The 71,199-nt window shown below is 45.0% G+C and overlaps 3 protein-coding genes across 8 annotated transcripts in view; all 3 read right to left on the reverse strand.

The window, feature by feature from the left end:
- Positions 1-12,487: 12,487 nt before the first annotated feature.
- On the reverse strand, positions 12,488-43,930 carry LOC105722556 (zinc finger protein 621). 6 transcript variants are annotated; one of them, XM_012460134.3, is made up of 8 exons: positions 43,889-43,930; positions 43,652-43,698; positions 37,995-38,121; positions 37,081-37,194; positions 26,117-26,202; positions 18,414-18,567; positions 16,944-17,048; positions 12,488-14,682 (listed from the first exon to the last, which is right to left on the reverse strand). In XM_012460134.3, exons 2-8 carry the CDS (start codon positions 43,673-43,675, stop codon positions 13,622-13,624), a joined length of 1,671 nt encoding a protein of 556 aa, XP_012315557.1. In that variant the 5' UTR covers positions 43,676-43,698; positions 43,889-43,930; the 3' UTR covers positions 12,488-13,621. The 6 variants fall into 6 exon arrangements, with proteins under 6 accessions (XP_012315557.1, XP_021522281.1, XP_012315556.1 ...); XM_021666606.2 differs by having other exon boundaries at positions 16,944-17,051; positions 18,414-18,540; positions 43,889-43,929; XM_012460133.3 differs by having other exon boundaries at positions 16,944-17,051; positions 43,889-43,929.
- A 5,562-nt stretch (positions 43,931-49,492) lies between these two features.
- On the reverse strand, positions 49,493-57,402 carry ZNF619 (zinc finger protein 619). Its single transcript, XM_064360109.1, has 3 exons — positions 57,258-57,402; positions 56,574-56,690; positions 49,493-52,378 (listed from the first exon to the last, which is right to left on the reverse strand). The coding sequence occupies exon 3, from the start codon at positions 51,992-51,994 to the stop codon at positions 50,939-50,941; it is 1,056 nt and encodes a 351-aa protein (XP_064216179.1). The 5' UTR covers positions 51,995-52,378; positions 56,574-56,690; positions 57,258-57,402; the 3' UTR covers positions 49,493-50,938.
- Positions 57,403-67,044: 9,642 nt separating this feature from the next.
- The window catches only part of RPL14 (ribosomal protein L14), a 4,477-nt gene continuing 322 nt past the window's right edge, over positions 67,045-71,199 (reverse strand). Inside the window, exons 2-6 of the mRNA XM_012460142.3 lie at positions 70,840-70,941; positions 70,281-70,375; positions 67,784-67,883; positions 67,633-67,686; positions 67,045-67,355 (exon numbers count right to left, since the gene is read on the reverse strand). Of these exons, the coding sequence (XP_012315565.2) occupies positions 67,086-67,355; positions 67,633-67,686; positions 67,784-67,883; positions 70,281-70,375; positions 70,840-70,941 (621 nt within the window). The 3' untranslated portion in view covers positions 67,045-67,085. The remainder of the gene's footprint in view (positions 67,356-67,632; positions 67,687-67,783; positions 67,884-70,280; positions 70,376-70,839; positions 70,942-71,199) is intronic.

Consider the following 71,199-nt stretch of genomic DNA (forward strand, 5'->3'; position numbering starts at 1 on the left):
AAAAAAAAAAAGAATGATTTGTTTATAAGGTTTTATTAAAAATTAGGTTTAACATTAATAATACAATGAAAAGACAGAATTTGGTTTTCTCTTTTGAAGATGAAATATTTTTCTTTACCTTTTAAATAATCTGCAGGAAAAAAGGGAAAAAGAGGGGAAAGAAAAGAGACAGGCTTAGTCGGCCTCACACGGTCTTTACTGGGTCTTATTTGGAAAGCTGAGTCTCCCTTCTACCAATAAGTAAAGGATTTTGCAGTTTAAAATTTTTTTAGTCACTTCAGCTAAATGACCTATAATCCTATTTTGTGATATCAAGTATTTTAAGCCTTTGATATTTGAAAAAGTTTCCAAAATCAAATGCTAAATTAAGTATTGGGTCCCCTAATGTTCAAAAGAAACATAGTCACCTTTGACATACTAAAACCATACAGAAAACACTGTCAAATATGAAACGGTGTTTAACTTTCTTTAGGTTATATTTATATAAACATATTATTAGTCTGTGTTCCAAAATTATTTAAGATTCCTACAATTCTAATATGTCTCAGTGTATGTTATCTGTAGTATTTATAATTGCTACATTCAATTGCTGTGTGCTGTACAGGTGACGAGATTTCCTTGCTGATTGTTGTCTTTTTGCTTTTTTTTGAGATGGAGTCCAGCTCTGTCGCCAGGCTGGAGTGCAATGGCATGATCTAGGCTCACTGCAACCTCCACCTCCTGGGTTCAAGCAATTCTCTTGCCTCAGCCTCTCGAGTAGCTGGAATAACAAGCATATGCTGCCACGCCCGGCTAATTTGTGTATTTTTAGTAGAGATGGGGTTTCACCATGTTGGTCAGGATGGTCTCAATCTCCTGACCTCGTGATTCACCCACCTCGGCCTCCCAAAGTGCTGGGATTACAGGCTTGAACCACCATGCCTGGCCAACAGTTAACTTTTTTGTTGTTGTTGTTTGTCTGTCTGTTTGTTTGTTTGTTTTTGAGATGAAGTCTTGCTACGACACCCAGGCTAGAGTGCAATGGCGCGATCTTGGCTCACTGCAACCTCCACTTGCCCAGTTGAAGCAATTCTTCTGACTCAGCCTCCTGAATAGCTGGGATTACAGTCCCCACCACCATGCCCCACTAATTTTTGTATTTTTAGTAGACACAGAGTTTCACCATGTTGGCCAGGCTGGTTTCAAACTCCTGACCTCAGGTGATCCGCCTGCCTCAGCCTCCCAAAGTGTTGGGATTACAGGCGTGAGCCACTGTGCCCAGCCCAGTTATCATTTTAGATTTAAGTCTGCTGATGTTCCCTGAAGGTTTCTGCCAGCCTGTTTCTCAGTATCTTTGTAATGAACCTAGGTTTGCAGGGAGGTAGAAAATCAGACAGAATGAGCGTACTCTTGTTTGCAGGGAAAATATACAGAGCATGGTAAATCAGGCAGAAAGCATCTTGAAAAGGTTCATCTGATGGGTCTTACCAGAGCTTACTGCAGCATCTGGCATATCGTGGATGTGGCAGAGCAATTAATAAAGTGACTTAAGGTTGGTTTGCTTATTTCGCTGCTGCCAACCATCAAGGAGTTATTTTTTTTTCCCTCTCCCAGGAGAGTAGCCAGTATCTCAGGTACTACAAATGTGGATTTTTCTCTTTTCATGGGAGCAGTTAATACTTGTTTATGCTTCTTTTTAAAAAAGAATGAATGAGGCCGGATGCAGTGACTCATGCCTGCAATCCCAGCATTTAGAGAGGCTGGGGTGTGTGGATCACCTGAGGTCAGGAGTTCAAGACCAGCCTAACCAACATGGAGAAACCCCATCTCTATTTAAAATACAAAATTAGCCAGGCGTGGTGGCGCATGCCTGTAATCTCATTTACTCAGGAGGCTGAGGCAGGAGAATTGCTTGAACCCAGTTAGCCGAGATTGTGCCATGGCACTCCAGCCTGGGCAACAAGAACAAAACTTTGGAAAGAGAGAGAGAGAGGAAAGAAAAAGAAAGAAAGAGAAAGAAAAGAAGAAAGAAAGAAAGGGAGAAAGAAAGGAAGGGAGAGAAAGAGAGAGAGGGCAGAGAAGGAAGGAAGGGAGGGAGGGAGGGAAGGAAGGTGGGAAGGAAGGAAGGCAGGAGGGAAGGCAGGAGGGAAGGAAAGGAGGGAGGGAGGAGAGAGGGAGGGAAGGAGGAAAGAAGGAAGATAAACTGCACATTGGAATTTACTGACATGAAAATAATCACTAAAAACAGGCATTTTCTGTTAAATGCCTAAGCTTATCGAGGGAATTAAGTAGCCTGGGGAGAGGAGGCAACGTAGGCCTTGCATTTTTCTGTTCTAGAAGAATAATCTAGAATGAGATTATACCCTCAAGACTCGGGAGAGCAGTAGGAAAAGTGGAGACATGAGTCATGAATGTTCAGAGGGTCTGAGGTGGCCAAGCCTCCAGATGAGTCTGCCCACTGATCTTGGAAGGACTGGGCTGGGATCCCTGCAGTGTGGCAGTTCTGTGACTAGGACCCAGGCAGCTGTGCTTTTTGTTGTTGTTCTTTGTTTGTTTGGGTTTTTGTTTTGAGATAGAGTCTCGCTTTGTCACCAGGCTGAAGTGCAGTGGCGCAGTCTCAGCTCACTGCAACCTCTGCCTCCCAGGTTCAAGCGATTCTCCTGACTCAGCCTCCCGACAAATTGGGACTACAGGCACGTGCCACCACGCCCAGCTAATTGTTGTATTTTTAATAGAGACGGGGTTTCACCATGTTGGCCAGCATGGTCTCGATCTCTTGACCTCGTGATCCACCCGCCTCGGCCTCCCAAAGTGTTGGGATTACAGGCGTGAGCCACCGCGCGTGGCCCTTGTTGTTTTTTGTTTTTTTTTCACGTCCCGGATGGAGGCGTGGAGCTGGGAAACTCCTGCCTATGAAACTACGCCCGGAAAGAGAAGTTTTTCTTTAACACAGTCCCTCAGTTGTATACCTGGCATAACTGTCTCCAGTGTCCCTGGAACAACAGCATCTATGTAAGAGTGTGTCTGTGTGTGTGTGTATGTGTGTGGGTGTGTGTGTGTGTGTGTGGTTTTAAGGAGTGGAGAGTTTAATAGGCTAGACAGAAGGAAGAAGGCAGAAGGAAGAGGCTCCCCCATACAGAGACAGAGGGAGGGGGGCTCCAAAGTGGACAGAAGAGGTCCCCCATGTAAGTTTTTAAAATATACAAATAAGCAGAATATCATGCACATGTCCCAATTAACAAATAAGCTATAATATGTTTAATGGATGCAGGAGGTGTGAGTCTACTGGCTCACATCTGCAATCGCAGTGCTTCAGTAAGCCGAGGAGGGAGGATCACTTCAGGCCAGGAGTTCGAGACCAGCCTGGACAATGCAGCAAGAACTCATCTCGCCAGGCACAGTGGCTCACGCCTGTAATCCTAACACTTTGGGAGGCCGAGGGAGGTGAATCACTTGAGGTCAGGAGTTTGAAACCAGACTGGCCAACAGGGTGAAACCCTATCTTTACTAAAAATACAAAAAAAATTAGCCAGGTTTGGTAGCGGGCACCTGTAATCCCAGCTACTCAGAAGCCTGAAACAGGAGAATCACTTGAACATTCCCAGGAGGCAGAGGTTGCAGTGAGCCAAGATCGCACCACTGTACTCCAGCCTGGGTGACAGAGGGAGAATCTGTCTCAAAAAAAAGAAAAAAGAACCCATCTCTACGAAAATTAAAGATTAAATAATCCCAGCTACTAGGGAGGCTGAGGTAGGAGGATTGCTAGAGACCAATAGGCCTAGGAAGCGGTGAGCCATGACTGGGCCACTGCACTCCAGCCTGGGTGACAGAGTAAGACCCTTTCTCAAAAATAAAAAAATAAATAAAGCAGTACGATATATTACCTATGAATTCTGGAAAAATAACAGAGGGAAACAGGGAGAACAAAAGGGATCTCGTCTTTAATTGAAATATTTTTTTGGCTGGATGCAGTGGCTCACATCTGTAATCCCAGCACTTTGGGAGGCTGAGACGGGCAGATAACCTGAGGTTGGGAGTTCGAGTCCAGCCAACACAGAGAAATCTCGTCTCTACTAAAAATATAAAATTAGCTGGGCATTGTGGTGCATGCCTGTAATCCCAGCTACTCGAGAGGCTGATGCAGGAGAATCACTTGAACCTGGGAGGCAGAGGTTGTGGTGAGCCAAGATCGTGCCACTGCACTCCAGCCTCAGCAACAAGAGTGAAACTCCGTCTCAAAAAATACATATTTTTTTCTTCCTTCCTTCACTTTGAATATTTTTCTTCCTTTCTTCCTCCCTTCCTCCCTCCTTCTCTTTCTTTTTCTCTTTCTTTTTTTGACACAGGGTCTCACTCTGTCACCCAGGCTGGGGCACAATGGTGAAATCACAGCTCACTGCAATCACTGCCTTCTGGGCTCAGGTGATACTCTTGCCTCAACCTCCCAAGTAGCTGTGATTACAGGTGTGTGCCACCACAATTGGCTAATTTTTTCATTTTCTGTAGAGACGGGTTGTCACCATGTTGCCCAGGCTGGTCTCCAATTCCTGGACTCAAGTGATCTATCTGCCTCAGCCTCTCAAAGTGCTCAGTTGACAGGCGTGAGCCACCACACCAGACCCAATTTCTTTCATTATAAAAGAAAAATAAATCCTTGGAAATAAAGTTTTAAAAATCATGACCGTATCATCATGTATATACAAGATATTTCTCAAAGTATCTAAAAGAGATTCAAAGGCTGGGCACATTGGCTCATGCTTGTAATCCCAGCACTTTGGGAGGCCAAGGCAGGAGGAGCTTGAGACCAGCCTGGGTAACATAGCAAGATCTCATCTCTACTAAAAATAGAAAACTTAGCTGGGCATGGTGGCAGGCACCTGTAAGCCCAGCTACTTGGGAAGCTGAGGCTGGAGACTTGCTTGAGCCTAGGAGGGCAAGGCTACTGTGTGCCATGATCACATCATGGCACTCCAGCCTGGGCAACAGAGTAAGACCCTATCTCTAAATAAATAAATGAGATTCAAAATGGAAATATCCTAAATGTTCAATAGTGAGACTGCTTACATAAAGAGTATAATATGAATCTATGGAATGTAGTATTATGCATCCATTAAACATATAGCTTACATGTTAATTGGGACATGTGCATGATATTCTGCTAACTGAAAAATGGAAATTTACAATAGAATATGCATATTATAATTTGTGTATGTGTACATATGTGTGTTCACCTGTGAAAAAAAGTTCTTCAAAGTTTCCCTTTTTGTTAAAGAATAATTAGTGTTAGAAATAATAGTCTATTTTAAAAACTAACTTCCTTCACGCTTCCTTGCTTTTTGCTAATAACTCTTCATTAAGCCCTATGTAGCTGTTAAATATCGTTAAGGGAATAAGTACATTCTATGTCCTTGTACTTCAGCCAAGTTATTTGTTCTGGCCTATAGCCTGCTCAGACATGTTCAAACATGACTGGGCATTTCCCACCTTACAGTCTATGTCTCTTCTTTATTTGGAAATGTTATTATTCTCCTAGTTTTCCATAAGCAATCCCTTCCTTTCTTTGTTCTCCATCACACATTTAACTATTTAGGAAAGTTTTAAGTTTTTAGCCAATTGAGATCAGTCTAGATTGTGCAGTCCGGCTCCAGCCAATGCAGACAGGCTACGGCAGTAAGGACCCAATGCGTCAAGGACAAAAAACCTCTGCTTTCTTTGTTCAATGTGCTCTGGTGACAATCAGGCTTCTGAGAAGCACCCTTTCTGCAGAAAGTAAAATTGTCTTGCTGAGAAAAGTTGTCTGAGAGCTAGTTCTTTTCAGCACCAAGGAACAAGCATTTGTTTCTAACATCACCAAATATTAAAAGTGGTGGAATCCTGGCTTCGGTACTTTTCTAGGTAAGTTTTTTGCTCTAAGCACATATTTCTTTTATAGTTAGAAAACAATTATTTATTTCTGTTAATTTAGGAAGTTCATTTTGCCAAGGTTGAGGACATGCCTGGGACGCAGCCTCAGGAAGTCCTGACGACAGGTGCCCAAGGTGGTCGGGCACAGCTTGGTTTCATACATTTTAGGGAGATGTGAGACATCAATCAATATATATAAGAAGTACATTGGTTCAGTCTGGAAAGGCGGGACAACTTGAAGCAAAGGCAGGAAGATTCCAAGTGGGGAGGGAGCTTCCAGGTCAGATAGGTGATACACAAAAGGGTTACATTCTTTAGAGTTTCCGATGAGCCTTTCCAAAGGAGGCAGATCAAATATGCATCTATCTCTGAGAAGAGGAGTGACTCTGAATAGAACGGAAGGCAGGTTTGCCCTAAGTGGTTCCCAGCTTGAATAGAAACCAATTCTTAAATGTAAAAGCTGCTTACATAATCAAGAGATTAAAAATTGACAATCTGTACAAGTGAGGTAGACACCTCTTCTGAGTTGTTTATAAAACAATTAAGCACCTTGTTTATGGAAAATGAGATATCTGGAAAGTACAAGAAAATTGCTCTGCCCCCAGCTCGTAGCAGCTGTCAAAAGAACCTCCCTTCTCAGTAACAGGCACAATTTGTCTTCAGATTTCTTTTGCCTATACATTTGACACTCATTAGTTCACCTCTACAACCTAATGGACGTCACTCCTTCCGTAATTAGCCAATTTGATACTCACTGAAGAACAAATTACAATTAAACTGCTAAGACTACCTGCAAAAAACAGAGAAAAAAAAAACAAACCCTAGCCCATCTAAATAATTACTTGATACATTGAAAACTGCTGCTATAATTTGAGACTGTTACTGTTAGAAAGTTAGCATCAGGGCTGAGTGTGCTCATCAAAATACTTTAACTCTGTCCCCAACCACTGCAACCGTTAGCAAGGTCATTTACTATCTCTGGAGCCTCATTTCTTTTTATACAAACCTGAAATGTAAAAATCTAACCTTTCGGTGCCCTGTGCTTAAATGTCAAATGGGGAGTAGTACCAGGAAAGTATATCTTTTTATTGTTATTAAAATCCAAGGTGTCCTTGTGGAGGCAGCAAAATGGAGTGGACTGAAACTTTCGGGCCAATTGAAATTTCCAATAACACCACAAATCCATTGAAACAAATAAGGACATCAGTGGAAATGAAATCGTAACACTGGTTGCTGACTCATTTAAGAGAAAGGTGTGAGCTAGCCTCACAACTGAGCTTCATGTAATACAATTGTCAAATGGTCTCTGTCCCAGCTACTTGGGAGGCTAAGGGAGGAGGATCGCTTGAGCCCAGGAGTTCAAATTGTTAGAGCAACATAGCAAAATTTATCTCTTAAAAACAAATTCTCAAATGTTTTCTTTATAAAATATGTTAAATCATCAGGCTTTTTAAATGATATGATGTTTAGATTAAGACAAGTTATGTAACTTCTTTCTGGACAGCCATTAAATATTATGACTGATATATATCACAGCAGTGTTAAAAGACCACATTTTGCAAAGTACAGGCATACCTTGGAGACACTGCAGGTTTGCTTCCGGACAACTGTAATAAAATGTTTAACACAATAAAAGGAGTCACATAATTATTTTTATTTCCCAGTGCATATAAAAGTTATGTTTAATCTATGCTATAGTCTATTAAGTATGCAATAGCCTTATGCCTAACAACGTACATATTTAAAAATATTTTATTGCTAAAAGATGCTAACAATAATCTAAGTCCTCAGTGAGTCTTTGCTGCTGGAGGAGGGTCTTGCCTCACCATGGATGGCTGCTGAATGACTGGTGTGGTGTTGCTGAAGGTTGGTGTGGCTCCAGAGGTTCCTTAAAATGAGACAACAACAAAGGTTTCCACGTCAGCTGACTTTTCCTTTCACGAAAGACTTATCCGTAGCATGTGATGCTGGGATAGCATTTTACTCACAGTAGAACTTTCTTCAGAATTGGAGTCAATCCTCTCAAACTCTGCTGCTGTTTTATCAACTAAGTTTATGTAACATTCTAAATCCTTTGTTGTCATTTCAACAATGGTCACAGTACCTTCACCAGGAGTAGGCTCCATCTCAAGAAACCACTCTCTTGCCTCTTCCATTAGAAGCAACTCCTCATTTGTTCAACTTTTATTATGATATTGCAGCAATTCAGTCACATATTCAGATTCCACTTCTCATTCTAGTTCTCTTCCTATTTCTGCCATATCTGCAGTTACTTCCTCCACTGAAGTCTTGAACCCCTCAAAGTCGTCCATCAGGGTTGAGGTCAGTGTCTTCCAAACTCCTGTTAATGTTGATATTTTGACCTTCTCCCGTGAATCACAAATGTCCTTAATGGCAACTAGAATGATGAATCCTTTCCAGAAGGTTTTCAAGTTACTTTGTACAGAGGAATCACTATGGCAGCTGCAGCCCTACAAAATGTATTCTTGAAATAAGACTTGAAAGTCAAAATGACTCCTTGAACCATGGAGTAATGGATCCTGTAGATTGGATATTGTTTAGCAGACATGAAAACATTAATCTCTTTGTACATCTCCATCAGAACTCTTGGGTGACCAGATGCATTATCAATGAGCAGTAATATTTTCAAAGAAACTTTCTTCTTTTTCTTTTCTTTTTTTTTTTTTTAAAGACGGGGTTTCACCATGTTGGTCAGGCTGGTCTTGAACTCCCGACCTCAGGTGATCCGCCTGCCTTGGCCTCCAAAGTGCTTGGATTACAGGCATGAGCCACAGCGCCCGGCCTCTTTTTTTTTTTTTTTTGAGACAGTCTCACTCTGTCACTCAGGCTGAAGTGCAGTGGTGCAACCTCAGTTCACTGCAACCTCTGCCTCCTAGGTTCAAGTGATTCTCCTGCCTCAGCCTCCCAAGTAACTGGGATTACAGGCGCACACCACTACATCCAGCTAATTTTTGTATTTTTAGTAGAGACAGGATTTGCCATGTTGCTCAGGCTGGTCCTGAACTCCTGACCTCAAGTGATTCACCTGCCTTGTCCCGCCAAAGTGCTGGGATTACAGGCATGAGCCACTGCACCTGGCAGAAATTTTTTTCCCTAATATTTAATAGGTCTCAACAGTGGGCTTAAAATAGTAAACCATGCTGTAAACAGATGTGCTGTTATCCAGGCTTTCATCTTCCATTTCTCGAGCACAGCCAGAGTGAATTTAGCTTTTTTCTTAAGGGCCCTAGGATTTTCTGAACAGCAAATGAGCATTGGCTTTAGTCTAAAGTTACCAGCTGCACAAACCCCTAACAAGAGAGCTGAGCTGTCTTTTGACGCTTTTAAGCCAGGCATTAACTTCTCTATGAAAGCCCTAGACGGTTTCTTCTTCCAAAAGAAGGCTGCTTTGTCTACACTGAAAATCTCGTTTAGTGTAGCCACTTCATCAACTAACTTAGCTAGACCTGGATAAATCGCTACAGCTTCTACACCAGCACTTGCTGCCTCCCCTGGCACTCGTGTAACTTCTTAAACCTCATGAACCAACCTCAAACGTCTGAAAAGCTTCTAACGTTTCTGCAGCTTCCTCACTTCTCTCAGCCTTCATACACTGTTAGTTATGCCCTTGCTCTGGATTAGGTTTTGGCTTAAGGGAATTTGTGGCTGGTCTGATCTACTCTCCAGGCCACTAAAACTTCCTCCGTGTCAGTAATAACGCTGTTGCACTTTTTCAGTTTCGTTCTGTCACATAGGCTACAGTGCAGTGGCACAATCAGCTCACTGCAGCCTCGAAATGTAGTATCTGAAAGCACAATAAAACGAAGTGCAATAAAATGAGGTATGCCTGTACTTTGATAATCATTAATTCATTCAATTTTAGAAACAAACATGTTTTAGACCAAGAAATAGGTGGCGAGGGTGGAGGGTGTTGGACAACTGGCGGGCAGCACGTGGGACCGGACCCCTGGGATGAGACAGAATGACAGCAGTGGCAGAATAAAGGAGACAGGAACACCTTTTATATGCTCAGCTGTGCCTCTCTATGCTTTCTCTATGATTTTGTATAAAATGAATATATTCCTAAACAGTACATTATTTTAGATTTTTTAAAATTTCAACAAATCATGTTACAGCCAGGTGCAGTGGCTCACACCTGTAATCCCAGTACTTTGGGAGGCTGAGGCAGCCAGATCACTTGAGGCCAGGAGCTCAAGACTAGCCTGGCCAACATGGCAAAACCCCGTCTCTACTAAAAATACAAAAATTAGCTGGGCGTGATGGCACTCACCTGTAGTCCCAGCTACTCGGGAGGCTGAAGCGAGAATCACTTGAACCCAGGAGGCGGAGGTTGCAGTGAGCCAAGATCACGCCACTGCACTCCTGCCTGGGTGACAGAGCAAGACTCCATCTCAAAAAAATATACTACTACTATTATAGTGTAAGGTGTTTTTTTTTCAGTTTGGGTTTGTTTGGGGAGTTTGCTTTTTGCTTTGTTCTGTTTTTGATGATCGCTGTATACGATATCTGGTAGCATAAAACTCCCCACCTTGTTCTTCAAAATCGGGTTAGCTACTTTGCCCTCTGCCTCTCTATACACACACCCCTCCAGAATCTTGATACTGTTTTTAATTTACAAATTCATTTGATAAAAATGGAAATCTTGATGAAACTAATCTTTCCTACCATGAATATAGTGCATCCTTCTATCATTTAGGTCTCCCTCAATGCCTATAATGGGTATCTGATATTTTACAGCTGCCCAACATATTTTGAAAATCCCTTCCCCATTTTTAGACTTCTCCATATTAGGACTCTCTTCCCAGGCAGAATCCAAAAACTGTATTTCCCAGAATCCCCTGCAACTTGGACATACATATATAACCAACTCCCACTGAGCAGGTACACCCTAGCTGAAAACAGAAGATCCTACCAAAATGATTGCGGGAATATTTTTACTACAGAATGTGAAACGACCCTCCTGGTGGTCCAGTCTCTCTCTTCATTGGGGGTGGCAGTCCAGTAGCAGGCACCAGCAGATGCTGGGTTTCCACTGGAACCACTTGCTTCTGTGGTCATTTTTCCTGGCTTCTGCCTGTGTGGCATCCCAGCTTAGTTCCTCTAGACGTTTTGTAAGCTAATTAATAGGTGGATTAATCTAAGGTGGATTCTGCAGTCTGCTACTGATCACTGACACGGAATTAGGAACCAGAAGTGGGTTACTGAGTGTGACAGAACCTTAAAACAGTGGAACTGTTTAGTGGAAGTGCCTGAGAATACGGTGGTGAAGAGTCAGATATTGCAAGCTGAAAAGCAGATGGGCGAGACGATGTGGCCACAGCTCTTCTGGACTCAAGTTGGCTCCATATGTTCTCATTCTGGCACGGGGCTGAAGGCGCAGCCACCTTCTGGAGCTTGCTGTTCTCCCGCAGAGGGCGGAAACATATCATCAGCTGAGCATGAGAACTGAGAAGGATGTTTTGGAAATTACAGAGACAGGAAGTGGCTGCGCTCAGTGGCTCATGCCTGTAATCCCAGCACTTTGGGAGGCCGAGGTGGGTGGATCACCTGAGGTTGGGAGTTCGAGACTAGCCTGACCAACATGGAGAAACCCCATCTCTACTAAAAATTACAAAAATTAGGTGGGCATGGTGGTGTGTGCCTGTAATCCCAGCTACTCAGGAGGCTGAGGCAGGTGAATCACTTGAACCCAGGAGATAGAGGATGCGGTGAGCCGAGATCGCATCATTGCACCCAGCCTGGGCAACGAGTGCAAAATTCCATCTCAAAGACAGAGAGGAACTATAAAGTAGTGGCCTAGGAAAGCAGGGGGGTAAAGTGGATTCCAAAAATGGAGTACGACCATCAGGAAACAATAAGGGCCTCCATGAAATGACTGGTCATGAATTTAAAGTGGCAATGCAGCATGGTAGTGTGCTTTCTCCTGATCATTTTTGGTAGCACAGGTCCAGGAACAGAGAAGGCAAAGAATTGCATTTAGTCTGAGATGAGGTTTTGCCAAGCAAGCATGACAAGGCAAGAGACTGCAAGGGAGTTAAGGGACACTATAAAGGAATTATTTTAAGAACTGACTATGGAGCTTAAGCTGGGTAAAAAACGAGGGATAGGCATTTTCTGTTTGAAGCATCTCTCTCAAAGCATGGTCCACACTAAAGATGTGGTCTTTACAGACATCCACAGATATCCAAAATCAGAATTTCCGCAAGACAGAAAACTCTTCTTTTTACAAGCACACCATGTAATTCAGGCACATGGTAATGTTTGAAAACCAAGATTGTAAAGGTTTTGCTATTAATTGCTATAGAGAAACATCTAGATAGCAACAGCAACACAGAAGAAAAAAATGTATGGCCCCTTCCATCAATGCTTAGGACTTAACGTTTACATTAATGCCAATAAAATGCATAATTCAAGTTCTTTTTCCAGTAACTATGTCACACAGTCCTTTGAACGCTGTAAAGGATCCTTATCAAGGCCAAATCCAAGAGCAGCCCCGAATTCCACGTCATACACTACCACATAAACCCAGCCACTAACCCGCTACACAGCAACCTTTGCTTCTAAAAACCATTTCGGAGGCTGATTCAGATTCCCCTTGAGTTGGCTTTACACCATTACTTTTATTTCTTTAGTAGTTCATCAAATTCATATTTACAATTCATAAATACGAAATATAGAAGCCAGTGCTTCCCAACAAAAAAAAATCCAAAATGCTCATCAAGAAAAATCACAACAGACGCAACAAAGATGAATGCATTTATGGATATTTACTTAGGAAATAAAGGTTAAAAGAAACATCTGGCTATCAAGAGCAAAACTAAAGAAAAAAAACCTCATGTTTAAAGACAAGATTGCTATCACTCTTTTTTCACTGTTTACTTCACATTATCATTTGCATAGATGTATGAGATCCTCAAAGGTCTGTGCCCAGGGCAGCATAACTTCAGCTGTGTCAATACCCCATCGAGCCACGGGCACACTCGACAATCTCCATTAATCTCCATGGTCCACTGCTGGAAGCTTATTCCAATTCTCTGTTAGTAGCCACAGGTCTTGTATGTCCCTCCTGTTTCTCCCAGGTTGCTTATCTCTAATCATAATGGCCGAATACAGGGATATTCTCCCTTCCAAACTTCCCTAACACCAAAGTGTTCTACCACCAGCAACCCCACGATGCAGATGCAGCCACTGCTGTTCAAGCCTAAAAGGGACCAACGCAAAGGTTAAGTATTTCCATTTTCCATCCAGAAGAGATTATATAAACACGGTCTTTAACTGTATATAGATTATGATGGAGTTCACACTGAAACAACTGTAACACATGTAAGGTGAGGTAAAAAATACAAATGAAATTCAAATTAGGTTGGAGGCCAGGCACAGTGACTCACTCCTGTAATCCCAACAATTTGGGAGGCCAAGGCAGGCGGATCACTTGAGGTCAGGTGTTGGAGACCAACCTGGCCAACACAGTGAAACTCCGTGTCTTCTAAAAATACAAAAATTAGCCAGGCATGGTGATGTACGCCTGCAATCCCAGCTACTCGGGAGCCTGAGGCAGGAGAATCGCTTGAACCCAGGTGGTCAAGGTTGTAGTGAGCCAAGATCGCACCACCACACTTCAGCCTGGGAGACAGAGCGAGATCCTGTCTCAAAAATAAAATAAAATTAGGTTGGAGATTTGCTAGGCGTAAGAGCCATAAGGCTGCCAAGGTAAAGCTCATGAGTAGTGAAAAGAAGGGGTGAGAATAACTGGGGGAGGTTTCACAGTGGGAGTGAGACCCGGGAAGACACGCACTATTTGGGCAGATGAAGAAGGTATTCCAGATGTAGGCAGCAGCATGAACAAATTCCCAGAGGGAGGAAGGAGCACAGCATGTGGGAAGGTCAGTGAAGGCACAGCCACGGCTAGAGCAGCATGGGACCCCTGGAGAAGAGCAGGAGATAAGGCCGAAGAGGGGCACTGAGGCCCGACCAGGGATGGCCGGAGAACCCTGACCGGCTTCTTCTCCACAGGGTGCAATTTCTGATGCTGAACGAAACTTCCATACCATTTGAAGGCTTTCCCACACACCTTACATTCATAAGGCTTCTCCCCAGTGTGAACCCTCTGATGCTGAATGGAGGCTATTTTCCGAGTGAAGGCTTTGCCACACTCCTTACATTGGTAAGGTTTCTCCCCAGTATGAATTCTCTGATGGACAATAAAAACTGACCTGCAACCGAAAGCTTTCCAGCATTCCTTACATTTGTAGAGTTTCTCCCCCGTGTGTAATCTCTGATGCTGAAGGTATGCCGTGCTCCTGCTGAAGGCCTTTCCACACTCTTTACATTCATAGGGTTTCTCTCCAGTGTGGATCCTCTGATGCTGAGTCAAGGCTGTGCTGGAACTCAAACCTTTGCCGCACTCCTTACATTCATAGGGCCCTTCTCCAATGTGGTTTTTCTCATGTACAATACACTCGTAGCTGGACTTGAAAGCTTTGCCACATTCCTTACACTTAAAGGGCTTTTCCCCAGTATGGCTCATCTGATGCCGAATAAGCTTTGAGTTGTATCGGAAGATTTTCCCACACTCTTTACATTCATAGAACTTCATTCCACCTCGAAGTATCAGATTTGGATTTAGACTGAAAGTCTGCTTCATTGCCTTACTTTTAAAATCAAAGTGCTGAGAAACGTTCCTGAGAAGTCCTCCTACTGGCATTCTGTGCAACTCTGTTTCTTCAGAGGCTTCCTGCTTTATAACTGGCCCTTCATTTTTGATCCAGGACTCATCACCTGACCAAAGAAACCATAAGTGTCTCTAGTTATAAAACTGGAAGAAAAGTAGAATCCAGTGGTCCTCATTTTCTCTTGTAGAAGGCAATTGTTAAAGATATACATGTAATCCCAGCACTTTGGGAGGCCGAGGCGGGTGGATCACGAGGTCAAGAGATCGAGACCATCCTGGTCAACATGGTGAAACCCCATCTCTACTAATACAAAAAATTAGCTGGGCATGGTGGCGCGTGCCTGTAATCCCAGCTACTCAGGAGGCTGAGGCAGGAGAATTGCCTGAACCCAGGAGATGGAGGTTGCGGTGAGCCGAGATCGCGCCATTGCACTCCAGCCTGGGTAACAAGAGCAAAACTCCGTCTCAAAAAAAAAAAAGATATACATGTGACATGGTTATACACAAGCATCTTTAAAGGAGGATGAGACAGACAAAAAGAACGGCATGCACCCAGGTGTGGTGGCTCACGCCTGTAATGCCAGCACTTTGGGAGGCTGAGGCTGGCAGGTGAGCTCAGGAGTTCGAGACCAGCCTGGGCAACGTGGTGAAACACTGTCTCTACAAAAATACAAAACTTAGCCAAGCGTAGTGGCATACACCTGTGGTTCTAACTACTTGGGAGGCTGAGGCGGGAGGATCACTTGAGCCCAGGAGGCAGAGGTTGCAGTAAGTGCACATCATGCCACTGCACTCCAGCCTGCGCAGTAGAGCCAGACCCTGTCTCAAAAAAAACCCAGAAAAATAATGACATACAATTGGAGAGGTAAAGACACAAAACAGAACAGGAAAGACAGCCAGGAAGTGCTCCCTATGAGAAAGGCTGGAAAATGAACTAAGGTAAGTGAAATGGGAAGGAGAATCAAGAATGGGAAGGAAAGAAGGCATGAGGGGAAAAAAAAAGAAGAGAATAACAAAGAACAGCAAGAAACGGGAAAATTTTTAAAAGAGAGACAGAAACCCAGAAGAGGAAAAGAGGAATGAGGGACTGGGGAGAACAGAGAAGCAGCTCCAGCACTACAAGAGGCCTTGTAGAGAAACACAAACCAGGAAAATATGGATCCCAATCCCCTACCTGTAACCCAGGAAATCACATCAGATTCTAAACGATGTTCTAATTAGCCTAGATTTAAATATCCCACACAATATTCTGAGATACAAGATGATTACCGCTGGGCGCGGTGGCTCACGCCTGTAATCCCAACGCTTTGGGAGGCCGAGGCGGGCGAATCACCTGAGGTTGGGAGTTCAAGACCAGCCTGAGCAACATGGTGAAACTCCATCTCTACTAAAAATACAAAAAAAAAAAATTAGTTGGGCATGGTGGTGCATGCCTGTAATCCCAGCTACTTGGGAGGCTGAAGCACGAGAATTGCTTGAACCCAGAGGCAGTGGTTGTGGTGAGCCGAGATCACGACACTGCATTCCAGCCTGGGCGACAAAAGCCAAACTCCATCTCAAAAAAAAAAAAAAGATGATGATGACTTTCAGAAAGTCAGCTGTAACAGAAGTTGGATCAGAGCTGTGAGCCACTGTGGTACCACCGCTAAAGGAACCACTGTATACAAAAGCATGTATGTGTGATAAGGCTTGAAAACTCTCTTCTGAAAAAAAAGGAGATACAAGTAACCAAAACCTTCTAGGACTGGTTAGCCATCTCGGGGAAATTTTAGGTGGTGTGCACACGTGCGTGTGTGTGTGCACGCGCGTGTGTGTAGGGGGCTATGATGCGAGAATATTCCTAGCCCTTTCCTCTATAGTCCCACCTATGGTAAATATAATGTAGATATAAAGATTATAGCAAATGAAACTCTAAAGTGATTTAGATACTAAAAAGGCAAATTAAAGCCATTCTTTTCAGGGCTGAAGGCCTAAAGTAAAATTCACAGCTATAGCACAAATAAATCAGTTTGGCCCTCAAAATCACATTTTCCTTAAAGCTGCCTGAAATGCCACTTCTTTGTAACGGAAAGTGGCATACAATGAGAACTTTTCCACTGCTAAGTAAGAAGAAGTGGTTTAGGAGCTAAGGGGTCAGTTTTTCTGCCTGGGAGGACAGCCACATGAATGTGTAGATGACATGAGGCCAGGGACTCCTAGAGGTGGTCTTTCGAAGCTCAGGGTCAGAACTCAGCGTAAGGTCAGAGAGTGCAGTGAGCATCGACTTGTAAATGACTGGGAGCCCTGTTCCCGGAGGCATACAGAACGCTTCTCCTAGTAAAGCAGGGAGGCAAAACAAGAAACTGAAGCCCTGGATTCTCACACTCACCCTGACTGAGGCTGCTGGGAATCTCGGCATCCCAGGGATCTGGTCCCCATGGTGCTTCCCCTTTCTCCAGGTGGGAGATCAGAGCAGGTTTGGGGAATGGAAACGCTACTTCATGAAGAAAAAGAGAAAGACAAATTGAGGGGAGACGTAGAGCTGTTCCTGGGATCTCTCTCAGCCCACCCTCCATCAGGCTACCTGGGAGAGAAATGGAACACCAGCAGACCAAGTGAGAGTTCCACAGGGAGGTCCAAACTGTGCTCCACAATTAAGCCGAGGAGGTATGATTCTCCTCCAAAAGAAGCTGCAAGCTGGCCCTGACTCAGAAGAAGGGAAACTCCCTCAGGAATGATGTACATGCTGCTCCCTTGGGAGACTCTTCCACAAATGGAGGGCCAACATTGCCAGAAAACGGGATGGATGAAGGAACAAAGGGCTTACCTAGGGTGCCAGAGAGAATGTTTTCCCAACCAGGTGCAGTGGCTCACGCCTGTAATCCCAGCACTTTTGGAGGCCAAGGCAGGCGGATCACCTGAGGCTGGGGTTCGAGACCAGCCTGATCAACATGGAGAAAGCTCATCTCTATTAAAAATACAAAAAATGCCGGGCGCGGTGGCTCACGCCTGTAATCCCAGCACTTTGGGAGGCCGAGGCGGGTGGATCACGAGGTCAAGAGATCGAGACCATCCTGCTCAACATGGTGAAACCCCATCTCTACTAAAAATACAAAAAATTAGCTGGACATGGTGGCGCGTGCCTGTAATCCCAGCTACACGGGAGGCTGAGGCAGGAGAATTGCCTGAACCCAGGAGGCGGAGGTTGTGGTGAGCAGAGATCGCGCCATTGCACTCCAGCCTGGGTAACAAGAGCAAAACTCCGTCTCAAAAAAAAAAAAAAAAAAATACAAAAAATTAGCCAGGCGTCATGGCACATGCCTGTAATCCCAGCTACATGGAAGGCTGAGGCAGGAAAATCGCCCGAACCCCTGAGAAGGAGGTTGCAGTGAGCCAACATCATGCCATTCATTGCACTCCAGCCTGGGAAACAAGAGCGAAACTCCATCTCAAAGAAAAAAAAAAGAACATTTTCTCTCAGGGCCCAGAACCACACTGTTCCCTGGAGTATAAGGAAGTCTAGTTTCAAAACCAAAGAGAAGCCAGGCACAGTGGCACACACCTATAGTCCCAGCTACTTGGGAGGCTGAGGCAGGAGAACTGCTTGAGCCCCAGGAGTTTGAGGCTGCAGTGAGCCACAGCTGTGCCACTGCCCTCCAGCCGAGGTGACAGAGCGAGACTTGTCTCAAAAAAAAGGAAAAAAAAAAGGAGAAGTAAGAATTTCCCTACCCAGTATTTCTGGAGGCTGGTGATTGCAAAACTCTCCCCTGAAGTCATCAAACCCTAGGGCTACCAGAATCCCCAAAACATCTGAGGAAGATAGCAAACTGTTACAGCCGGCCACAGAGGGAGGCCTTACCCAGGGAAGCCACGTTTGCATAATTCTCCAGCATCACCTCCCTGTACAGGGCCCTCTGCGCAGGGTCGAGGCTGGCCCATTGGTTCTGGGTGAAGTACACAGCCACGTCCTCAAAGGCCACTGACTCCTGAAACCACAGGTTCCTGCTCAGTCTCTGTGTGAGAAGCAGAAGGGAGAAGGGAGCAGCCTGAGCTTCAGGGAAGAGATAAACCTGCCTGAGTCCACATGGAACTCAGCCCCACTGAGCAGCCCCAGAGGTGCAGCCTCTCAAACAAGAGCAGCCAGCACACGGACAGGGCGAGCCCTCAGCCGGCAGTTCCACCTGCACACGGGGAGCCCCAGCGCTCTCCCATCTCCCCGGCTCTGGAGCCCCTAACTGCTACTGCTTCTTATAGCCTGGCATCCAGGTGCTTTCTCCCTGGCAACTGCATCAGCTCCTAGGTTCCTGGCTTCTCAGATCTGCCCCCTGGCACCTCCTACCCTCACGTGCTCCATACTCCTGTCTCCTTACTTTCTACACCCCAACCACTACTGACAGCTGCAACTCACCCTGTGACATGGTGTGGCTGTGTCTCCGCCCAAATCTCATCTAGAATTCCCACGTGTTGTGGGAGGCACCTGGTGGGAGGTCACTGGATCACGAAGGCAAGTCTTTCCCATGCTGTTTTCATGATAGTGAATAAGTCTCATGAGATCTGATGGTTTTAAAAAGAGAGTTCCCCTACACGAGCTCTTTCATTTTTCCCTTGCTGCCACCATGTGAGAAGGGCCTGTGGCCTCCCGGCATGATTCTGAGGCCTCCCCAGCCATGTGGAACTGTAACTACAATTAAATTTCTTTTTCTTCCCAGTCTCGGGTATGTCTTTATCAGCAGCATGAAAATTGACTAATTCACCCTGTATCCACGCATCTGAAGCGCACACACACAGCCCCGTCTGCTCCCTGCATCTGGCATCTCTGAATCCACCCTGTATCCACGCATCCAAAGCGCACACGCACGGCCCCATCTGCTCCCTGCACTTGGCATCTCTTAATCCACCCTTTATCCACGCATCCAAAGCACACACGCACAGCCCCAACTGCTCCCTGCACCTGGCATCTCTGAATCCACTCTGTATCCACGCATCCAAAGCGCACACGCACGGCCCCATCTGCTCCCTGCACCTGGCATCTCTGAATAGACCCTGTATCCACGCATCCAAAGCGCATACGCACGGCCCCATCTGCTCCCTGCACCTGGCATCTCTTAATCCACCCTTTATCCACGCATCCAAAGCGCACACGCACAGCCCCATCTGCTCCCTGCACCTGGCATCTCTGAATCCACCCTTTATCCACGCATCCAAAGCGCACACGCACGGCCCCATCTGCTCCCTGCACCTGGCATCTCTGAATCCACCCTTTATCCACGCATCCAAAGCGCACACGCACAGCCCCATCTGCTCCCTGCACCTGGCATCTCTGAATCCACCCTGTATCCACGCATCCAAAGCGCACACACACAGCCCCATCTGCTCCCTGCATCTGGCATCTCTTAATCCACCCTGTATCCACGCATCCAAAGCGCACACGCACAGCCTCATCTGCTCCCTGCACCTGGCATCTCTGAATCCACCCTGTATCCACGCATCCAAAGCACACACACACAGCCCCATCTGCTCCCTGCACCTGGCATCTCTGAATCCACCCTGTATCCACGCATCCAAAGCGCACACGCACGGCCCCATCTGCTCCCTGCACCTGGCATCTCTGAATCCACCCTGTATCCACGCATCCAAAGCGCACACGCACGGCCCCATCTGCTCCCTGCACCTGGCATCTCTTTGGTTCTCCCCAACATTGTCCACTATGTGCAGAGAAGCGTGTTAGAAATATACAAATTTCTCTTTTCCACCTTTCTGCCTATCAGAAAGCTGGCTCTCTTGAAAGAAACCTTTAGCCATCCTGTTTTGACCCTCTTCTCTGAACCATCAGTCTTCAAAGATAGGCTGGCAATGCCAAGTTCCTAGGCACAGACCTGTCTCCAAGTTTTCTGACCTCCAGCCCATCTACCAAGGCTGTCTCTTCACTAGGCATTCCTCTCTCTGACTCCCTCCCCTGGGCCATCTCCATCTTCCCAAGAATGAAGACAACTATACTTGTTGATTAGCCCTATGCACCAGGCTTTCAGGTTGGTTATTTTATTTTTTGATTTTTTCGAGACAGAGTCTTGCTCTGTCACCCCGGCAGCCTGGAGTGCAGTGGTAAAATCTCGGCTCACTGCAACCTCTGCCTCCCAAGTTCAAGCTGGGATAACAGGCACACACCACCATGCCAGGCTAATTTTTGTATTTTTAGTAGAGACGGGGTTTCACCATGTTGGCCGGGCTGGTCTCGAACTCCTGACCTCGGGTGATCCACCCGAAAGTGGATCCCAAAGTGCTAGGATTACAGGCGTTGAGCCACTGCACCCAGCTTTTCTCTGCTTCTAGAGTCAGCATAGGGCAGACCACAGAGACTAGGCTCTCAGCTTGGAGGCGGTTTCATGACCTGTATGCCTTCTCACCTTGATGCTCCCACTGATGACTCCACCTCCCAGGAGAGTCTCATTACCCTGTGCAGTCAGCCTTGTTCTTTGCAGATGCTGAAAATGAAAACACCTACCATGGGGGCACAGCCAAGCTCCTAACTCTTGCATGTCACATCCTACATTCTGACTCCTGGTAGCCCTAAAGCAGCCTATGCACCGGAGTGGGCACAGGGGAAAAGGGAGAGGGGAATATGACGCTAACTGGTCTTGAGGAAGGAGGGAAGCCCTGTACAGCAAGGATAAATGCTGGCAGCTCAAACTGCCCACAGCAGCTCTACTGGCTCCATACGCAGGTCCTTATGAGAGGAGGCTTTTCAAACAAGAGCAGTTAGAGAACTCAACTCTAAAGGAGATGCTGAAAGGAAAAAATAAAACAAATTTAGACTCCTCAAAGAGAGAGCCAGCCTTTAATCTGGGCAATGATGATGTCCAAAGGGCCCCCAAAATAATGTAAGCCAAAAATCCAGACAGCAGACTGGATCATGGTGTCCTGTGCACAATGACTGCTCTGCCAAGGCGTTAAGGGCTTCTGAGGACAGTAACCACAGACGCACAGGGAAAATCGAATTTCACCTCCACCTAGAGCAAGTCAAGCCTCACCCCCTGACATCTCCAGAGCTTCTCTCATAACTTTCTTCTCCCGGCCTACATCCATCAGCTCTTCTTCCATAAATTGTCTGTCTCTCCTGCCATCTACTATCCTTAAGTTTCATAAGCCCTAGAAAGTGCCTAATATTAAAGAAAAAACCTAGTTTTAAGGCAGTTGGGTTTGGGATATCTTTTTGTTCCTCCTGTGGTCGGTCCCGATGTACCTCACCTTATTTCCTTCTTCTCCGCAGTATTATTCATCTCGTCATATGATGTGGTTTACCATCTACCTCCCCCCACCAGAGTGTAACTCCATGAGGCAAGAGCTGTTTGCTCAGGATTGGTTTAGCACCCAGTACAGTGCCTGATATGTACCAGATGCTTAAGATACATTTCCTTAAAGAACTGATTTCAAAAATGGTTTAACCATAAATACATTTTTTTTAACTTATGAAGAGAGTAAGAAGCCAACAGCAAACACTACCTAAACAGTAAAACGCCAGAGCAAATCCATTAAAGTTGATAGTTGACAATTTGCCATAAGGTGAGGTTCTACTTTTGCAAAAGAAGGGAAAAGGAGCATAAATATAGGAAGGAAATGAACATAAATATCTTTGCTTGCAGATGAAATAACTACCTGCCTAAAGACGTCTAAGAACCATGAAAATAAACTAAAAACATTTAGAGCTGATAAAACAATTCACTGTTATCTAGAAACAGAATAAGTAAACCAGAATTATTAGCTTTCCTAAGTACCATCATAAACAACTGGAAAATACACTGAAAGAAACTAAGATGCCATTCACACAAAAAATTGCTAATAATGGACCTAAGAGAAATCAGTGAGAACAGGATGGAAGAACACTAAATGTTTACTAAGATACATTTATTATTTTTTATTTTTATTTATTTATTTATTTTTAAGACGGGGTTTCACCATGTTGGTCAGGCTGGTCTTGAACTCCCGACCTCAGGTGATCCGCCCACCTTGGCCTCAGAAGTGCTTGGATTACAGGCGTGAGCCACCACGCCCGGCCTAAGATACATTTAAAAAGAACTGAATAAATAGGAACATATAGTGCTTCTGATTGGGAAGAATCAAACTTGTAACGAAGTCAGTTATCTCCAAATTTACCCATGAATTCAATAAAATCCACTCTGCTACCAAAAAAATCCATGAAATTTGTACAGGAGTGGGAGATCATTTAATGTCATCTAAAAAAGCACATGTGAAAAACTAGCTAACAATGTTTTGGGGAAAAAAAATTGAAACAAAAAAAAAGAGGGGGAATTAAGCCATATTTTAAAAGGGTAATACATTAAGAAAATGAGAAGACACAATAAAGTCTGGGAGAAAGTATTTGCAGGAGACATATCTGATAAAGTACTATTATCTGAAATATACAAAGAACTCTATGAATAAGCCGATTAAAAAACAGGCAAAAGACCTCAACAGACACCTCAACAAAGCAAATACACAGATAGCAAATAGGCATATGAAATGATGCTCAAGATTATACGTCATTAGGGAATAAAAACAATGAGACACCACTACACACCTATTAGAAAGGCCAAAATCCGAAACACTGGCCAGGATGTGAAACAAATAGGAACTCTCATTCGTTGCTGGTAGGAGTGAATGAATGCAAAATGGGACAGCCACTTTGGAAGACAGTTTGTCAATTTCTTACAAACTAAACATACTCTTGCCATAAAATCCAGCAGTCGTGGCTTCTTGGTACTTAACTAAAGGAGCTGAAAACTTATGTCCCCCCAAAAACCTGTACGTGGACATTTACAGGGGCTTTATTTATTATTGCCAAAACTTGGAAGCAACCAAGATATCCTTCAGTAGGTGAATGGATAAACTGTAGTATACATAGACAATGGAATACTACTCAGCACTAAAACAAAATGATCTGTGAAGCCATGACATAGAGGAAACGAAATGCATTATCACTAAGTGAAAGAAGCCAATGTGAAAATGCTACGTAACTGTGTAATTCCAGCTATATGACATTCTGGAAATAGCAAAACTATGGAGAGAGTGCAAACATCAACTGACGGTTGTCACCTGGGATGGGACGAAGGGGAAAGTAAGGATGGATAAGAGGAGCATAAGGGATTTGTAGGGCAGTGAAGCTATTCTGCATAATAATATAATGGTGGATACACATCATCCATCAAGAGTGAACCCTAATGTCAACTATTGACTTTGGATGACAATAATGTGTCAGTGTAGGTTCATCTCCTGTAACAAACGTGTTTCCCTGGCGTGGAGTGTTAATAATGAAGGAGGTTGTGCGTTTTGGGGTGGCAGAAGATACACAGGAACTCTCCTTTCTGCCCAATTTTGTTATCATCTAAAACTGCTCTAAAAAATGAACTGTTTTAAGTACCAGTGTTAAATTGTTTCAGGGGTAAGTTATTTCTCAATCAAACCTCATAGGCTACTTAGGGCACATCAGAGAATAAGGAAAGAAAAAAAGCATTTCCGTTCTTTTAAAGACACTAACATTGTACTGTGCTGATACCAGACTTGTATTTGAACTTCTATCAGAACTTGAATTTGCATGTGTAGGGGCAGGGAATACATGGAAAATCTCTGTACCTTCCATTTAATTTTGCTGTGAACCTAAAACTGCTCTAGAAAATAAAAAGTATAAATAAATTAATTAAATTTTAAAATGGACAACACTTAATATCTAACCTGACTGCAGTACCCTCTTTAATTGATCCACACCTTGCTGCAGCCAATTTGCCACTAAGGGCTGGGAAAAATCTTTTTAATATATAAATCCAACCACGTCATCCCCCTGCTTAAAATTCTTCAGTGCCTTCCCAGTGAACCAGAACAGAAACCACTGTCCTCACCGTGACCTATAATACCATTATCTACTTCTTCCATCTCATATTGAACCACTTTCTCTGACCCCTTCCTGTTAGTAGAGTACATCCAGCTTTCTCTCCAACTTCAGAGTCCTTGCATCAGCATTTAGAAAATGTAGATTAAAATAACAATACTAGTCTCTCTGGGATACATAAAATTTGTGGAGCAACCTCTCCAATAAAGAATTTCTTGCGAAGGATATGAACAGACACTTTACAAAAGAAGACATACATGAGGCCAACAAACATATGAAAAAATGCTCATCATCACTGGTCATTAGAGAAATGCAAATCAAAACTACATTGAGATACCATCTCATGCCAGTTAGAATGGCGATCATTAAAAAAATCTGGAGAAAACAGATGCTGGAGAGGATGTGGAGAAATAGGAACACTTTTACACTGTTGGTGGGAGTGTAAATTAGTTCAACCACTGTGGAAGACAGTGTGGCGATTCCTCAAGGACCTAGAAATAGAAATTCCATTTGACCCAGCAATCCCATTACTGGGCATATATCCAAAGGATTATAAATTGTTCTACTATAAGGACACATGCACACGAATGTTCATTGCAGCACAGTTTACAATAGCAAAGACCTGGAACCAACCCAAATGCCCATCGATGATAGACTGGACAGGAAAAATGTGGCACATATACACCATGGAATATTATGCAGCCATTAAAAACGAGGAGTTCACGTCCTTTGTAGGGACATGGATGAACCTGGAAACCATCATTCTCAGCAAACTGACACAAGAACACAAAATCAAACACCATATGTTCTCACTCATAGGCAGGTGTTGAACAAGGAGAACACATGGACACAGGGAGGGGAGCACTATACACTGGGTCTGTTGGGGGGAGGGGGGGACAGCGGGGGGGTGGGGGGTTGGGCAGGGATAGCATGGGGAGAAATGCCAGATATAGGTGAAGGGGAGGGAGGCAGCAAATCACACTGCCACGTATGCACCTATGCAACAACCTTGCATGTTTTTCACATGTACCCCAAAACCTAAAATGCAATAAAAAATAAAAAATAATAAAAAAAAGAATTTCTTATTTCAGGCCTGGAGTAGAGGCTCATGCCTGTAATCGCAACACTTTGGGAGGCTGAAGTAAGTGGATTACTTTAACTCGGGAGTTTGAGACCAGCCTGGCCAACATGGTGTAAACCCTATCTCTAAAAATACAAAAATTAGCCGTACGTGGCAGCACTCAGCTACTCAGGAGGCTGAGGCATGAGAATCACTTGAACCCGGGAGGCAGAGGCTGCAGTGAGCCAAGATCATAATGCCACTGCACCCCAGCCTGGGCAACAGAGCAAAACGCTCTCTCTCAAAAAAAAAAAAAAAAAAAATTCCGATTTCAGCAGGTGACTCTCGTTTCTAGAACATGATCTGGACTTCCACATTCAGAAAGAATTTCTTGGCATGGGCCCCCTTTCTTCCATTTAAATCTATACATCCAAACTCACCACTCTCTATACATAAAACTTTTAATTCCCCCAGCACGTATTTACATCTGCCATAGCACTAGGGATGGATACAAACAGGAAAACGTAGCCTAGCCGAGTTAGGCCTTCCTCATCCCTTCCTGATTATCTGATAGCTAATGAGAGTTTAAAAAAAAAAAAAGACTGAAAGCAGCTCAGCTCACCTGAGGCCAAGTTGTTTGGAGCATGGCGGATGTCCCCTGGCTTCGTGCACTGTCTTCTGGGTTTGGACAAGCAAGATCTTTAGGAGCTAAGACAAAACGAGCCATGAGTGTTAAGGACCTGTGCACCGCCTACAGCACAACCTATGGCCCTCCCAGTTTCCACTTCTACAGCACTGGGTGCACGGAAATCGCACTAGGGCTCCCTCTACTTGTTCTCACGCTGAGAGCCCCAACCTTCTTAGGAATTGTTCTGCCTGGTCTTCGGGGCAACCTTCCACCCGCCTGCTCCGTCCGAACAGCTTTTAGAGCCCATTCGCACGGGTAGACTGAGGGACCCAAGAAGAGCCCTGTCCCGATGGTGGCGGGTCCCTACAAACGTAAAGCATCTTCACGGAACGCTTACAGGGACGATGACGTTGACTCAAACGAACCTCGGAAGAGGGACTGGGGTGGCTGAATGCGGATTAAGGGTAAAGTACTCAGCGTCCCAGTAGGTGCTGCTGACCGGAGACCCCACCCAACCGGGATCGTAACACTCCACCCAAGAAAGCAGGCGACCCCAAACATCAGAAACGTCAGTACCGGGAGCGAGAGGCTGTCAGGACAAGTTCTTTAGGGCAGAAAAGAGGCTCAGGCCTCGGTGGCAAAGGGCTGGACCCGGGCTCTGGAAGCCCGCGCAGCCACCTTGGCGGCTTCGGCGAGGCCCAGATGCCCACGGTCCGGGTGAAGGAGGGGCGGGCCGCCATTGAGGCCACGTTCGGGGGAAGGGGGGCGGCGAGGAAGCCGGCACCGGGCAGACCTGGCACGTGGAAAAGGCTGAAACCCTCGCTCTGCCGAACACCGGAACTGGAAACTAACTAAAGCCTGGGGCGGAAGGGCGAGTGCGCTCCCCTGGGCCGCTCTAGGCCCCCGGAGGCCGCCATCTCGGTCGCCCCGCGGCCGACCCCTCCCTGCCGCTCACGGCGGGCCCCGCCCTGCGGAAGAGACCAGGTTGCGGCGACCGCGGGGCTGAGCGTTCAGCGGCGCGCGCGGAATTGCGGCGCTCTCGGCCTGGCCGCCTGGGGCGTGTCACCGAGATGCAGCCTGGCTCTACCCAGACCTCGGCCTCTCCGCACGAGTGGGGACCCAGTTCCCGGGCTGAGCCTCAGCTTTGGCCGCCTTCATCCCGTGGCTCACCTGAAGCCTGGGCGGTGGGGCTGACGGGAGAATGGCGCCTGCTGTGTCATCTCTAGGAGGCCCAAGCCCAGGATCCTCGGGACCTCAGCTGGGCCGTCCCCAGGGAAACCATGGTTTCCACTCGCCATTTTAGCCCTCTCCCTTCCAAGGACCTAGATGAGTGTGGAGCCTTTTTTTTTTTTTTTTTTTTTTTTTGAGATGGAGTTTCGCTCTTGTTACCCAGGCTGGAGTGCAATGGCGCGATCTCGGCTCACCGCAACCTCCGCCTCCTGGGTTCAGGCAATTCTCCTGCCTCAGCCTCCTGAGTAGCTGGGATTACAGGCACGCGCCACCACGCCCAGCTAATTGTTTGTATTTTTAGTAGAGACGGGGTTTCACCATGTTGACCAGGACTGTCTCGATCTCTTGACCTTGTGATCCACCCGCCTCGGCCTCCCAAAGTGCTGGGATTACAGGCGTGAGCCACCGCGCCCGGCCGAGCCTTTTGGGACAAATTGATTTAACAACTGTAAGGTTTGAATGAAGCAACCGAGGTTTGAATGAGGCAACTGAGGCCAGTTATTGAAATAAAGAAATGTAATAGACTCCTGGGTGAGGTTCTGCGGTCTGACAGGAGGGGCCGGAGGCTTGACTCCTCTTGGAGGTGGGGTTCTTTAGGGAGTGGAGGCGTTTTGATTGGTTGTGGGGAAGCAGGACGTGGACGGGGCAAGCTGCCATTGGCAGGTAAGTGGGATGCAAAATGCTATTGGGCAGGTTTTGGCGGGGCTTCTTTTAAATTTTGGCAGGGTTCTACGACGGTTGGCTAGGTGCTGAGTGCAGAGGCTAGTAGTGTTGAGTGCAGATTTGTGTGCTGAGTGCAGAAGTGGGTGCGGAGTGGTGACATGGTTTCTAGGCATGGAGGGGGGTGGGCGTGTCCGAACTTGAGGCGACCGGCCTTACAACAACCAGAACACTAGTGGCTATGGGCATCCTCTATATACAGGACATGTCCTGTATTAAATGATCTTGTCCTGTGTTGACTTTGGCAGGACACCCTAAATGTCTTATATTTAGCCTTTTCCAATCAATTACAAAAATTCGTAGTTAGAGCTATTTTTCTGCTCAGTAATTGGCACTTAAATAACTTAAACGTTAACACTGGCTGAAACATATATGTCTCTTATCTCCACAAATAAATATCTGGACAATCCCTTATGGTCTAATTTTTGTATTTTCAGTAGAGATGGGGTTTCACCATGTTGGTCAGGCTAGTCTCGAACTCCTGACCTCGTGATCCAGCCGCCTCGGCCTCCCAAAGTGCTGGAATTACAGATGTGAGCCACCGCGCCCCACCACCAATTATATTTTTATATGTCAACAAAGAACTGGACATGTACTATTTATTACTACAAGTATTAAGTTATTAAGTATGGCATTAAAAAATATGAAATTTTTAGATGCATCTGAGGAAAAGTGTGAAAGATCTGCACAGTAAAAATTACAAAACATTGCTAAGAGAAATTAATAAGTATCTAAATAAATGGGGAGATCTACCGTGTCCATGGGTCAAAAGACTCTGTATAGTTGTCAATGGTCCACAAATCAATCTTTATATTCATGCAAGCCCAATCAAACTCCCAGGAGGTTGCTGGGCACAGTGGCTCACAGCTGTAATCCCAGCACTTTGGGAGGCCAAGGTAGGCGGATTATGAGGTCAAGAGATTTGAGACCATCCTGGCCAACATGGTGAAACCCCGTCTCTACTAAAAATACAAAAATTAGCTGGGTGTGGTGGCATGCACCTGTAGTTCCAGCTACTCAGGAGGCTGAGGCAGGAGAATCAATTGACCCAGGAGGCAGAGGTTGTAGTGAGCTGAGATGGCGCCACTGCACTCCAACCTGGCGACAGAGTGAGACTCAAAAAAAAAAAAAAAACCTCCCAGGAGGTGTTTTGTAGAAATGGAAAAACTGATTCTAAAGTTCATATGGAAATGCAAAAGACCTCTAAAACCCAAAACACTTTGACAAAGAACAAAGTTGGAGAGCTAACACTATATGACTTCAACCCTTATTAGATAACTACAGTAATTAAGGCAGTGCCTTAATGGCATCAAGACAGACATACAAATCAATGGAACAGAAGAGAATCTAGAAATAGACCCACACATATATGGACATCTGATTCACAACAATGGTACAAAGGCAATTTGGTGGAATAACTTTTTCAAAACATGGTGTTACAGGCCAGGCATCAGTGGCATAGACTTGTAGTCCCAGTTACTCAGGAGGCTGAGGCAGGAGGATCATTTGAGACCAGGAATTCAAGGGTACAGTACACTGTAATCATGCCTGTGAATAGCACTGCACTTCAGCAACATAGTGAGACCCATCCTTAAATAGGAAAAAATGGTGCTACAATAGGATACTTATATGAAGAAAAAAAAGTTTAGAACCATGCCTCAGACAAAAATTAACTCAATAGATGATAGAGCACTTTGGAGGCCAAGGTGAGAGGATCACCTGAGGTCGGGAGTTCAAGACCAGCCTGACCAACATGGTGAAACCCCATCTAAAAAAAAAGAATTAAATGTAAAACCTAAAACTACAAAACTTCTGGCCAGACATAGTGGCTTATGCCTGTAATCCCAGAACTTTGGGAGGCAAGGCAGGCGGATCATGAGGTCAGGAGTTCGAGACCAGCCTGGCCAACATGGTGAAACCCCATCTCTACTAAAAATACAAAAATTAGCCAGATGTGGTGACATGTGCTTGTCATCCCAGCTACTCAGGAGGCTGAGGCAGGAGAATCACTTGAACCTGAGAGGTGGAGTTGCACTATAGTGCACCACTGCACTCAAGCCTGGGCAACAGAGTGAGACTCTGTTAAAACAAACAAACAAAAACTATAAAACTTCTAAAAGGAAAACAGGAAAAAAAACTTTGCAAATTTAGGTAAAGCAAAATGTCTTAGATTTGACACTGAAACCATGATCCATTAAAAAAGCAGGCTAGGCACGGTGGCTCATGCCTGTAATTCCAGCACTTTGGGAGGTCAAGGCAGGAGGTTTGCTTGAGCCCAGGAGTTCGAAGCCAGCCTGTGCAACATAGTGAGACCCCATCTCTATTTAAAAATAAATAAAATAGGCCGGGCGCGGTGGCTCAAGCCTGTAATCCCAGCACTTTGGGAGGCTGAGGTGGGTGGATCACAAGGTCAAGAGATCGAGACCATCCTGGTCAACATGGTGAAACCCCGTCTCTACTAAAAATACAAAAAATTAGCTGGGCATGGTGGCGTGTGCCTGTAATCCCAGCTACTCAGGAGGCTGAGGCAGGAGAATTGCCTGAACCCAGGAGGCGGAGGTTGCAGTGAGCCGAGATCGCGCCATTGCACTCCAGCCTGGGTAACAAGAGCGAAACTCCGTCTCAAATAAATAAATAAATAAAATAAATTGATAAATTGGAGTTCAGGCCTACTAATGTCTTCTGCTCTTTAAAAGACACTGTCGGCCGGGCGCGGTGGCTCACGCCTGTAATCCTAGCACTTTGAGGGCCGAGGTGGGTAGATCACGAGGTCAAGAGATTGAGACCATCCTGGTCAACATGGTGAAACCCCGTCTCTACTAAAAATACAAACAATTAGCTGGGCGTGGTGGCGTGTGCCTGTAATCCCAGCTACTCGGGAGGCTGAGGCAGGAGAATTGCCTGAACCCAGGAGGCGGAGGTTGCGGTGAGCCGAGATCGCGCCATTGCACTCCAGCCTGGATAACAAGAGCGAAACTCCGTCTCAAAAAAAAAAAAAAAGACACTGTCATGACACACACCTGTAATCCCAGCCACTCAGGAGGCCGAGGTGGGAGAATCACTTGAACCTGGGAGGCAGAGGTTGCAGTAAGCCAAGACGGTGCCACTGCACTCCAGCCTGGACAACAGGAACACAAATAAGCACATTATTCATTAGAGAAATGCAAATTAAAACCACAACGGGATAGCATTTAACAATTAGAATAGCTAAAATATTGAAAACTGACATCAAGCGTAGGCACTGATGTATTGGAAGTACAATTCTCATACAATGCAAGTGGAAATGTACAATGGCACAACCTCTTTCATAAAACAGTTTTGAAGAATCTCAAAAAGTAAAATAGGGCATCGTGGTGCACACCTGTAGTCCCAGCTACTTAGGGTAGGACAGGAGGACTGAGGCAGGATACCCTGAGCCCAGGTGTTTGAGTACAGTCTGGGCAACAAAGCAAGAACCACCCCACCTCTAAAAAATAGAAATGTAATAAAAGTGTAAACGTTTAATATAATAAGTTTAATGTAATAAGTGTAAACGAATCCACTGAATGACCTATCCATTGCACTCCTGGCATCAAGACAAATGAAAGCATATATTCTTACAAAGACACGGACACAAATGTTCATAGCAGCTTTATTTGTAATAGCCCAAAACTGGAAACAACCCAAATGGCCTTCAACAGGTCAATGAATAAACAAATTATGGCATATCCATACAGTGGAATACTACTCAGCAATAAAAAGGAATGCACTATATATATATGCAACAACATGTGTGAATCTCAAAGTAATTATGCTGAGTGAAAGACACCAGACCAAATAATAAATGAAAATTAATCCATGTGACAGAAAGCAAGCAGTGGTTGCCTGAGAAGGGCCAAGAGGAAGGGATTATGGAGGGGCACAAGCAAAGTTTTGGGGTGGTGGCTATTTATTATCTTGACTGTGGTAACTGTTTCACTGGTATATTGATAAGCCAAAATTTATCAATAAGATTATAATAGGTAATACTTTTTTCTCTCTTCCTTTGAGATGGAGTCTCGCTTTGTCACCCAGGCTAGAGTGCACTGGTGCGATCTCAGCTCACTGCAACCTCCGCTTCCTGGGTTCAAGCGATTCTCCTGCCTCAGCCTTCCAAGTATGGGACTACAGGTGCGCACCACCACACCCAGCTAATTTTTTTGTATTTTTAGTATAGACGGGGTTTCACCGTATTAGCCAGGATAGTCTTGATCTCCTGACCTCATGATCCACCTGCCTCAGCCTCCCAAAGTGCTGGAATTACAGGCATGAGCCACCACGCCCAGCCAATGATAGGTAATACTTTTACTATACATAGTTACTGTTTGAAGCACTTCTACATGTATTAATGCATTTAATCCCCAACACAAACCTATGAGGTAGATTAACTGTCATCCTTATTTTACAGATAAGAAAACTAGTGCAGTTAGCTGGCAGCTGGAGGGGATGCCAAAACCTAATACATTTACATATTCTCTCATTTCCACAGATAACAGCAGTGATGATAGGTTCTTCCATGATCATAAAAAATAACTAGATGAAGTTGCAAGAAAATGCTTCCTGCTTTGAGGTCACTTGAAAGAGCAATGAGAAGAGTAAATTTAAGACAAATGGTGCCTTACACCTGACTCAAAGAGTATATACACACTGACTTTTGCAAAGGTGCAGACTACAACTGACTAGTGAAGACAAAGTGAAGAGTAAGTTGGGTGGGTGGATGCTGCACCTGAGGTAGGTCTCTGGAACTTTGCACCCTACTAGGAATGTCTTCCAATTTGCATATGGCTCCACATGGACAGACCCCTCTGTTTTTGAATTTAGGAGACTTCTGATATGTGGACTGTAATAGAGTATCCACATATCTCTTTTTATTGACTGGTTTACTCCTTGTATAGTGTTGCACATATGAGAAAGGATGCATGGGAGATAAAGGTTTCAGATCTAAAGGGTCTCAAATGCCTTTATTCTATACTTATACTTGAGAGTATAGAATTGCAGGGGAAAATATTTTCCATCAGAAGTCTGAAGGCATACACATTGTCTGTCATCTGACTTTCAAGGTTGCTGTTGAGAAATCTGATACCATTTTCATTTCTCATCTTTTGTTTTCCTTCTCTAGAAACTCTTTAGGGTCTCATTTTTTTTCTCCATGATCCTCTTCTTCAAACTTGGTGCTTTCATAATTCACAGCAACTTTCCTTAATGTAAGTTTCCCCTGAATCCATCTTGCTGGCCACTCAGCATATCCTTTAAATCTGGAAACTTACATTTCCTTTTATGTTTCTAAGTTTGGGTTTTGTTTTGTTTTGTTTTTTGTCTTCTTTAATCATAAAGAGGCTTCATGTTGGGGAAACGGGTTCAAAAAACTTGAGGAAGATTTCATGATGGAAGCCAAGTGTCTACCCAGGAAGGGCAGTGGGGACACTGATAAACAGCATGAAAATAAAGAGAAAACAGCCGGGCGCGGTGGCTCACGCCTGTAATCCCAGCACTTTGGGAGGCCAAGGTGGGCAGATCACAAGGTCAGGAGATCAAGACCATCCTGGCCAACACGGTGAAACCTGATCTCTTCTAAAATACAAAAAATTAGCCAGGCATAGTGGTGCGAGCCTGTAGTCCCACCTACTCAGGAGGCTCAGGAAGGGGAATCACTTGAACCTGGGAGACGGAGGTTGCAGTGAGCCAAGAATGCACCACAGCACTGCAGCCTGGCAAAAGAACAAGACTCTGTCTCAAAAAAAAAAAATAAAGAGAAAAAAGGAGAGACACAGTGTGCCTAACTATGGATAGCCCTATGCTTGGATAGGTTTCTTCTGAGTGTGTAGTTTCTGATGCAGAATGAATCTTCCACACCAGCTGAAGGTTTTACCACACACTTTACACTCATAAGGTTTCTCACCAGTGTGAACTCGCTGGTGCTGAACCAGGGTTATTTTCTGATTGAATGCCTTCCCACACTCCTTACATTCAAAGGGCTTCTCCCCAGTGTGAATTCGCCGATGCTGAGTCAAGGCTGTGTTTGAGCTTAATCGTTTTCCACACTCTTTACATTCATACAGTTTCTCCCCAGTGTGCATTCGCTGATGGACAGTGAAACTCGAGCTGCAACTGAAAGTTTTCCAACATTCATTACATTCATAGAGCTTCTCCCCAGTGTGGAACCTCTGGTGCTGGAGGAAGACCGAGCTGCTACTGAAGGCCTTGCCGCACTCCTTACATTCATAGGGCTTTTCTCCAGTGTGGATTCTCTGATGCTGAATCAAGGCTGTGTCTGAACTTAAACCTTTTCCACATTCTTTACATTTAAATGGTTTCTTGCCAGTGTGAATTATCTGATGCCGAATAAGTAATGAATTATATCTGAAGTCTTTTCCACATTCTTTGCATTCAAAAGCCCTCCCACCAATGTGACATTTCTGATGCCGGTGGAAGTCTGCCGTTCGAATGAAATATCTGCCACATTTCCCACATTCACAAGCTGTCTGACCACTAGGAACTGTCTTATTCGTAGTAAGTTGTGTGCTGACACTGATATTTTTTCCTAATTTCTCAAACTTCTCTCCATTCTTGACCACACAGGACTCATGGTGCCTGGCTGAGGTATCTGTGAAATGTCTCCTCTTTGACTTTGTCTTAATTATCCAATGACCTTGGGGCTGCTCTAGGCTGCTCCCAAAGTTAAAGTGCTGGGAAACAGTCCCTGGCAGCCCCCCGACCATCAGTCTGAAGGACTCTGTTTCTTTGGACACGTGCTCGTTTGGAGTTAATCCTTCCTTCTCAGTTCTTGTCTCATCCCCTATCACCAAAAGAAAATACAAGTGTCAGTCCCTGATCTCACACACACACACACACACACACACACGCACGCACAATATCTGTGCTGAAGAGGAAACAGAATCAAGTGGTTCTAATTTGCCCTGAGTATATGGATATTTCCTAATATGCTCACAAGATGGCTGCCTAAATCACAACACACCAGAGCCTCACGAGGGTCGTGAAGACTCTGAGAGGGAGGCAGCAAGGCAGGAGGCATTCCCACAGTGTGAAACGAGAACACTGCAAAGACTGTTCCTGAGGGCAGAAAGACTAAGAGGAAAGTGAATGAGGTGGATAAAGATGCAAACATGGAAAAGTAACAGATGGAAATCCCTGAGTGAAAGGCAGGCTGCCGAGATTAGAGAAGGGCCGGCTGAGCAGCTCAAGCACAGAGCAGACCCACAGGCTGAGACTCCTTAAGAGATGCTTGTGAGGAGACACCACCCATGTCATCATCGTGAAAAGAGAGCTCATCTCTACCATCAAGCCGGCTCTAGTAAAGCAGCAGGCTCCTAGGCAGTGGCTGAGGACGCCATGCATGGCAACCACCACAGCATCCAGAAGGAGAAAGGAAGGCTTGGAGGCTTGCCTTTAAAACCAAAGAGCACTGGAAACGTGAAGAACTCTTCCAAGAATGAACAGAGGTCCCAAAGAGGGCCTAGTAACGATGCTTGCCATTTTTCCTAAAGGTCCAATAGGTTGTGCATTTGTTTAATACAACAATTTGATATGTGAACTACTAAACTCACATGATAATAAGGGAAAACCAAAGAGAAATATTCTCTCCACTATCAAAACCTTTTACAGACTAATAAAATCTTCAGTCTGCGTGTGTTCACAAAAAGTTGTTCAGAAAATATTTTTACTCAGATGACCTAGGGTCCTGAGGTCACATCCAGAAAGGTACAACTTTCAATCAAGACTTGGAGTGCATCAGTAATGGGCATTCTCTGCAGAAGAGCACAGAAAATTTTCACTGGCAGAGAAGGGGTGAAGCAGAATAAGAAAGATTTAAAAATATACTATGCTGTTATTTTTATTTATTTATTTTTGAGATAGAGTCTCACTATGTCACCCAGGCTGGAATGTGGTGGCGCAATCTCAGCTCACTGCAACCTCCACCTCCTGGTTCAAGCTATTCTCATGCCTCCATCTCCCGAGTAGCTGGGACTACAGGCTCACACCACCACACCCAGCTAATTTTTTATTTTCTTTCTTTCTTTCTTTTTGAGGCAGAGTCTCGCTCTGTCGCTCAGGCTGGAGTGCAGTGGTGCAATCCCAGCTCACTGCAAACTCCACTCCCAGGTTCAAGTGATTCTCCTGCCTCAGCCTCCTGAGTAGCTAGGATTACAGGCATGTGCCACCATGTCTGTGCTAATATTCTGTATTTTTAGTAGAGACGGGGTTTCACCATGTTGGCCAGGCTGGTCTCGAACTCCTGACCTCAGGTGATCCACCCACCTCGGCCTCCCAAAGTGCTGGGATTACAGGTGTGAGCCACCGTGCCCGGCCTATTTTTAATTCTTATATCAATAGCCATCAACATGAGGAAGTTATCCACCTTTAATTTACAATAAATTTTGCTTAAGAAGTTGTTTATGTGTCTGTGGGGGAAGATGAAATAAGAATGAAAGGACATTCGTGACTGTCGAGGCTGGATGAGGGGCACATGGAGAACATTATGCTGCTGTTTGCATATAGTTTTAAATTTCCATTATAAAAATAAAATTATTATTATCTAAGTTGGTGCTTAAACAATGCACCCTATGATATGCAGATGGCCAGACAGGCTGCCAGAAGCCTATTTTCCTCCAAAGGTGGCTGACATCCTCATCTTTGCAAAAACAAACTGGCAGAAATAAAATGTTTTCATGTGACAGAGAAGAAATGAGCTGGTGTAAGTGCTGCCCAATCAGACAGTCTCCCTTGGGAGGTTGTGAGGAGGAGAGGCAAAGATGAATAGGCAAAGGAATCTTACAGTCATTCCCGGCTTAAAAGAGACTGGCCCTCCCCCAGTTGAGGTAGGCTACCACCATGAACTCAGAGAATCACATGCAGTGATTCCACAGAACAGAAACAGTCTCCCAAGAGAAGAAAGGCTTCTTGCACAATGAAATGTGAAAACAAGAAAGCAAGCCAAGCAAAAAAGGCAGCTAGTGGGTTCTCATGCTCACCTGAACAGACACCTCTGAGAGCCTCCCTGCCCACAGGTTCCCAGGGATCAAGGCCCCATGGCCGCTCCCCTTGCTCCAGCTGGGAGACCAGAACAGGCGTGGTGAATGGAAATGCTGCCCAGGTAGAAAGAAACAGGAAAAGGTCAAGGGATCAGAAAGCAGGGTCCTCTCACAGCCCCCTTTATCTTTCTCTGCTGAGCCAAGTAGTGGGAGACGATGTGAGGCAGGGAGAAACTTAATCTATGCTGCTGGAGGACAGAAATTTCCCACAGAGTGGGCAGAGTCCCAGAATAATCCCACGCTTACATAAGGGAATCTCAAGTTTTCTTCAGAGAACTTGGAAGACAGAGACACAGGGGGCTTTGCTGTGCTTCCAAGAGCTCCCTTCCCTCCCATGTTTGGGGTACAGTCCCTCTCAGGGTTGGAGGGACAGCTGATTTCACAACCTGGGAACACAGAGCTCTCTCCACCCCATAACCTCCATGCAGCTCGGCCTTCAGGGCAACAGGGAGTTATTAGAAACCCCACAAAATTATTGGGCCAGGAGCGGCGGCTCATGCCTGTAATCCCAGCACTTTGGGAGGGTGAGGCAGGAGGATCACTTGAGGCCAGGAGTTTGAGACCAACCTGTCCAACATGGAGATGCCCTGTCTCTACTAAAAATATAAAAATTAGCCAGGTGAGGTGGTACCCGCCTGTAATCCCAGCTACTTGGGAGACTGAGGCAGGAGAATCGCTTGAACCTGGGAGGTGGAGGCTGCAATGAGTCGAGATCATGCCACTGCACTCCAGCCTGAGTGACAGAGCAAGACTCTTGTCCCCCTCAAAAAAAAAGGTACCCCACAAAGTTCTAAGGAATAAAGAAGCCAAGATGCTCAAAGGGCAGAGGCCAAAAATAAGAAGAGAAGCCTTACCCAGGGAAGCCACATTTGCATAATTCTCCAGCATCACCTCCCTGTACAGGGCCCTCTGCACAGGGTCCAGGCTGGTCCATTCATTCTGGGTGAAGTACACAGCGACGTCCTCAAAGGTCACTCGTTCCTAAAACAACAGGTTCCTGCTCAAACCCTGCGTCAGAGGGCCAGGCTAAGTAGTGGGGCAGAGACCTACTGGGTCTAGTGGTATTGCCAAGAACAGTTACCCAGCACTCCGCCAGAGGCCCGCCCGCGCCTATCTGTGCGGGCACCAACAGGGGAACCAAAAGGTCACGGCACCCCTGTGTGGTCACCCCTAGCAAACAGCTCTATTTTCATCTGCTGATTTCTGCTTGCCTCCACTGTGCCCTGGCCCATCTGTTCCTCTGGGCTCCTTTCTCCAGTGTGAGTTTTGTGTGCACATGCACAGGGGACATCTGTATAAACATAGTGAGTAACACTTTCATACTGATCGCCACTCTCTCCCTGACCCCACTAAAGTGACAGTAACACAGCAGCCCAAGAGAAGAGTCAAAGCAGGCCGGGCACAGTGACTCATGCCTGCAACCCAAGCACTTTGGGAGGCCAAGGCAGGTGGATGGCTTGAGACCAGCCTGGCCACGTGGCCAACAGGGTGAAACCTCATCTCTACAAATAATAGAAAAATTTGCCAGGTGTGGTGGTGCATGCCTGTAGTCCCAGCTACCTGGGAGGCTGAGATGGGAGGATCACCCGAGCTTGGGGAGGTCAAGTCTGCAGTAAACTGTGATTGCACCACTGTACTCCAGCCTGGGTGACAGAGTGAGACCCTGTCTCAAAAAAAAAGAAAGAAAAAAGAGAGATAGAGAAGGGTCAAAGCCAACTAGAGATAAAAACAGAATTTTAGAAGGCAGAAAAAGAATGAATGATAAATAGATTAGAAAAGTAGACAAAGATGAACTCAACTTCTGGCAGAAGGGAAGGCCCAATTCAAACCACAGAACCAAGGATGAGCTAAGGATTTTGTAAATGTGCATTGTTCTTTATAACTCAGCAAAATATTACGTCTGCTTAAAAGCAACATAGAGAAGGAAGGACCAACCAAGTACTTAGGACAATGAATGAAAAATATCTACACAAAGCCATGTAACTGAGAAGTCTCAGAAAAATGAGAATACAAACAGATCCTACAGGCTTTCAGAGAAGGAAAAACAACACACACGTGAAGACTGGGAAGTCGAGATGGCAACAGATTAAACAGCAAAGGTAAAAGGGCAATGTTTTTGAAAATTCAGGCCAGGTGCAGTGGCTCACCCCCGTAATCCCAGAAACTTGGGAGGCCAAGATGGGCAGATTGCTTCAGCTCAGAACTTTGAGACCAGCCTGGGCAATATGGTGAAACACCATCTCTACAAAAAAATACAAAAATGAGCCATGTAAGAGGGTGCTCCCAGCTACTCAGGAGGCTGAGGTGGGAGGATCAGCTGAGGCTAGGGAGGTTGAGGCTGCAGTGAGCCATGATCATGCTACTGTACTCCAGCCTGGGTGACAGTGGGGCTGTCAAAAAAAAAAAAAAAATACTAAGGGAAAACTTCCAGTTCTTATCTAGGTGGCATAATGGGGGCTGGATTTTGCCTCCTGCCTGAAACGAAATAACCAGACAATTTATATAAAACAAGAATTTTCAAGATACCATGCAAAAAACAACAATCCCTGAGAAACAGGGAAAAAAAGAGGTGAGCCCTATAATTCCCTAGGCTACTACCTTGAGAAGTTTCCAGGCTGCAACACAGGAAAAGGGAACCGAGGCAGAACCTGGCAGATTTCCTGATAGAGTTCAAAGAGACCAAGGCAGCTTGAGTTTATAGGACAGAATGCCAGAGAGGAGAGGGCTGCATAGAGATGGAATCTCAGTTATCTGCAGAAGATCCCTTTAGAGTATTCAACAAATACAGATCAGCACATAGGTGTGAGAAAACTAACCAAGGCCAGAGAAAGTATCATTTGGAAAGACTGAAAAGAACAGTGCCTGATATTTACACACCATTAATCCCATGGAAAATGGGAAAAAAAGAGGCCCCGGTGGCTCATAACTTTCGAGAGGCCTAAGGTGGGCAGATCACTTGAGGCCAAGAGTTCGAGACCAGCCTGTCCAACATGGTGACATCCCATCTCTACTAAAAATAAAAAATTTGCTGAGCATCATGTTACGTGCCTGTACTCCCAGCTACTTGGGAGGCTGAGGCATAAGAATTGCTTGAACCCAGGAAGTGGAAATTGCAATGAGCGGAGATCACGCTATTGCACTCCAGCCTGGGTGATAGACTGTCTCAAACAAAAGAAAAAAAAAAAAAGAAAATGGAAAAACAGGATAAAAGGGGAAAAAAGAACACATGGGACCATTAGAAAACAAGAAGAGGCCGGACGCAGTGGCTCACGCCTGTAATCCTAGCACTTTGGGAGGCCGAGGTGGGTGGATCACCTGAGGTCAGGAGTTCAAGACCAGCCTGGCCATCACGGAGAAACCCCACCTTAAAAAAAAAAAAAAAAAATCAAGAAGAAAGAGGATAGGCTCAAATCTAGCCATATCAATAACTGTATCAAACGTAAATTAACTAAACATCCCAAACATTGTCATATTGGATTTTTTTTTAAATAAGAACCTACTATCTGTCACCTTCAAGAAATGTACATTAAATATAAAGACAGAGATAAATTAATAGCAAAAGGATAGGAAAAGATATGCCATGGCAACATTAGTCAAAAGAAAACTCTAAGGCCAGGCATGGTGGCTCATGCCTGTAATCCCAGCACTTTGGGAGGTGTAGGCAGGAGAATGGCTTGCATCCAGGAGTTTGAGATCAGCCTGGGCAACACAGTGAGACCTTGTCTCTAGGAAAAGTAAGTTAGCCAAGCACAGTGGTCCATAACTGTAGTCTCAACTCCTTGGGAGGCTGAGGTGGGAGGATCACTTGAGCCCAGGAGGACGAGGCTGCAGTGGACATGAGCTGTGATTGCACCACTGCACTCAGCCTGGGAGACAGAATAAGACTGTCTCAAAAAAAAAAAAAAAAGAAAAAACACTGTAGTGGCTAAATTCATATAACACATTGTAGATAGGTAGATCGCCCATATTCTGGGCCATAAAAGAAAGCTCAATAAAATCAAAATGATTTAAGTCATACAAAGTATGTTTTCTGACTATAATGCAATTAAATTTGATATAATAGAAAGACTCCTGGAAAATCCCCAAATATTTGGAAACCCAGGAACACACTTCCATAAGAGAATATACGAAGTATTTTGAACTGAATGAAAATGTAAACAACATGTACTAGAATCTGTGGGATAATGCTAATAATGCTAATGCAGTACTTGGGAGGAAATTTACAGCACCAAATGCTTATTTTACAGAACAAAAGAAGATCTCAAATCTGTGACTTCAGCTTCCCCCTAAAAACTAAAAAAAAGAATAGCAAATTTAACACAAAATAAGTGTAACAAAGGCAATAAAGATCAAAGTGAAAACTAATAAAACAGAAAAGTAATGAAACCAGAAGCTATTTCTTAAAGAAAAATCAATAGAATTTATAAACCTCTAGCCAGACTGACCAGAAAAAAAGAGAGAATACACAAAACACCAATATTAGCAATAAAAGAAGTGACATCACTGTAGATGATAAAAGATAAGGACATATTACGTGCAACTTTATGTGAATTATTTATTTTTTATTTTTTTATTTTTTTTTGAGACGGAGTTTCGCTTTTGTTACCCAGGCTGGAGTGCAATGGCGCGATCTCAGCTCACTGCAACCTCCGCCTCCTGGGTTCAAGCAATTCTCCTGCCTCAGCCTCCTGAGTAGCTGGGATTACAGGCACGTGCCACCATGCCCAGATAATTTTTGTATTTTTTAGTAGAGACGGGGTTTCACCTTGTTGACCAGGATGGTCTCCATCTCTTGACCTCGTGATCCACCCGCCTCGGCCTCCCAAAGTGCTGGGATTATAGGCATGAGCCACCGCGCCCGGCTCTATGTGAATAATTTCTACAACTTAGATAAAATGTGTAAGTTCCTTGAAAGGTACAAGTTACCAAAACTCCTTTAAGCTGGGCATAGTGATGCATGCCTGTAGTCCCAGACACACGGGAGGCTGAGTGGGGAGGATCACTTGAGCCCAGGAATTTGAAGCCAGCCTGGGCAACAGAGAAAATCGTGCCAAAAAATAAATAAGTAAATAAAAATAGATAGATAGCCAAAGTAGCCACTACCAAAGGACCCAAAATGGTACTTACAAATCTTATCAGAAAGAAAATTCCATGCCTAGATAGCTTCACTGGTGAATTCTACCAAACATTTAAGGAATACATGTAATCAACTCTATATAAATTCTTCCAAAATATTAAAGAGGGGGGAATATTTATCATTCTATGGAACAAAGACGTTACAAGAAAAGAAAACTGCAAATCAATACCTCATAAACATAGATGCAGAAATTCTAAATAAAATGTTAACAAATCAAATTCAACATATACTACCAATAGAATAACACATCATGATGAAGTTGGTTTTATCTCAACGCAGAGTTGGTTTGATATTTGAAAGAAAAATGATATAATTCATCGCATTAACAAACTAAGAGAAAAACCATATGATTATCTAAAAAGACACAGAAAAAGCATCTGTCAAAATCCAACATCCATTCCTATAAAAACTCTCACCAAACTAGGAATAGAAGGGAATGTCCTCCACCTGATAAAGGGCATTTACGAAAAACAAAACAAAACAAAACAAGAAACCTACAGTGAACATCAGTCTTCAGGGTGAAAGACTGAATGCTTTCATTTTTAAAAGATATTTGCGGCCGGGCGCGGTGGCTCAAGCCTGTAATCCCAGCACTTTGGGAGGCCGAGGCGGGTGGATCACGAGGTCAAGAGATCGAGATCATCCTGGTCAACATGGTGAAACCCCGTCTCTACTCAAAATAGAAAAAATTATCTGGGCATGGTGGCGCGTGCCTGTAATCCCAGCTACTCAGGAGGCTGAGGCAGGAGGATTGCCTGACCCCAGGAGGTGGAGGTTGCGGTGAGCCGAGATCGCGCCATTGCACTCCAGCCTGGGTAACAAGAGCGAAACTCCGTCTCAAAAAAAAAAAAAAAAAAAAAAAAGATATTTGCTCTCACCACTTCTGTTCCAGTATTGAACGATGCTGCTAGCCAGTGCAGTGAGGCAAGACAAATAATACAAAAGGCATCCAGACTGGAAAGAAAGGAGTAAAACTACCTTTACTCATACCTATGTAGAAAATCCAACGGAATCTACAAAACAGTTACTAGAATTGCTTTACTGGAGATGTAAATACTTCTCCAAGCCAGCAGATAAGAGTGAAAGGGTCTTTACTGTATGTAATAATGCAAATTTCCACATTTCAGAAGTTTTTTTTTTTTAAGCTGGCTCAACTGCCAAATCCCAACCAACTGCCCCCCCAACACACACTCACACACAAACACACACACTAGTTTTCTAGTCTTGAGTATTCTCGCCTCTCCACCGCTCTCAAAGTGACAGATGCACAATAGAAGCCACTGGCCTACACAACTCAAGATCCGAATGCAGAGGTGACACCAGCTCTCTCTTGCCACCAAAGGAGTGGGAGGGAGGAAGAGGATGCTCACTCACCTGGCGCCAAGCGGTCTGAAGCATGGCTGGCGTCCCAGCTTCACACACTGCCTCGGGGGTCGGAGAAATGACAATGAAGAGAAAATAAAGAAGCGCCGGTGAGATTGATGCTGACTCGCAGCCGGCAAATGCGCTCTGTGCGACTTGGGCCCCTCTCCGTTCTGCCACCCCCTCACCCCAAAAGCACAGGGGTTGGAAAATCAGGCAGAACCCGCCCCAGAGAAAGCAATCAGTTACCCGGACCGCGAGCCTCTTCCGCTCGGACCACGAACCCCACGCGGTGCAGGCGCAGAGAAAGCGTGGGAATGCCACCTGCCGCCGGCACTGAGGGGAGCCTGGGGCCCTCCGCCGGAAGTGCGTTTTCCATACCCCTCCTCTCTAGGAACCTGGGAAGTTGCCGGTCTCTGTGGTTCCCTACCGCAGCCGCCACCGCCAGTGTCCCTACTCCCTGAGACAACTTGGGCCAGAGTGGGCGGTCCCAGGCAGAGGTCCTGCAGCGCCCACACCTGGTAGCTCCTTTGGGGCATGACGTCCGGTCAGCTCAGGCCACAAAATGGTTACTATCATGGGTATTATTCATGGTTATCTGGCATTTGCCACTCTGGGTGTCCTTCCAGGTAATGAAGGGACCACTGCTCCCTCCACGTGTGCCGGAGCTGTCTGGATTCTGTGGCTGCGCTGCAGTGGGAAGAGTGAGCGTAGGAAAAGTCGGGCCCATCACTCAGAAGGCCCAGTGTGTATGGACTACTAGGTCCAGAAACCTAGCTGCAAGTTTCTTTGTCCCCGTTTCCTTGTCTGTTAAATGGGTATGATGGTGGTACCAACCTCAAAAGGCTGTTCAGGTTTCATTCATTAAACGAGTTAACTGATAGGCAGATTATTTACAGTCGTGCCTGGCACATAAGTAGTGCTGGGGAGATGGTGTTGTTTTGTTTTCCAATTGTGTTATTTGCTTTTGAAGACACAAAATAGGTGCTGCTGGGACTCCAGAATGTGGCATGCTTCAGGGAAATAGTTTGTTTTACTAGACCAGTTTTGAAGTTTAGGGAAAGAGCTACTAACGTTTGGCCTTAGAGCCCTTTCCTGCCCTGTACTCGGATGTGTGTCCTGGCCCAGCCTGGAGACAGATTTGAGTTATTCCTTCTGCCGGAATTAGATTTATCCACCAGCTGCAACACAAGTCCTGCCATGGAGAGTATATTATGTATCTACTGCTGCATAGTAAACCACTCTAGTACTTCGTGGCTAAAAATAATAAACATTTTTATCTTTCACAGTTTCTGTGGACACAGAATTCGAGAGCGGCTAGGCTGGGTGGGACTGGCTGAGGTCTCTGCTCAGTCAGGTGTCATGTGCGGCTGAAGTCATCTGAAGCTTCACTGAGTTCAGAAGATCCGCCTCCAAGGTGGTTCACTCACATGGCTGGTGCGCTGGCGCTGGCTGTGGTGCCTCGGTTCCTTCTCAGGCGAGTGTTTTCACAGCATGGCATGTAGCTTTCTCCCAAAGTGAGCAATCCAAGAGGCCAAGCCAGAGCTTTTAAGAACTGGTTTTGGAAGTCACGCACCATCATTTCCTCAATGCTTTCTCCTCAGAAATTAGTCATAATTCAGTGTGGGATGAGATAAACAAGGGCTTGAATGCCAGGATACGAGAATCATTGGGGGCTACTGTGGGCTACCTAGCACCAAGATTTTACGTGTCACAGAAACAGTTCATTTTATGAAATCCATAGTATTTTCACTGTAAAGTTTATGCACAGCAATTGTTTTAAACAATTAGATTTCCAGAAACAATGGCATGACACGGATATACATTTTACATACTGCCCCTTCATTAAACCTACTAAAATGAACATTTACCATGGATGAACATACATATGTGGGTGCACATAAACATACATACATATACACCACAAATTCTAAACAGTATTAGCCAGTGGGAAAAAAGCTGATAAATTGGACTTTAAAGTTAAATCTTCTGCTTTTCAGAAGATACTTTTAAGAGAATGAAAAGACAAGTCACAGACTGGGAGAAAATACTGAAAATATTTGATAAAAGACTTGTTTCCAAAATATATAAAGGACTCTCAAAATTCACTCATAAGGAAAGAAACGAATTTTTAAAAGTAGGCAAAAGATTTGAAAAGCTACTTCACCAAAGAAGATATATGGAAATCAATTAAATATTTGAAAAGATGCTCAACATCATTAGTCACTAGAAAAATGCAAATTAAAACCACAGTGAAACAGTATTACACATTTATTAGAATGGCTAAAAGTAGAGACAACATCAAGTGCAGGCAAAGATGTAATCAGAAGTGGAACTCATACAACACTGATGGAAAGGTACGATGGCAGAGTCTCTGAAAAAACTCAGCAGCTGCTTTAAAACTTAAACATAGACCTGCGTTATTATCTAGCCATTTCATTCTTGTGATTTACCCAAGAGAAATGAAAACGTATGTCCTTACATTACAAAGACTTGCACACAAAGTTTCATAAGAGCTTTATTTGTAATAGCCAAAAACTGGAAACAACTCAAATGGCCATCAGCTGGTGAATGGATAAATAAATTGTGGTATATCCATACAGTGGAATACTACTGAGTAATAAAAAGGAATGAATTACTGATACATATGCAACATCAGTGAATCTTAAAATAATTCTGTTGAGTGGAAGGCATCACACCAAAAAAAATAAATAACTTTTAAAAGAGTGCATACTGTGTGATAGCACTTATATAAAATTTTAGAAAAAGAAAACTATAGTACAAAAAACAGGTGGTTTTTGGGGGCTGGGAGCAGGCAGCGATGGAGAGATTATAAAAGGGTGTAAGGAACTTTTTGGGGTATGATTATGTTTGTTATCTTGATTGTGTTATTGAGAGGTGTATACATATGGCAAAACTTATCAAATTATACACTTTATGCATGGTTTATTGTGTCAGTGACACCTCAATTAAAAAAAAATACATACTGGAAAGACAACATAATCTTAAAATGGTTGCATCCTTAAATCTAACCCTTGTTCTAATCCTGATAGGACAAACTTGAAGGAAAAGCCATTCATCAGGGAGGAGAATCTGCAGCCTGAAAGTGCTCACTAAATTCGAGGAAATATTAATGGGGAAGAACCAGCAACAAGACATAGCCTAGTGAAAATACTAAACTTGAAGATTTAAAGTTCTGCAAATTTCCAGACTAAAAAGGAAGCAAAATCAGGTTGCCTCAAACTTCTTCTTGGCAACATTAGCTGCCAAGACACACACATGGTCCAGGGTCTGGAGTAATGCTTCTCAAACCTTAGTGTGCCCACAAAGTCACCTGGTGGCACTGTCAAAGAGTAGAGTTTCATTTCCATGAGCTTGTAGTTCTGATAATCTCCCAGGTGATGCCAATGCTGCCAGTCTTCAGGTGACAATTTGAGTAGCAAAGCTCTAAAAAAGTGGTTCTTTGGCTGGGTGCAGTGGCTCACACCTGTAATCCCAGCACTGTGGAAGGCTGAGGCAGGTGGATCACCTGAGGTCAGGAGTTCGAGACCAGCCTAGCCAACATGGTGAAACCCTGTCTCTACTGAAAATACAAAAAAATTTATCTGGGCATGGTGGTCCGTGCCTGTGATCCCAGCGATGCAGGAAAATCGCTTGAACCTGGGAGGCAGAGGTTGCAGTGAGCTGAGATTGCATCACTGCACTCCATCCTGGGTGACAGAGCAAGACTCTGTCTCAAAAAAAAAAAAAATGCGGTTCTTTGTAGAACCATCTTATAATTAGGGAGTTAAAAAAACTATTGATACCTGGGACCTACTCCCAGAGGTTCTGAAGTAATTGGTCTAGGATTCAGCTAGGCGTTGGTATTAAAAAACAAAAACAAAAACACAACACCCCAAGTGATTCTAACGGGCAGTTGGGTTAAGAGCCTCTGGTACGGAGTGTGGAGGGAAATGAACTTAGTCTAAGAAGTGTATGCCCAACACGGTACATTCTTTGTAGAGTATCTGTCAGTACACAACAGCCCCTTTGACTGCCCTCCTCACCAACAGCGGTGAGTCCCAGATAGCCACGTAAATACCGTGTAATCCTGCTCCCCTGCCCATAGTTGAATTAATCAAGAATGAATATATGATCTGAATGGGACCAGATCACACTCTCTCCCTGTAATTCGGAGTTGAGACAAAGAACAGTCATTCCTTAGCAGCGTCTAACTGTGGACAGCCCTACTCTTGAACAAGTGTCATTTTTTTGTTGAGACAGTCTCACTCTGTCACCCAGGCTGGAGTGCAATGGTGTGGTCTTGGCTCACTGCAATCTCCACCTTTGGGTTCAAGCAATTCTCCTGCCTCAGCCTCCTCAGTAGCTGGGAACAGGCACCCGCTACCACACCTGGCTAATTTTTGTATTTTTAGTAGACATGGGGTTTCATCATGTTGGCCTGGTCTTGAACTCCTGACCTCAAGTGATCCACCCGCCTCAGCCTCCCAAAGTGCTGGGATTACAGGCATGAGCCACTGTGCCCAGCCTTGAACAAGTGACTTCTGAATGTTTGTTTATGGTACAGAACGAATCAGAATACAGTCATAGCAATCTTGGAGCTTAAGTTTTTTCCACACTTCATCCATTTATACACCTGCCTCACCATGAAGTTTTCTGATGCTGAAGAAGGTGAGGGTTCTGGCCAGGCGGGGTGTTTCACGCCTGTAATCCCAGCACTTTGGGAGGCAGAGGCAGGCCAATCCCGTGAGGCCAGAAGTTCAAGACCAGCCTGGCCAATATGCCGAAAACCCATCTCTACTAAAATTACAAAAATTAGCCAGGCATGATGGCATGTGCCTGTAATTCCAGCTACTCGGGGAGCTGAGGCAGAAGAATCGCTTGAACCCTGGAGGCAGAGGTTGCAGTGAGCCGAGATCGCACCACTGTACTTCAGCCTGGGCGACCGAGCGAGACTCCATCTCAAAAAACAAAAAAAGAAGGTGGGTGTCTGATTAAAAGCCTGTCCACCTCCTACTTGAGTATGGTTTCTCCCCATATTATCTGATGTTGGTGAAGGACTGCTCTTACTTTGAAACATCTGCTACACTTACCACATTCGTTAGACATCTGGTCTACATGAACTCTCAGATTTGTAACAAGATGCCGGCTGTCACTAATGATTTTACCTACTTTCTTACGCTTCTCTTCCTAACAGTGGAGGGACCTATGTTGCCTGACTGATACATCTATGAAACCTCTCTGCTTTGTGTTTTTCTTCCCTGTGCAGTGACCCTGCTGCCACTCAAAGCTGCCCTGTGGTTAGGATGCCAGGCTGCACCCGCTGTTGATGGCAGTCCTTGGGGTTCTATTTCTTCAGAAGTTGGCAATTGTGGAGTTAGTTTCTTAATGACAATTCTGGTCTTATCTGGTGATATAACAAAAAGAAAAGAAAAAGCCAGACATGGTGGCTCGCACCTGTAATCCCAGCACTTTGGGAGGCCGAGGTGGGCAGATCACTTGAGGTCAGGAGTTTGAGATCAGCCTGGCCCACATGGCAAAACCCTGTCTCTACTAAAAATACAAAAATTAGCTGGGCATGGAGGCGTATGCCTGTGGTCCCAGCTACCTGGGAGGCTGAGACATGAGAATCACTTGAATCCAGGAGGCAGAGATTGCAGTAAGCCAAGATGGTGCCACTGCACTCCAGCCAGGGTGACAGAGCGAGACTTTGCCTCAAAAAAAAAGAAAAACGAAAAAAGAAAAAGCCAAATTTCAATCATTAGCTGAACTAGAGGAGAAAATCAATCAAGCGTTACTAGCTTACTTTCTGAATATATGGTTTCTTCCCAACAGACTCTAAAACGGCTGCATAAGGGCCAGAGGAAACAGGGACAGAAAACTGAAGATGCAGGTAATGAACGGGGTGGGTCAAAAGAGGAGCTATTTGTTTCCACAAGCAGGGTGACAAGAATAGGGTGTAGAGGGAGATGGGAAGGAGGCTACAGAGGAGCGAGAGGGAAGCGGGGAAGCAGCGGCAAGAGCGTGGGAAGAAGGAACAGGAAGTGACCGGGTCTGGAGGAATGGGCCCGGTGAGCAGCGGGAGCACCACGTCACATCCAGCAGGCTGAGGAGCAACTGTCTCTAAAAAATACAAAAATTAGCTGGGTGTGCTGGCGTATGCCCCAGGGCGCAAGCCATCCTCCCACCTCAGCCTCCCAAGAAGCTGGGAGGTAGTGCAGCCATCCAGCTTCTCAGAGGGTGAGCTGGGAGGACGGCTCGAGCCCCAAGGGTCAGCACTGCAGCAGTCCACGATCACACCACTGCACTCCAGCCTGAGTGACAGAGCAAGACCCTGTCTCAAAAAATAGGAAAATGCAAAAAGAAAATAGAAAAGGAACCCAAACTGAAAAACCACGTCCCCTCCCAATGAAGTTCAAAGACACAATTTTCCATTATTGCTCACTGCCGACTCATCACTTCATTTTCTTTTTGCATAAACGGGACGCTTATAATTTTTTATTACTATCAAGGTAATAAAAAATTTCAAGTCTTAAATTCTTTCAGTGAGCCTTGCCACTGGCCCACCAAATTGCCCTCCTTAAATCCTGAAAGCAGGCTGGGTGTGGTGGCTCACACCTGCAATCCCAGCAGTTTGGGAGGCCGAGGTGGGTGAATCACCTGAGGTCAGGCGTTTAAGGCCAGCCTGGCCAACATGGTGAAATCCTGTCTCTGCTAAAACTACAAAATTAGCCAGGCATGGTGGTACATGCCTGTGGTCCCAACTACTCGGAAGGCTGAGGCATGAGAATCGCTTGAACCCCGGAGGCGGAGGTTACAGTGAGCTGAGATTACACCCTTGCACTCCAGCCTGAGGAACAAGAGTGAAACTCCAGCTAAAAAAAAAAAAATTCTGAAAGGAATATTGGACACTTTATCTGATTATCTTCTCCCACAGGCTTTACACTTCTTCTAGTCTCTAATTATAATGCCCCATCTCGTCATAATCACAATGCCATATGCCCTAAACCCCAAAATGTTCTGCAAACTCTTCCAACTCCAGCAGCCCCAGAAGACAGATGCAGAGTGATGATACAGCCCAAGCGTGGACATGAAAAAGGGGAAGTACTGCCATCTCCTACCCGGGGGATAAAATAAACTAATCAAATATGGTCCTCCAGTATGAGAACTTAAAATGAAGTCAGGAAAACAATAACAACTTATACAAGACAAGACCAGAAGAATATCAGTATGACACAACCAGGAGCCCAGTGGGATCCCTAACTTGAGGTGCAGTGGATGTTGAGAACATGAGGGGGCTCACAGGGATGACCTCCCAGGAAAAGCGAGATCCTGAAAGAAACGTACTATTTGGACAGGTGAAGGGCTGGCCTTTTCAGATGAGGGAAGCAGCAGGAAGAAAGGCACAGAGGGAGGAAGTATCACTGCATGTGAAGAAGGTAAGGGAGGCTCTGGTGGGGCTGGGGTAGAGCAGGCATGTTGGAGAGGCAGAGGAGAGAGGACGGCAGAGGGGCAGCAGGGCTTAACTGCAGATAGCCCTGTTCCATCGATGCCTTTCTTCCTAGTATGCCACTTCTGATGCTGAATGAAACTTGCATTCCATTTGAAGGCTTTCCCACACTCCTTACACTCAAAAGGTTTCTCCCCAGTGTGAACTCGCTGATGCTGAACCAGAGTGATCTTCTGACTGAATGTCTTCCCATGTTCCTGGCATTCACAGGGCTTCTCCCCGGTGTGGATTCTCCGATGCACTATGAAGCGGGAGCTACCACTGAAAGTTTTCCAACATTCGTTACATTTGTAGAGTTGTTCCCCAGCGTGGAACCTCTGGTGCTGAAGAAACACCAAACTGCGGCGGAAGGCCTTGCCACACTCTTCACATTCATAAGGTTTCTCCCCAGTGTGGATTCTCTGATGCTGAATCAGGACTGTATTAGAACTCAAACTCTTCCTGCACTCTTTACATTCATAGGGCTTCTCCCCAGTGTGAATTCGTTCATGGATGAAGCAGTCATAGCTACACCTGAAGGCCTTCCCACATTCCTTACATTTAAAGGGCTTCTCCCCAGTATGGATTCTCTGATGCCAAATCAGTTTTGAATTGTAGCTGAAGTTTTTGAATTGAATTGAAGTTTTGAATTGAAGCTGTAGTTTTTCCACAGTCAGCACATTCATAGGGCCTCTGTCCACCATGGAGTTTCTGATGCTGAAGAAGGTGGGAATTTTGACTGAAGGCTTGTCCACATTCCTCACATGAATATGGTTTCTCTCCAGTGTGGATCTTCTGATGCTATGACAGTTTTGAGTTATATCTGAAGGTTTTCCCATGTTCTTTGCATTCGTAGGGCTTTTCATTAGTGTGAATTCTCTGATGCTGGTGAAAGTCTGAATATGGGTTGTAGTAACTGCCACACTCACATTTATAAAACACCCGTTCTTTAGCAAAGTCCTGCTTTGTAATGAGATGTGTGCTGACACTACTTTCTTCCAATTTCCTGGCTCTCTCTTCCCTTTCAATGGTGGAAGATTTATGATCCTGGACTGTCAAATCTGTGCAATCTCCTATGTTTGTTTTCTTCCCTGTATCATGTAGCTGTGACTTCCCTAACCTGTCCTTGAAGTCAGGGTGCTGGGGAATGTCCATCAGCAGTCCCTCCACTCTCAGTCTGTGGGACTCTGATTCTTTAGAAATGTTTAGCTGTGCAGTTCGTTTCTCAGTCTTAGTCTTGGTTTTACCACCTAGCATGATAAAAGGAAAACACAAGAGAATGCCTGGAGGGAAAAGAATTAATCAGTATCAACTTGCCCTAGACACATTAATTTTTTGAGAGAGACACAGCCACCTGATGGTACCTCAAAGGGAAAGTAAAAAAACCGGAGGTGGAGAAGGTAAGCAATCCCATATGAATGATAAAAACTGTGGAGGTGGAGAAGGTAAGGAATCCCATATGAATGATAAAAACTGTGGAGGTGGAGAAGGTAAGGAATCCCATATGAATGATAAAAACTGTGGAGGTGGAGAAGGTAAGGAATCCCATATGAATGATAAAAACTGTGGAGGTGGAGAAGGTAAGGAATCCCATATGAATGATAAAAACTGTGGAGGTGGAGAAGGTAAGGAATCCCATATGAATGATAAAAACTGTGGATGGCAGAAGATACTGACTGAGGCAAATGGATAAAGAAAAATGGGAATGGGGTGACGTTGCAGGAAGGGGAAGCAATGAAGAAAAGCAGAGGAAGCCAAAGGTGAGAAAAGCGATCTCTAAACCGGAGAAGAGAAAGATGGGTAGGCAGCTCTAGACCACATGGTACCCAGAGGTCTGGGAGCTGTCTACCACGGTGGACCTCAAAGCCCAGTCAAGGCACAAACCCTGTCAAAATACTTTAAAATACTCTGTAATTTTTAAAGAAATGTTCTCTAGTTGTCTATCACAAGCCTGGCTGGACAGAAAGCAGTTTGTAACACTGCTGTCTATGAAGGGTTCATGAGAAGACCACAATTTTAGAACCTAAGTGCTGTCCTCTGGGAGACTAACCTTTGAAAGAAAAAAAGGCCCAGCCAAGAACCTGCCCAGAATGGAGACAGCAGTTGGAGCTGGGATATGGGGATCATGCTTTCACTGGTAGCACCATCACACAGAAACCTTCTTTGCCTTGTCAAGCACCAGAAGTATGACAAATGAAATTTCCATTTTAATGTTTTTTGAGCCTTGTTGACCATGACTCACATTTCGGATCCTAAATCAATACAGACACACAGACACACACACACACACACACACACACACACACACACACACCTGAAACAGAAACAATGTCCTTAATAAGAGTGATGTATTCACGCCGGGTGCAGTGGCTCATGTCTGTAATCCCAGCACTTTGGGAGGCCAAAGTGGGCGGATCATCTGAGGTCAGGATTTCAAGATCAGCCTAGTCAACCCCGCGAAACCTCGTCTCTACTAAAAATACAACAAATTAGCCGGGCATGGTAGCGGGTGCCTGTAATCCCAGCTACTTGGGAGGCTGAGGCATGAGAATCGCTTGAGTCTGGGAGACGGAGATTGCAGTGAGCCGAGATCACACCAATGCACTCCAGTCTGGGGGACAGAGCAAGACTCTGTTTCAAAAAAAAAAGTGATGCATTCACAATAGGCTTTATAGTATTTTAGTCTTTATTTATAGCTAGCACAGTCTAATCTAATTTTTTTTTTTTTTTTGAGATGGAGTTTCGCTCTTGTTACCCAGGCTGGAGTGCAATGGCGCGATCTCCGCTCACCGCAACCTCCGCCTCCTGGGTTCAGGCAATTCTCCTGCCTCAGCCTCCTGAGTAGCTGGGATTACAGGCACGCGCCACCATGCCCAGCTAATTTTTTGTATTTTTAGTAGAGACAGGGTTTCACCATGTTGACCAGGATGGTCTCGATCTCTTGACCTCGTGATCCACCTGCCTCGGCCTCCCAAAGTGCTGGGATTACAGGCGTGAGCCACCGTGCCCGGCTAATCTAATTTTTAAATGCTGGTAACAACTTATTGATGAGTTGCAACCCAGAGTTTAAAGAATATGGTTCTAGATTTTCAAGAACAGTGGTCTCAAATGGTGGTCCCTGAACCAGTATCATCTGAGAACCTGTTAGAAATGCAAATTATTGGGGTCCCACCTAATTGGGAGGCTGAAGTGGAACAATCACTTGAGCCCAGGAATTTGAGACCAGCCTAGGCAAAACAGCAAGACCCTGTCTTGAAAAAAAAGAAATGCAAATTCTCAGGCCAGCCCCAGTCTACTGAATTTGAATCTCTGGAGGTGGCACCTGGCAATTGTGTTTTAACAAGCTCTGCAAGTAATTCTGATACATACCAGAGTTTGAAATTTACTACTCTATAAACTAGAAAAGACAGATCGAGGCTGCTCTTTTCATTGTTTAAGGCTGCACTTTCCCAAAAGGTGGCCACTAGCCGCATGTGGCTGTTTAAATTTAAATGAATTAAAATGGAATAAAATTAAAAACTCAGTTCTTCAGTTGCCCTAGGCACACTTCAGGTGCTCATGTGATTCTTCTGGCTAAACAGACCATGTGCACCTGTGGCAAGGGCCAACGCTGACGACTGCAGGAAGGCTGCCGGGAAAGCCGCTAGATTACCTCAAATGCTGATGTCCATTTAAGGCACTGATTAAGGCAGAAGTGGGGGAATTAGAAAGGAGCATTTGCCTTATAGGGGCTCGAAATACCATAAAAGATTGACAGAATATGAGAACCGAGCAATTGAATGAGGAAGGCTATATACCAAATCTCTGATTGGTCTTTACATTTATCTCAATTCAGTATCTTTCATAAAAGAAAACCATTCATTCCCAATATATAAACAAGCTTTCTTTCAAAAGCTAATGTAAAATTCAGTGTTTAGGCATTCAGAAAAATTCCACTTACACACACACACACAAAATGTTCTTACAAAAACAACTTTTAGCTGAGCACGGTCGCTCACACCTGTAATCCCAGCACTTGGGGAGGCTGAGGCAGGTGAATCACTTGAGGTCAGGAGTTCAAGACCAATCTGGGCAAAATGATGAAACCCTGTCTCTACTAAAATTACAAAAATTAGCCTGGCATGGTGGTGGGCACCTGTAATCCCAGCTACTTGGGAGGCTGAGGCAGGACAATCACTTGAACCTGGGAGGCAGAGGTTGCAATGAGCTGAGATAGTGCCACTGCACTCCAGCCTGGGTGACAGAGCGAGACTCTGTCTCAATCAATCAATCAATAAAAAGCCAAGTTCATGGCTGGGTGCAGTGGCTCATGCCTGTAATCCCAGCATGTTGGGAGGCCAAGGAAGGTGGATCACAAGGTCAGGAGTTCGACACCAGCCTGGCCAACATGGTGAAACCCTGTCTCTACTAAAAATACAAAAATTAGGGGGGATAGCGGGGGGGTGGGGAGTTGGGGAGGGATAGCATGGGGAGAAATGCCAGATATAGGTGAAGGGGAGGGAGGCAGCAAATCATACTGCCACTTATGCACCTATGCAACAACCTTGCATGTTTTTCACATGTACCCCAAAACCTAAAATGCAATAAAAAAAATTAATAAATAATAAAAAATAAAAAAAAAAATACAAAAATTAGCCAGGCATGGTGGCGTGTGCCTTAAGTCCCAGCTACTCGGGAGGCTGAGGCAGAAGAATCACTTGAACCCAGGAGGCAGAGGTTGTAGTGAGCCGAGATCATGCCACTACAGTCTAGCCTGGGCAATAGAGCAAGACTCTGTCTCAAAAAAAAAAAAAAAGAAAGAAAGAAAATCAAGTTCTTACTACATTGTATTTATATTCCTGAGCTGACCAACCAACAGAAGTCTGTTTGAAATATATACATATATGTATATGTATGTGTATATATATACATATATAAATAGATAGATAGATAGATTACAGATAGGGTCTTGTTCTGTCACCCAGGCTGGAGTAGAATGGTGTGATCCTAGCTCACTGCAACCTCAAACTCCTGGCTCAAAGGATTCTCCAGCCTCAGCCTCCTGAGTAGCTGGAACTACAGGCACATGCCACTATGCCCAGCTAATATTTTTGTTTTTTTTGTAGAGACAAGGTCTTGCTATGCTGCCCAGGCTGGTCTTGAACTCTTGGCCTCAAGCACCCTCCCACCTTGGTCTCCCAAAGTGCCAGGATATAGTTGTAAGCCACTATACCGGGCCTGAAATCCTTTAGCTTTACAAAGAAAAATGGCAGAAAATAAAATGGCTGGACTAGTCTTTTCTAGTTTGGGGATGAAGTTCTGGTAAGTAACACTTCTTTGAATAGGAGTGACTATTTTCATCCCCACAACCATCATAGGACAAAGAAGAACCCTTTTTCATGCTAAACTGTTAACAGAAAAGTGGAGGCAAAGCTGGAAAGGAGGATGGTGGGTTTTCCTGCTCACCTGTGCACAGGCCTCTCAGGGCTTCTTTCCCAGCAAGTGTCCAGGGGTCTGGGCCCCAGGCTGCTTCTCCTTGCTCCAGCTGGAATATCAGATCAGGTTTGGGGAATGGAAATGCTGCTAGAGGAGAAAGAAAAGGAACAGGAAGCTGAGGAGAATCACCAGTGGCCCCCCACCCCCACCCCCTCTGCTTTGCCAGGTAAAAATAAAAGAGGATGCCCCGGGAGACTAAGTGAAATCAGAGAGGAGTGAATCTGCAGAATCTAAGGAAGGGCTTGAAGCTTGCTCTGGCCTCTAAGAGGACAGAAAGCTCCCACAGTCACTGGAGGTGTGTACACGAGGGCCGTAGGGGACTCACAGATAGGCAAAGGGCCAAAATCACCTCCCGGGAACTGGAAGATGGAAGGAATGAAGGCAGCGCACCAGGAACCTTCTCAGTTCTCTCTGTACCCAGAGGAAAGTCCCTGCAATTAAGTCTCCATTAGGAATCAGAGAAGAGGAAAGTGCTGTTAAACATCTAAGTGAACCCAGCTCTTTCTCTATCCAGCTACTCCTGGCACTGGGGATTAGGGAGCTCAACCCATAGGGCAACAATTCTGATGGTGTTCGAGATCCTAGATCTGCTAAGGAAGAATCTAGCAGTCCCCAAGGGCAGAAGCTGAGTTTCAGAGAGGAAGAAGGACTTACACAAGGAAGTTACATTTGCATAATTCTCCAGCATCACCTCCCTGTACAGGGCCCTCTGAGTAGGGTGCAGGCTGGTCCATTCAATCTGGGTGAAGTACACAGCCACATCCTCAAAGGTCACCGGCTCCTGAAACAAGTTACTGCTGAAGCCCTGCGTAAGAACACAGGGAGAGGCCTGAATTCCAGGAAAGGCATAAATTTACTGGAATCCATGGCACTGAGCCCCATGGAGGGTTTGTACTGGCAAGGCTAGCCACACAGCACCCCAGCTGGGGCAGCCCTGAGTCAGCATTCCAACTTTCCATGTGCATACCTCTGCGGCCCTAATTTTATCATCCTAAGCACACAGCCCAGCACCTGCTGTTCTCTGCCTGGTGATCACGTCAACCCATGTCTGGTTCCACAGGCCAGGTATATTTTCTGACATGCTTTCTAAATCGGCCATAGCAGGTAACCATCTTTCACCCTGCCTCCATCCATCCTGAAGCACCTATCAGGGCCTTCCACTCAGTTTCTTTCTGGTCTTCCTCCTCTATGTCTTCTGCTACAGATAGGGGAGTGATTTCACGGGGATAAGTTTCCTTTCATCCTGGATATTTCTCCCCTTTCTATCATCTTGCCTTATCAGAAGCTATTAATAGTTCTCCCTTGGCTGGATATGTTGGCTCACGCCTGTAATCCCAGTGCTTTGAGAGGCGGGGCCAGGCAGATCACCTGATGTTGGGAGTTCAAGACCAGCCTGACCAACATGGAGAAACCCTGCCTCTACTGAAAATACAAAATTAGCTGGGTGTGACAGTGCATGCCTGTAATCCGAGCTACTCGGGAGGCTAAGGCAGGAGAATTGCTTGAACCCAGGAGGCGGAGGTTGCAGTGAGCCAAGACCATGTCATTGTACTACAGCCTGGGAAAGAAGGCTGAACTCCGTTTCAAAAAAAAAAAAAATAGTTCTCCCTCCCTTGAAGGTGATGTGCAGTGTTACTTCTTTGTCTCCTAACACACTTCACTCCAGGACGGGATGGCAATCTCCCATCCTTCTGCAGAGATCTGCCCACTGCTGTCCTTTTTTTTTTTTCTTTTTCGAGGCAGAGTCCAGCTCTATCTCCCAGGCTGGAGTGCAATGGCACCATCTCCACTCACTGCAACCTTGGCCTCCCAGGTTCAAGCGATTTTCCTGCCTCAGCCTCCCTAGTAGCTGGGATTACAGATGCCCGCCACCACACCCAGCTAATTTTTGCATTTTCAGTAGAGATGGGGTTTTACCATGCTGCCCAGGCTGATCTCAAACTCCTGACCTCAGGCGATCTGCCCGCCTCAGCCTCCCAAAGTGCTGGGATTATGTGACAAGCGTGAGCCACCGCGCCCAGCCAATGCTGTCCTCTTCACTGTGTGTCTCTCTCGTTCTGCTTCCCACTAAAACCACCTCCAGCTTCTCAAGTAAGAAGGAAACCATCACAAGCTGTTTAGAGCTTTGTCCCTGTGTCAGTTACTTTTAAACCAATTTACTCAATCATTATATAGCACATCTGTGAAATAAGAATTATTTTCATTTTCAGATGATGGGAATCAGCAATATTAAGCACTTTGAAATAGACTAAAAGGAGTCCTCTTTGAGTATTTATGACAAGGTTGTATACGGAAGCAAAAACGTCAAAATGAGCTGACCGCTTTTATATAAATTAGTCCCACTATAACATCTCTCTGACTCACACTGCAGTCTTTCTCAGTCCATCATGTCAACAAGCTTCTCTTTGTACTTAAGTCTCTTCTGAGTGAAAAAATATAACATGGAAGTACTAGAAGATTTGCAGTCCTCATTGTAAAGATCATCAATGGCAAAAATCATCAATGGATGCTAAATCTAGGAGGAAATTTTGATGAGAAGCAGAATATTTGCATGATCTTAAATGTCTTCTCATAGACTGCTTATTAGTTCCAAAAGGAAAACAGTAATTATACAGTAATCAGATAACCCCTCAACCAGGAAGTTCAAATGTGGCTGGCGTGACTGAGGAACTGAATTTTTAATTTTAATTGATTTTAATTTAAATAGGCACATGTAGCTAGGGAGTACCTTATGGGACAGTGCAGAATAGATACAGCTGTTAATACCCTTGTCTGACTTTCTTCAGAGTCAGCAACTGGGAACATGGACCTCACTTCTTCTCCACATTATGCTCTGCATCTCCATGCCTCTGAAACACTGCTCTGATTATCAGCGCATTCCTTGCTTCCTTGTTTTCTGAAACACTCAGCTTCCTCAGATCCTGCTCTGTCTGTGGTCACTCCTCTTCTGACCTTTACCGCACTTACTTTCTCCAGTCAATGGGGCTGCTGGCTCCCTTCTATGGACGTGGGTTACAGAGGCAGCACAGCATAGTGGCAAACGGCACAGATGTTAAAGCTGTGGTTCTCAACATGGGGGCCATTTTGTCCCCTGGGGAGTATGTGGCAATGTCTGGAGACATTTTTAGTTGTCACGACTGCAGTGTGGTGGTAGCAGTAGTGCCACTGGCATCTAGTAGATAGTAGGCCAGAAATATTGCTGAACATCCTATAATGCACAGGACATCCTATAATGCACAAACAAAGAATTATCTGGCCCAAATGTAAATGCTGCCAAGGTTGAAAAACCCTGCTCTAGGTCAGACTCCCTAAGTTCAAATAGCATCTCTAATACTCATCAGCTGTTAACCTTGGATGAGACAATTAAACTTTCTGTGCCTCAGCTGCTCCATTTGTAAAACTGAGATAATAATAATATCTATTTGATAGGACTCTTACAAGGATGGCATAAGTTATTATCTGTAAAGCACTAAGATACCACCTGGCACATGATATCATATAAATCTCAGCTCTTACTACACCCACAGATGAGATTGGAGGAACTTCCTAGAAGATTCTAAATGACAAATGTTCCTCTTAGAGACTGTAGCAAAGACTGACAGGTGAGTGTGTGTGTGTGTGTGTGTGTCTGTGGGTGTGTCTGTGTGTGCGTCTGTGTGTGTCTGTGTGTGCGTGTCTGTGTGCGTGTCTGTGTGTGTGTGTCTGTGTGTCTGTGAGTGTGTGTGTGTCTGTGTGCATGTGTCTGTGTGTCTGTGTGCGTGTCTGTGTGCGTGTCTGTGTGTGTCTGTGTGTGTGTGTGTGTGTGTGCGCGCGTGCGCCCCCTTTCTTAGTATTGGAACCCTAATTTTACCTGAGGTTGCACTCAGCCCTGGCAACCAAGTGGGGCCAATGAAATGCAAGTAGAAATATTTTTGGGGAATTATGGGAAGGTTCCTACAAGCGAGGTTCGCGTTCTTTTGGTGGCTCCTCTCCTAGCTGGAAGGCACACACGATGGCTAGAGATCAAACAGCTACTTTGGACAACAAAGTCGCCTAGAACATATGAAATGCTGCTAGGATGGCAGAGCAGAAAGACAGAGCCTGAGAGCATCCACACTAGCCCTGGATTGACTCTAGACACTTCTGTATGAGAGAGAAGTCTTTACCTTGTTTCATCCACTGTCACTTGGGGTCCTCTTTGTGGAATCTAATCCTAAGTGATTACTGCACTTCAGGCAAAGCACAGCCTACCCCCACAGATATTTAAACACTTCCTGACTTGCAGGAATGAATTTTCGCCAAAGTGCTCCAACAGTAGTGGATGGTCCAATATCCACAAAAAGAAGGACACACACATTGCTTTTCAGTCCTTGGGATGGAGCTTTCTCGTTACATGATACATCCACTATGTGATAAACTCAGCTTTCTCATTATACGATCTAGGACACTGAAGAAAAACCCAGTAAAACCATCAACTACCACCAAGAAAACTCTGGAGGGACAAGTGCTCCCAATGCTACATGAATTTGTGCCAAGAAAGGATGCAGACTCTCACAGAGGTTAGACTGATGTCTTCGCATTGAGCTAAAGGCACTGGCTTCAGTTCCAAACTCATCATTCCTCCAAAAATACACCTCCCTCGTCAATCCATACCTTCCAAATGCTTTCAGTTCTGCCTTCACTGTACCTTAACTGAATGGTCTGCAGGGCAAACGCCTCCCTCGGAAGTGTCTGTGTAACCTCAGAACTGTCTTTTCTTTGTGTTTTGTGACACAGACAAGCACTCCTCAAATTTTAATTTGCCCCTTAATTTTCCAGATCTAGTAAAAATGTAGGTTCTGATTCAGGAGATCAGACATTTTGCCTAACAAGCACCCTCTATAAAGCAAAAGCTGCTCATCTCCAGGCCACACTTTCGGTTCTCATGGATGCAGACTCTCACTTTCTAGGATAATTCGTTCCTTCTTTTCCAACCTACCTGACCCTCCCAAATTCACCAACTGTCATTCATCAACACCCCTCGCATACTCCTCTGCCATACTCTATGAAGGACGTTAAACTAAGCATGGGACTGGCCAAGTCCGGCTACTAGGCCTGTGCTGACTTTCCAAATCTGTTCTGAGTATGGAAAGCTGAAAGCAAGCTCTGCTCACCCGGAACCACAGTGTCTGGAGCACGGCTGATGACCCCTGGCTTCATGAACCGCCCTCTAGGTTTGGAAAAGCAAGAACCTGTGGAGCTAAGAGAGAACCGCAATGAGACTGTCTTGTCTCCTGCACTTCCACCTCTTCCCTGTCTCCTGCCATTAGCACTGCAGATGTTCTTAGCACACTAGCTGCTCCCATTCACCCTCTCCACTGATTCATGGGATGCTGCAAATGCTCCCTCTGCATATTCTCCTGTGGATCTGCTTGGTGACATTGGAAACTTTCAAAAGAGTATCTGTAAAGCAAGAGTCAGGAACTGCGGTGGATTCGTGGCCCCACTATGAATACATTACTAAATAGTTTATACTGAATGCTTCTAGTGATCATGGCAATCCGAAACAAGTCTCTGGAGAGAGAACAGGATATAACGGGGACCCCTAAACAAACCACAGGCTCACACGAAATGTAAGTGGTGACCTAGCCCTGGGTGACAAGGGTAGGACGCTCAATGTCCCAGTGGGTGATGCTGACCGAAGACCTAACCGGGATCTGAACGCTCCACCCCGGGAAGCAGGGCACCCTATAGTCACGGCTCCCATCCTCCCCATGAATACCAGGGCCCAGAGGACATCAGGCCAGCTCTTCGGAGCAGCAAGGTCGATTGCGTCTCTGAGGACGGGGTGCTGGGCCCAGGCTCGGGCGGCCGCGCGGGCCCCTCGGCGACCTCCAGAACAGGTAGCCGAGAGAGGGAAGCCCGGGAAACTCTACCCAAGCGCTCGCCAGGTGGCCAAGGCGGGAGCACTAGTGGGCCGGCAGTCGGTCCCTACTGCCTCTTTAGGAAGCCGGGAGGCTGGCCCTTCTCTTTTTTTTTTCTTTTTTACTCTTGACTGCCGGCGACATTCGGGTATGGGCCCGATGCTCCAGCGCCATCCATTTTCAGGGCTAGTTGATTCGGCAGGTGAGTTGTTACACACTCCTTAGCGGATTCCGACTTCCATGGCCACCGTCCTGCTGAGGCTGGCCCTTCTCTATGGTTCCCCCGAAGCCAAACTCCCACCCTTGCCTTGCCTTCACCACAACCGCTCTGCGCCTGGTTTGTTTGCTATTTTCTGTTGAAACTGGGGCTCTCGCTATGTTGCGCAGGCTGGTCTCGAACTCCTGAGCTCAAGCGGATCCACCTCGGCCTCACAGACGTGAGCCACTGCGCCCGGCCGCGCCTGGTTTTTAATTTTCTCTTACGTCTTGGTACCCCAACTACATGATAAAATCCCATATTTAACAATTAATTCCTAACGTAATTAACTTAATTCCTAACTCCTTACCTAATTTACTTAATTCCTAACTTAACCTTCTAATGGCTTTATAGCCCCTGCCTCCCACTTAATGACTGTGACCCAAGACCATGGGGTCTGCACTCTCACTGTCTGCGTTCCTGGCTCCTCTCTGTATGGACTTGCTCAAGTCATACTCAACTCGTTGCCTCAATTTCTCAATTGAGAATGGTAAAAGTTTGTAATTTATAAACTCAGTGCATTAACTGGGTCAATTCATGCAACAGTTTTGTAAACCAAAAATAAAATTCCAAGTCCCCCAACTAACTGAATGGACCACTCCTCCCCGCCAAAAGCATTCCAAAGAAAATCTGATGGGAAGTAGAGAGGTTGGACTTGGAATTCAGGCACTACAGATCAGCATTAGCATTAAAACAGAGATCTTGAGACTGACTAAAACAAACTCTATATAGCAATAAGACACCAAATTCCAACCTGACTTTATAGCCTCACATGACAGATAGCAGGCCCTGAAAGAAATGGAAATATTTTACCCTAAAATATATTTCTTTGACACATTTTGAAGTGGCCCGTAAAGCTGTCTACGGTGGTGAAAATCTACATCCTGTAAAGAATCCCCTTCACTTTCGAGGTCTTTTCCTTGATCCAGGAGAGAATCATCTAAGAGAGTCTGGCACCTTTTGAAGTCTGATAAGAAACATTTACAATCGTTTCTCTCTGAAGCCTGCTACCTGGCGGTTTCATCTGCATAAGAACACTGGTTTCTAAAACTCCTTAACTCAGACATTCCCTTCTACTGATTCCAGGTCTTTCAGTAATAACTCTGTCAACTAAGTGCCAGTTAGAAATCTTTGAATCCGCCTATGACCTGGAAGGTGCCCCCACACTCCCCGCTTGGAGTTGTCCCTCCTTTGTGGATCGGGCCAATGTACATCTTACATGTATTGATTGATTTCTTATGTTTTCCTAAAACACATAAAACCAAGCTGTAGCCTGACCACCTTGAGCACAAGATCTCAGGACCCCCTGGGGCTGTGTTGTGGGTCACTGGTCCTCATATTTAGCTCAGAACAAATGTCTTTATTTTAGTTTGACTCTTTTTATGGACAGAGTCCAGTTCTGTACCAAACTAAGTCAAAATAAGCGCTATATTATTGCTGACATTATTATTCTTGCATATCTCGCCTCTCTCCTGTAAGACACTCCCATATCTCTTTCTGCAGTCGAGATTTAGTAATAATCATGGCAATAGTGCCTCCTACTGGCTAGGCATTGTGCAGGTAGCTTGGAGCTAGAGGTCTGGATTTCAAACTGCCTGTTGATTTCTACTTGATTATTCCACAAGAGCCTAAAATTCAAAATGTTCCAAATTAATCTCATCATCCTTCCCTCATCCCCCTGTTCTTCCTCCAGGGTTCCCCCACTTCAGTGAATGCACCAGTTTGCATCCAACCAAGCAACTCAGTAATCTGGCAGTCATCACTGACTCTTCCTCTCCATCTTCTTTCCACTGGATTACTGTGTCGGCCTCCTAACCATTTCTCTGGTCTCCAGCATAGACCCCTCCAAACCCTTTCTTTCCACACTGCAGACAGGATGATTGAAAACCCAAGTCTGGATGTGAATTGTTCTGCTTTGTAAAACCCTTCAGAAGCACCTGGATCTTTTAGCTATTTTCCCTAAACTTTTCAGATTTGAGAATAGCTGCCCCTAAAACAAGTCTTTTTTTTTCTAAAAAAAAAAAAAAAGTCTTATTTTGTCACCCAGGCTGGAGTACACTGGCACCATCATGGCTCACTACATTCTCTAACTCCCAGGCTCAAGTAATCGTCCCACCTCAGCCTCCTGAGAAGCTGCGAGTACAGGCACGCCATCACCACACCTGGCTAATCTTTCTTTTGTGAGATGGAGTTTTGCTCTTTCACCCAGGCTGGAGTGAAGTGGCACAATCTTGGCTCACTGCAACCTCCACCCACTGGGTTCAAGCGATTCTCCAGCCTTGGCCTCCCGAGTAGCTGGGATTGATTATAGGTACCCGCCACCACACCTGGCTAATTTTTGTATTTTTAGTAGAGACAGGGTTTCGATTCTCAGTGTAGAACTAGTAATCCCAAATTGCCCATATTTTCCTTATTACACCATACCACTTGCCTATTACCAAGCAACTCAATGTGCTTTTTCCTTTACTTCAGTAAAACTTGAAGCCTGCTTTTGGTTAGAAAATTAGCTTCATTTAAAACATATTCCTGGCGGGGTGTGGTGACTTACGCCTGTAATCCCAGCACTTTGGGAGATCAAGACAGACAGATCACCTGAGGTCAGGAGTTTGAGATCAGCCTGGCTGACATGACAAAACCTCGTTTCTACTAAAAATACAAAATTAGCTGGGTATGGTGGCACATGCGTGTAACTCCAGGTACTCAGGAGGCTGAGGTAGGAGAATCGCTTGAACTTGGGAGTTGGAGGTCACAGTGTGCAGATTGTGCCACTGCACTCCAGCCTGGGAGACACAGCGAGGCTGTTTCATGTACAGCTTTGTAGTATTCAAATCTATGCAGGATCTTTTACTGCCCCAAATTACCTAAATCTTGTAGTAGACAGAACCAGAAGTCCATCCTACTATATACAGGCTGAGTATCATCTGAAATGCTTAGGAAAATGTGTTCTGATGTTGACATTTTGGGGATGGGACCTAGGTCTATACAGGAAATCCATTTATGCTTCATATGCACATATCCTTAAGTATGTCTTCCTCAGAGACACTGTTGTGTAGCTGCATTGACTATAACCCACCAAGAGGGTAGGCTAGGGATTTTCCAATTGCAGTGTCACAGCTCAGTTCCAGATGTTGAAACTTTTTGGATTAGAAATATGCTCAACCTAAGTACCTGGAAGCTCCCTCCACACTCCCCGCTTGGAGTTGTCTCTTCTTTGCGGATTGAGCCAATGTACATCTTACATGTATCGTCATCTTACGTCTTCCTAAAAACACAAAACCAAGCTATAGCCTGACCACCTTGAGGACAAGATCTCAGGACCCTCTGGGGCTGTGTCGTGTAATTTTTATACTTATTTTCCTAATTTATTTTTTATAAGAAAATTTGCACGGGCATGGTGGCTTATACCTGTTAATTCCTAGCATTTGGGAAGTCAAGGTGGGTGGATCACCTGAGCTCAGGAGTTCAAGACCAGCATGGCCAACATGGTAAAACCCCATCTCTACTAAAAATATAAGAACTAGCCAGCCATGCTGGCACACGCCTGTAGTCCCAGCTACTCAGGAGGCTGAGGCAGGAGAATGGCTTGAACCAAGATAGTAGAGGTTGCAGTGAGCCGAAATCGTGCCACTGCACTCCAGCCTAGGCATCAGAGCAAGACTGCCTTAAGAAGATAAAAAAGGCCAGGTGTGGTGGCTCACGTCTGTAACCCCAGCACATTGGGAGACTGAGGTAGGGGGATCACCTGAGGTCAGGAGTTCAAGACCAGTCTGGCCAGCACAGCAAAACCCAGTCTCTACTAAAAATACAAAAAAAGCCTGGGCAACACAGCAAGTCTGTCTCAAAAAAAATAAAATAAAAAATAAAGAAAATCTGCTAGGTCCTTGGGCATCAAGAGGCTGTCACTTTACCTATTTATGGCAAACATATTTGTATAATGGAAAAAAATGTTCTGAAGCTAAGGTGACCTTAAGAAAAAAATGCAGGGAGCCGCGGTGGCTCCAGCCAGATGTCCTGGCACTTGAGGAGGCGAGGCTATGAGTTCAAGGCCAAGCTGGGCGATATGAGAACCTCTCATTCATTTAAAAAAAAAAAAAAGAAAGAAAAAAATGCCTCTTGGTGTTCTAAGTTATCATTTCTCATGACATGATCAGTTATGACTTTGCAATGATTTTGCACTATCAATCCAAATATGGGCACAGAGTGAGATTAAGGAACTGATTATTTAAGGTTTATTATAATCCTACTATCAGTCTGCCTTCTAACCCCAGCCCCAACAACAGGCTTTAAATCCAAAGTTTGCCAATATTGTCAAAAAGAACCTTTATTACTTTGTATAATTGCCTCTTATGCTTTCTTGCCAGATGCCTTTGGAGCAGGTGCTTTCTGGGCTGGGGCTTTTTGACCCTTCTGAGCTTTTGGAGCAGGCGCTGCCTTCTGGCCTGTGGCTTTCTGGGCAGGAACCTTCTGGGCTGGAGCCTTCTTGCCTGCGGCGGTCATCTTTTTTGCTGGGACTTTAGCAGCAGCACCCTTAGCAGCAGGTGCTTTTTTGGGAGAAGCTTTCAGGAGAGCTGCCTTTTGAAGCTTCTTAACTTCATTCTTGATTATTCTGTTCCTCTGAAAATCATCAATATACGAAAGCAATTATTGTGTATACAAAAATAAACTTCAACTTATCCTGGTTTTAGAAAGGGCCATTAAGTGGTCTGTTCCCCTACTACTAAATCTAAATAAAGGTAACAATTCCATAAGAATATCATGAAATACGACGAGGATAAATTCTCCCTTTTCACAGAAAGCTCCCAAGAGGCTGGCAGCTTGGAATAAGATTTGGTTACTGCTCCCTTGTTATTCTAAAGCTAAATTACACAGAAGTACAGATCTTAAATCTTACCATTTTCTTTGCCTTCATCACTTTAAAACGATCAAAATCTGTCATCTTGGCTTTCTGTTAAAAAATAAAAATAAAAATTATCCCTCGCACACTACCTTGAAACCTCCAAAAAAAAGAAAAAGCCAAAATTCGAATGACCCTAAGTGATTACCCTTTCTCTGGCTTCAATCTTCTTGGCCCATCGAGTGGCTGCCCATTTCGTATTGATGTCTGCCTTCTGCCAGGCTTGCCGGACATACTTCTGGCGGGCACTAGAACGAGTCAAGACCACAGAGTCAGGAATCAGCTTTGAAGTCACTCACTAGCAAGGACACTTCCTTTGTTCCTTGAAAAGCACTCTTCCTGTTACACTTCTTTGTCTGCATAAGACAACATCTGGCACAGCAGTACTTATTTTTATTGTGTTTCGTAAGCCAGAATAGCTTATAACTTCAAGCATATTTTAATCAAAACTGTAATCCAGTCCCATTTTTTTTTTTTTTGAGAGAGAGGATCTTGCTTTGCCACCCAGGCTGGAATACAGGGGAGTGATCATGGCTCACTGCCACTTCAACCTTCTGGGCTCAAGCCATCCTCCTGCCTCAGCTTTCCAAGTACCTGGGGCTACAGGTGCAAACCACCACACCCAGCTAATTTTTCAAATTTTTGTAGAAACAGTTTTGCTACGTTGTCCAGGCTGGTCTCCAACTCCTGGGCTCAAGCAATCCTCCGCGTTGGCCTCCCAAAGTGCTGGGATTACAGGCGTGAGGCATGGCACCCAGCCCAGTCCATTTTATGAATTTAAAAACCACCACCTCTCAACCCAGTGCGGTGGCTCACGCCTGTAATTCCAGCACCTTGGCGGGCCAAGGTGGGTGGATCACCTGAGGTCAGGAGTTGGAGACCAGCCTGTCCAACATGGCAAAACCCCATCTCTACTAAAAACACAAAAATTAGCTTGGCATGGTGGCACGTGCCTATAATCCCAGCTACTTGGGAAGGTGAGGCAGGAGAATTGCTTGACACCAAGAGGCGGAGGTTGCAATAAGCCGAGATGGCACCACTGCACTCTAGCCTGGGCAACTGAGTGACACTGTCTCAAAAAAAAAAAAATCCCCCAAAATCAAAACCACACCACTTCTAACCATACATAATTCCACTTCAGCAGCGAATGTGTTGAAAACCATTCATTTTCTTTTTTTATCATTATTTAAAGACAGGGTCTTGCTCTGTCGCCTAGGTGGGAGTGCACTGGTGGAATGTTGGCTCACTGTGACCTCTGCCTCCCAGGTTCAAGCAATTCTGTCTCAGTCACTCAAATAGATGGGAGTACAGGTATGCACCACATCACACCTGGCTAATTTTTGTACTTTTAGTGGAGATGGGTTTAGCCAGACTGGTCTTAAATTCCTGTCCTCAAGTGATCTACCAGCCTTGGCCTCCCAGAGTGCTGAGATTACAGGTATGAGCCACTGTACCCAGCCAACCCATTCATTCTCCTAACAAACAAGGTAGTTAATGTTTTGTTTTTTTTTTTTTAATTTTACAGTAACAATTTATGGCCAAACATCCTAAAAATAAAATCCAGGGTGTCCAGGGATCCAAGGCAGAATTACAAGAGTACCTAGTGAAAATCTAAGTTACCAGATATTTTCTACTGCTTTGAACTTTGATGTATCCTCAAGCTTCACCCCAATTGTGCTTTAAAACAATGTGGTATGTCATAGCAGCAGCATGGTCATGAGCACTCCAGGTTGTTCAAGTGGCACGCTTTCGACCCTCGGTCCCTGAAAGTCCATTATGTGTTAATATACATCAGCCAGTGTCTGTAGTGCCCAGCATACATTTTTGACTACTTTAAAGCATGCAAAATTACATTATATCTACTTTATCTGTATTGGCTATGTGATAGGACACGTTCCACCGCAACCATCATTGCGGGTTGAATTAAGTTTACAGCAACCACCAAAGGGTTTTAATTTATGTCAAAAAAGAACCATTACGCTACTTGCTGCCTCATTTAAATGTAAGCCAGGGATTCAACCTCTCATGTAAAATACTGTATAACTGACACAAAGAGCTTACCTAATGACTTATTATGTTTACTTTAAGCTAAAAGTTTCGGAGAGACCAGAAGAAAGGAGGACGGCAAGTCTGAACAGAGGCAAAGCCCTAAATTACCAAGGTAGAAAGGTGACCTCAGGACATTTTATTTTTTTTTGAGACAGGGTCACACTGTCATCCAGGTTGGAGTGCAGTGGCATGATCAGGTCTCTCTGCAGACTCAATCTTGCTCAAGCCATCCTCCCAACTCAGTGCGCCCCTCCTGCCCCTGCTCCCATGCTGGGGATTACAGGTGAGTGCCAAAGGACCAACTAATATTTTTGCATTTTTTGTAGGGATGTGGGGGCGTTTCACCATGTTGCCCAGGCTGGTCTTGAACTCTTGAGCTCAAGAGATCCTCCCACCATGGCCTCCCAAAGCATTAGGATTAAAGATGTGCACGCCCAGGACATTTTAAAAGTAAATAATCCCTGTCTACTTCTACGATGTAAAACCCTCTTCAGGATGGCTCTGAATCTTTCTTACCGTTTACTCTAAAACAAAGTTTTACTAGTATAAACAAATCTGGGGATGGTAGGAAGGGGTGATGATTGGTGGATAGTTACCTGTGTGGAAACTTGAGGATGAAATCAGTGAGCTGCATGCACTTGAAAGGCATGGCCTGTCTCCTCACCTGAGTGCAAGGTCCATCAACCAAAGCCTAGAATGCAACATCAAGAACTTCAGTGCAAAATCTAATAGCAATTAAAATGGTCAGATGGTTCTGTACAATCACTTATCCGTTCAGGGTCATCAAACCCACACTACTATTTAAATAAATTGCTTAGGAAAGACAAGAATGACTCTATTTGAGTCACGTGCTTTCTATGTGCTGGATCTGTTCTAAACTCACTTTATGTATCTAGTAACTCATTTAAACCTAACCAACGTTTCAGCCCATAACTGGCTCTAGCTTAAGTGGCTGGGGTAATACTAAAATTCAATATTAATAGCTAACTTGAGGCTGTGCTTAAAACCCTTACCCCACGTTGCCTGTTTCCTCAATGGTAAAATGAAGTTACTACCCATAGTATACTTATCTTACACAGTCATCGAGACAATTATTGTTGCCCTCTGCAGTGCATACGTCCACTGCCATGTTTAGTAAAAAGCTGTGACACTTACCCTGTTCTGATCAATAACATCTACAATCGCGACCAATTTTCCAGCATGAGGTCCAAAGGAGACGTAGGCCACCCGGCCAACCTCCACGAAGCGCCTGAACACCTAAAATTTGGGCAGAAAGGACAATGAGACTTACCTAAAAATACTCGCTAGTTTGTCTGTCACCTTCTGCAGCTAGAGACGACATGGTTAAATTCAGCGAAAAAGAATGCTGCAGGGGAACACAGGCCCGAGCGCCAGGCGCCAACCTGAATGGACGAAATCGGCAGATACCGCCTTAACTAAAGACCGGCTGCCGTCGCCACCGCCTACCAGCTCCCAGCTCCGCAAGGCCGGGGCGGCGGGACAAGGCTCTGGGAC

Source organism: Aotus nancymaae, unplaced genomic scaffold (genome assembly GCF_030222135.1).
Source record: "Aotus nancymaae isolate 86718 unplaced genomic scaffold, 86718_ANA_hifiasm-v0.15.2.pri h1tg000038l, whole genome shotgun sequence".
Classification (NCBI taxonomy): Eukaryota; Metazoa; Chordata; class Mammalia; order Primates; family Aotidae; genus Aotus; species Aotus nancymaae.

Bases quoted from the DNA above. Each gene is read 5' to 3' on its own strand.
- LOC105722556 (XM_012460133.3), bottom strand. From the start codon at position 43,675: ATGCTTCAGACCGCTTGGCGCCAG. The intron at 37,195-37,994 runs GTAAGGCTTCTC...CTACCTGGGCAG, and splicing joins TGCAAATGTGGCTTCCCTGG to CATTTCCATTCACCACGCCT. The intron at 14,683-16,943 runs GTGAGTGTGAGA...TTCTTTGGTCAG, and splicing joins TCCCAGCAGCCTCAGTCAGG to GTGATGAGTCCTGGATCAAA.
- ZNF619 (XM_064360109.1), bottom strand. From the start codon at position 51,994: ATGAAAAGCCCTACGAATGCAAAGAACATGGGAAAACCTTCAGATATA.